Source organism: Pleurodeles waltl, chromosome 4_2, assembly GCF_031143425.1.
Source record: "Pleurodeles waltl isolate 20211129_DDA chromosome 4_2, aPleWal1.hap1.20221129, whole genome shotgun sequence".
NCBI classification, from domain to species: Eukaryota; Metazoa; Chordata; class Amphibia; order Caudata; family Salamandridae; genus Pleurodeles; species Pleurodeles waltl.
Window position 1 is genome coordinate 259,714,757 of NC_090443.1, and position 72,089 is coordinate 259,786,845.

Here is a 72,089-nt window from a genome sequence, read left to right on the forward strand (position 1 = left end):
CCCATCAGATGGGTCTCTTTAAGGAATGCCACATCTACACCCCTACTCTTCAAGAATGGGAATGGCTTGCAACATTTACTTATGGAGCTCATCCCCTTTTTGTTCCGATAAGAAAGGAATATTTTACCAACCAACTCTTTTTTGATGCATTTCTTTATTGATATTTCCAACAACAATAAAAACATTCCAGTACATAGGCTCCGTGTTTTGCTCCCCGTCTAGTCAACATCATGATCTTTTCTATAAAGCAGTAGTAAATACCACTCCCAAGCTCCGTATTAGATCAGAACCCTAAGGAGGTTCCAGTGCTATCAGACATTTATTGTAAGGGACATTCAATCCCATCTCAAACATGTGGAAGAGTTCAGGAACAAACAGATATAGAGTGTGCAGAGGACCCCCCAATCAATCCCCATGGGTGCGTCTCTGCTCATTGTGAGCATCCGTTCTGGTCAAGCATCTAGATTGTATCCCACCTATGCTCGTAAACTTAATCTCTGTAGTGTTGGGGGCCCTAGGACCTCATGCAATGAAATAAAGGTGACGCAGACACTGTAGCATGGTTGTAAAAACTGGCCCTGGGCACATGCGCCCGGCCCTTTTTTTTTGGCAGGGTCACCTGACTGGTGACGCCTGTGTTGGGTGCATGTGGGTGTGAACGTAAGGCCAGCCCTCAGCCGAGTGGCTGATAAAAACACTAGAACGTGTCCAGCAGGACACTACATCCCTCCCAAACTTTATTGAGGAATGAAACAACAAAGTCCAACCTGTGGGAGAGAAACAAGGAAACAAAATATATATACGAAGTCTCTTCAGGCGGTCCACCTGACCTGCAGCATGGAACAGGTGGAGCTGGGCACTCGGCATGACAGCACGCCTCCGTTGTTCAACCAGACCGCTCTGGACATGAACAGCAGCGCAGATGACATTCGAATACTTCAGTTGCTTGTCCACGACCTCACAGTTTGCCGGGGATTTTTGGTCCGGTCCCGTCTGGGCTCATGTTGTCAAAGTCTATTTACAGCTTCTGATGCAGGTGCATCCGGAGCAGTGGGGAGTCCACTCTACACAGTTCTGGACAGCATTCCGCAATGGAGATTGGTCCACCTTCTAAGACTGCAGATGATGCAACGGCCTGGTGTACCTGGGTGTCCAGCGGCAGAGCAGCAGCAGGCCTCTCTCCTATGCCAGAACTCCATTGAACAGGAGTCTCCTTGAGGCCCTTTGGCGGGCTGCCACGGTACTGTGTAGACTACGCTGGCCTATCACAGGCCCTGCAAAGGTGTCGCAGAGGAACAGCCTACAGGACTACATCCTAATCTTGCATGGAGCCACAAGGGTGGTTGATGCAGGGTCAGCTTGCTCGAGCCGTCAGGATTCAGGTGGTCTGGCCATGGTGCAAAGTCTTTGGGTGACCAGTCTCTGTATGAGACCTCCGTGCTTCCCAATGCCTGTCATTGAGCTGTCTCAGACACCTTTTCTCATTGCAGGATTGCTCTCTCACCGGAATTCGTTGGAGGCCCTTGCCCCTGGATTGCCACGGACTGCTAGGGCTGTGCGGGCCAACGTAGGCCACGCCAAAGGAGTCACTCTGAACTCCCAACAGGGCCAAGACCAAGTCTTGTGCAACCCCAAGGGTGGATGGTCCAAATGGCCTGGTCTGCTCTCATCTGCAGGTGTCTGGTTCACGGGGCTCATGGCAGGTGTTCAGGTGGTATGTTTCCACGCCGCCAGATATGCCTTGTCAGCGTCTGTTCTTGTTGCTGACTCTGGCTCCACTCTGGTGATGCTGTGCTCCTTCGGTGGTTGGGTGATGCACCTCATCATGATGATGATCTGTTTTTTCATCCTTCTACAGATCAAACAGGTGGCAGCGTCTTCATCGTGGAAATATCACTTGATGGACTTCGTGGCCACTGGCACGTCTTGCGTGACCTGTGCAGATGGCGACAGGGATGGCATCGCAGCCAAGCAGCCGGTGACATGTGGCAGGATGGTCGCACTGACAAGCATGGGGGTCCATCCGCATAGCTGTCATGAGTGATGTCTGTTCACCCTGGTGGCTGCCTTGTGCTGATGGATGCCTTTGTATCTCAGTTGTGTTGCTCTTCTTCCTTCCACTTGTGCACCTGTGATGGAGTTGATCTGTGGTGTGACCGGTCTGTCACACGCCTCTCTTCTTCTCGTCCTTTCTTGTTGTGACATAGTGCCACGCTCTCTTCTAGTCTTTACTCCTTGGTGTGGCATAGTGCCACAGTTCTGCTGGGCAGGGTTGGTCAGTTCTGCTGACCTGCTTAATGATGGACCAACGGTGGCCATCTTCTGTTACTGTGTGGCAGACTGGCACAGCCTCTTGTCCTGTGTGTTACGTCACGCTCTTGGGTGCTCTGTCCATCTTCTCGGGCTCCTGCCCACCATGTTGTCAACTTCGGTGGTGCAGCTCTTTGTGCATCTCCGACATTGTCCTTTTTCCTTCTGGACGTCTTTTATGTCACCTGGCATGTCCCTCTCTTGTCTTGCGGTGATGTCCATCACTGCTGAGACATGTGACGTTCTTTCACCGGTAGCAGCGGTCGGCCGCCAGGGGCTGCGCAGTCCATGAGTGCTCTCCTCGTGTCTCACGTGGCATTTGCTTCCATTTCTCACTGTTGTAGCTTGGCTGGGACAGCTGCCGTCTTCTCCTTAGTTGTGCAGCGTCGTACACGTCGTTTCCGTCTTCTGCGCCATTTCCATCCCCGAGCGTGCTGTTGGTCTGGAGCAATCACTTTCTTGGGGTGCTGCTGTCAACTTGCTTTCAGCACACCTTGTTTCCCTGTTAAAATAGAAACAAGGGTGCAGTACCTACGTATGCCACTAGATGCCACTGTGGCGCTACATTGCAGGTTGAAGATATTCTTTCTTCCTACCGAGCCTCTTTGTCCAAAGCTGATTCCATGAGGATCCATGTTGCCAGGGAGTAGTTCATCAGGCCGGAGGGGGCTGCAGGTAAGTGCATTTTTTTCTTTTTCTTGCTTCTCTCTTCTTTTCTTCTTTTTTTTTATTTCTCTTCTTTTTTTTTTCTGTAAAAAAAAAATAAAAACAGCCTTTTATGAGGAGGCAGGGATTCCGTGGTGGGGTCAGCTTTGTTGGTGAAGGCCGTCGCGGGCCTGTTCTACGAGCCCCCCCCTTGGCATCCGACATGTGTTTAAGTGGGGGTGGCCTCCGGGCACTTTTCTTCATCTTTGGTGCCTGTCAGCAATTCTTGCCTTCCATCCACGTGGCTGCAGCAATCTCCCTTCATGCTACGGCCCGTGTCTCAGCCTATCTGGCATTTCTGTGCAGGCAGGGGCGGCTCGGGCATTACGGTTCTTCTTTGGTGTGTGTCAGTACCTCTCGCCTCATCCCGGTGCGTGATAGCACCATCACCTTTCTCTGCGCGGTGACCGTAGCCATGCTTGCAGTGCCACGGGCCACCAAACCACATGGTGGATGCTTGCTGGGGGAGGGGGACATATCTGCACCACCTGGCTGTTCTCTCTCGCAGCTGCAGCAGTCCTTTCTTAACGCTACGGGCTGCCATGCTCCTCACTGTTCCCCGTGGTGCGTGTCTGCACCATAGCACTTCTGCTTTCACGGCCACAGCCGTTTTTGCAGTGCTGTGGGCCGTGGTTTTTCTATGGCTGACAAGGGGGAGGGCGACCCTGGGCACTTCGCACCTTATTCGGTGCGAGGCAGCACTGTAGCGATTTCTTCTGTGCAGCGACCGCAACCGTATTGGTAGCGCTGCGGATCACTATGTGGCTTACTACCACTTGTTGGCATGCTGCTCCCAGGGGGGTGCGGTTGGCTGGGCGGGGCTGCTTTTGAAGAGAGGGGCAACACGGCAGCCCTTCCCAGGTCATGTGCCGGTGGGGCTGAGGCTGCAGGCGTGACGAGAGCTCCGACACCAGGCACTCTCCCACAAGGAGCGACGGGGAGGCAGCCGGTTTATGTGTGGGGCGAACCCACTCGTCACCATTGTAGTGTTGGGGGCCCTAGGCCCTCAAACTACAAAATAAAGGTGACACAGGCATTGTATCATTGTTATAGGAACTGGCCCTGGGCCCTGACTGGTGATGCCTGTGTTGGGTGGGTGTAGGGTGTGAATGTAAGGCCAGCCCTCGGTCGAGTGGCTGATGAAAACACTAGAACGTGTCCAGCAGGACACAACACTCTCCATCATATTTGGTGTGCAAACCATGCCATCTCTCTCCCTTCCATATGTACACCATTTATTGCCCCTCTCTAGGCTCCTATCATGGCTGGGGTACACCAAATCCTCCTGTGTGAGCTGGTCTCTCCCCATGCAGTCTATACTGGGTAAGTAGAACACAATAAACATGGCCTCTCTCACTCTGAAGGGCAGTCTGACAAAGGGTGGCCATCCAAAGCTGCTAAACATGTATGATGTAAAGTATTAAAAAGGAATCCCCAAAACCATGACAGTGGTGAGGGTTTGGGATGGGTGGCTGCCTCAGCCTCCAATCATGTGTTGTCTCTGGCTCCAAACCCCCCTCTGTAGGAAAAATGCAGCAAAATGCCCCACTGAATGATCCTAAGTCCAACTGTTCTCTGGCCAAATGGGAAGACATGAGTCAGCCGTGTGTCAAAATGGCCTCTGGGGCAGATATAAGTGCAGCCAGTGCAGTTCCAATGTTCAAATTGTTGTTCAATTTCATCCACCTTGTGGGGTATTATCTGAGGACCCGGGAGCAGGTCCCTTGGGGTGAGAGGCCCCTGATGTAGAGTCTGTGCACTGCCCAGTTGCACTCCGTTATGCTAGGGCATTAAAGATGTTTGCAAAATTAATGGCAACTGCTCTTACTTGTGTGGAGTGCGATATGGAGGATCCCGCCTGCTGGTCTGAGCCATGTCATCTCCACCTGCGACCATTTGAAAGTGGCTGTTTTCTGAGCCAGTTCCATGCTTTAGTCGGTTCATCAAAAAATAATCCTCTTACACCGACAAACACCTTCAGGAACACTGGGAATAGGAAAGCATAGCGAAGCTCCACCTCATGCAACTCCTTCTTAAGTGCAAAAAAGGAGACTACCCATTGTTGCACTGCCAATGTACAGTCAAGGAAGACAGCAACTGATGCATTCTCTACTTATATGTTACCCTCCAAGTGTGCTCTGTGAAGGATCAGATCCTTATCCTGATACTGTATTAAACATGCCACTCCAGTCAGGGCAGTGTGGCCTGCAGAGGGGGCATAGACCGCACCTTGAGTGCACTTTCCAGGGCAAAAAACCGAGACAATCCCGGAGTTGCGATTGCCATTGTCAGCCAGCTCTCCAGGTAGGCCACCAAGACCTTCCCCTCTATATTTTCGAGAAGCCTCACAACCCTTATGTTGTTGCAGCAGCTTATGCATCGTCAGCTCTATGGACCAATGTCTCCACTCTTTTAGCCAGGTCCTATACTCAAATTTGCAAAATACTTACTAGCAATCAGACCTCCCTGATGGCATCTGTGTTGCTTTATTTCTAACCTAGTCGGCCAATTTCAAGTGGCCGTTTATGATGATCCCCAAGTCAATGGATACCTTGTCGATCTTGGCCTCCAGCACCTCCCTGAATGTATTACTAGTGTTGAGCTTGAGATCAGACATGTGGGGGGGACTGTCTTTTAGGAGAGGCACTTACACTTGGCTCAGGTGTTCATTTCAGGCTGGTGAGAGGCCTCCCTATTAGTGCCCACCTCCTTCGGTGTCCTTCACCAGCCTGGAGCAGCCCATCACAGCAAGTGGATAAGTAAGCAAGCGGGTTGGGGGAGATTTACATGTCCTCCTATAATCTATTGACACTCCACAGAGTAATAAGTGCCAGTGCGGAGGTCGACCCTATTATGCACTCCTGCAAAATACACTCCTTATCTGCAATTAGAGATCTTGTCACCCTGCTCCAGTTTAGTAAACACAGTGTCACCCAGGGTCTTTAAGTATAAGCGATGGCACTGGCAAGTAATCCCCCAGAAAAGTTAGTCCCACCCCTGAAGTGTAGCTAAACAGAGCTTAGAGTCCTGACTCACCAGGCATATTCAATGGAGGCGCTCCGCTAGCCTCTCAGTGGCACAGGTGGCAATAGTATTCTCACCCTGGATCCCAAGAACTGCTCATTTGGGGCCTCTCAGTAATCACTGGGAGTTTTGGGCAGAAAACTTATACACCCTTTCAGGCCTGTATCATCCTTGATTCAGTTGCTCATTGGGCCTTGGTCACTGTTGCTCCATAGCCCTCTTCATCTTAGTGCCTCACTGTCCATTGCTTGTACTCCTTCTCTCTGGCATCAGCCTAGGGTCTCTTGGGGCTGGCGGGTGCACCAATCTCCCTCACAGAGATCAGTGCACTGCTGATGTCCATCAGGATGTGCCCCTACTGGAGCCAGCTTCTTGGAGCTCATCCAAGTGTGGAAATCTTGGTCCACTGTGAACCACACCCCTCCACCATATACCCATGCAGAAGAACTTGAAGCACACATGGGCAAAGAAAGAAATATGCATCCAACACTAGCACAATTCCCAACACTGATGTGGAATATAATCTAATACAGAAAAAGAAGAGTGTCTGTATGGTGCTAGCAGATCAGTAGACAGAAGACAGTAGAAGTCCTACAGACTTATTGACCAAATTACTTTTAATTCTGATTACCATTAGAGTTACATTTTGATTTAGGGTTAGTGTCACACGGGGATTTAAGAAAGCTATGTATAGAAGAAGGTTTTGCTGTCATACCTTTTCTACCTCAACCTTCGAAACTCCAAGAGCCAACCTACACATAATCAGTGGAATCTGAAGCCTCTTTCAGAAATACTGTAGGTTTGTCATATTGATGCTTGAAGGTATTGTACTAAAGATCATTCACTTGTCTCAACTCTTGAAACAAAATCAATGGCTAATCCTGAGCTAACTTATCAATGGAACAATGCCCCTGCTTCTCCATCTTTTTCAAAAAAGTATTTTATTTCTAATATTATTTCAAATATTACACCATGTGTATGCCTTACAAATTGCTGGTTTCCTGAAAGCATATTGACCTAGCTAGATTTTCCAACACCCTGTAAAACAGGTGTCTTACTGCCATTACCATCAGCTAAAGTATCCACAATCTATTTCAGGCCGAAGGTACTATAATCTGTTTCAAAATCTGGAAAACGAATCCTCAATTATAATTAAGTCTCCTATGCTTTCAAATCGATATCCTTGCTTATTTTCCATTGTAGAAAAATAGATAATATATTATCAATTGTCTTTCAAAAAACAGCTTGAAGATTCTAACTGGTAAAATAGATGAGGAATAAGGAATCTGCAGACGAATTGTCCTGTTGATAGTATCTAACCTGCCCAACCAGAATTATATCAAAGGAAAACACCTTTCGATAAGTGTCCCAACCATAGAAGTAATCATCCATGTTCAGTTTTACAGTACTTTGAATAGAACTGGTCAACATGATTCCTAGACATTTATTTTTGAGGTGTGTCCAAACATACCCTAAAGTCTGAAATATTTCCTAGGGCAAAACCTATTTAAGGGTAGTACTTCAGATTTTTCATTATTTACTTTATAACTAGACACTTCAGAAAATTCATCGAATTCCCTAAAGAAAATACATAATGTAGTATCTTGTTTAGATGCATTGAACAAAGCTTCATTATCATGCACTGAAAATTTGATCTCAGTCTCTGCATTGCTAGGACCCGTTATAGAAGCGTAACTATGCACCTTTCTGAGTTATAATGGACATTTCTAAGGTTACAATAATTAATAGAGAGCAAAGGGGTCACCCTAACGCGTCTCCGTTGCGAAATAAATGGGGAATGAGTTTAATTAACAAAAACAGATGCTCTAGCGGAACGGCTTAATAAAACAAGGGGCTGTATATTTTTTTTAATCCAAAACCGTGCTACCTAAATGCCTTCAACATAAAATTGCACCCAACTCCGTCCAAAATTGTCTTGGTATCCAATGCAACCATGGAAGCCTTAAGTCTAGAAGCCTCACTAATAACTTTTAAGAATGTTCTAGAGTTATTGAAAATCTGTCACCTTAAACACATCCTGGCTTCTCTCCACCCAAAGTTAAGTATGCAAGCTCATAAACAAATACTCAAGACTTTTGCAGAAATATTACAAACAAGATTAATAAGCGAAATGGGTCTGTAACAGGCTGTGGTGAAATTTTCCATTACGCCAGACAAATCTTGCCTGATTTCTAACATTTTACATTTCAAGTGTTATGCAACATGCCTGAGAGTATGCCATTTTGCCTCTTCGCATAATTTAGATTTTTTTTTTTAGGTAAACATTTTATTGCATAAGCAAGGGTATGATTCAAATGAACTAAACGTGAGTGGCTGCTGTTCATGTCAAATGTTATTGATGTCAGAACAAAGCAATGCATACATCTACTTTAAGCGGAAACTGAAGCGATTCTAGATTGTTTTCGGCATGACCAGACACCGTGGATACATTTCCTCGGGTCAGGTCGGCAGTGCTTAATTTGTAAATAAAAAGGTGCCGGTGCCCAAAGCCCTCCTCAAACATGCGGCGGCTGCAATTAAGGCCCATATTTATACTTTTTGACGCTAAACTGCGCTAACGCAGTTTAGCGTCAAAAAGTTTTGCGCCGTCTAACGCCATTCTGAAGCGCCATGCGGGCGCCGTATTTATGGAATGGCGTTAGACGGCGCAATCAGACCGGCGCTGCCTGGTTTGCGTGGGAAAAAACCACGTAGACCAGACAGCGCCGGCGTAGGGGGAAAATGGCGCATGGGCGTCTTAAAATGGGGCAAGTCAGGTTACGTCGAAAAAATCGTCTTAACCCGACTTGCGCCATTTATTTTCGACGCCCATCCCCCATCAACATGACTCCTATCATTGTAAAGATAGGAGTCATGCCCCCTTGCCCAATGGCCATGCCCAGGGGACTTCTGTCCCCTGGGCATGGTCATTGGGCATAGTGGCATGTAGGGGGGCACAAATCAGGCCCCCCTATGCCACAAAAAATTATTAAAATAAAAAAAAAAAATACTTACCTGAACTTACCTGGGGTGGGTCCCTCCAGCCTTGGGTGTCCTCCTGGGGTGGGCAAGGGTGGCAGGGGGGGTCCCTGGGGGCAGGGGAGGGCACTCTGGGCTCATTTTGAGCCCACTTGTCCCTTAACGCCATGCCTGACCCAGGCGTTAAAAAGCGGCGCAAATGCGCCGTTTTTAGCAACGCCCACTCCCGGGCGTCTCTTTTGCCCGGGAGTATAAATACCACGTAAAGGCCTGGGAGTCATTTTTTAGACGGGAACGCCTCCCTTGCATATCATTAACGCAAGGAAGGGGTTCACGCTAAAAAATGACGCACATTCCGGGAACTTTGGCGCTATTCGCCTCTAACGCCATAGTATAAATATGGCGTTAGTTTGCGTTAGTTTTGCGTCGAAATTGCGTCAAAAAAAACGACGCAATTTCGGCGCAAACGGAGTATAAATATGCCCCTAAATGTGTGAACACGGAATACTCAGGCAGCCTAACCCTGAAGCCATCTCGGGCCTCTTCAATCCATATAAAGCCACTCCCTGCCCCTTCAGCTCACTCTGGCAGCTTTCTACTTACTCTCTTTGTGACGTTTTTTCGTTTTTCCCTTCATCGTCTTTCTCATATGTGTCTTTTACTCGCAGCAAATGCTTGAGGCAGAAGAATAAGCCCTGGCCCTCAAAAATAAGTGCCGGTGATCAGCACCAGAAACAACAAGCGCAAATTAAGCACTGCGAGGTCGGGCTATTTCCTGGTTACAACTGGATTGGCCTATTCTAAAAGGGTTGGAACTATCACAACTGCAGCAAACGCAGTGCCAGGAGAACTCAGAGGTTTTAGGTTTAAGGGCCACTGAACTAACAGTTTCATTCCCAAATGACTACGGCTGTTTTTATCACGCTAAGGATAGAGAACAGTCGATTACCTCTAGCTTTTTTCAGGGCGTACTGCGTATTACTTACACCAGGGACCTCTAAACATCGATGATGGCGAGGTGTACAATTCCATCAGCAGAAGAGAGAGAGAGAGAGACTTCCAGTGCTCATTATGAGCATGTAGGGTGTTAGCACTGCAGCCTCCAACATCAATTAAACAAATAATGCTGCCAGTCTGCTGTAGCAATGGGTTGTGGTGAACCCACATATCTGCCTTCATTGGTTTTCAAAATGGATGCGAAGGAAACCAGGCAAAATAAACATAACTGAATGTTCCAGATATGACCATGCCCTTGTGTTCTGTACACTTGCCGAATATGCAGTTTAAGGGCGCAGTTTGTGAAACCGCATCCGCTTTCGGTTTAGACAGAGGTGCTAGATGGAAGTCAAACTTCCTGACCAAAAGCCTGAGAAAATAACAGCTTCATACACCAGTCACTTCACTACCACTTCGGTTTGGAAGGATGTGGTGGGAACATTTTATAAAGATAAAGCTTACAAAATGAATGTCCCCAAATGTTTACCAAGTCATAATGATTTTTAAGACCTTTTTTAATCACAGACAGATTTGTATCATTGAGACAGAAACACTTACGTGTTTCTCACAACTCAACAATACCCTAATTCCACTGAAAGCAAATGCAAAAGTGATATCCAACAAAGAGTGGTGTGCGGACATCAATATCTTTCAAGGCATGTGCATGCTAAATGATATTTCAGCCATGAATCAAATGTTTTCTATTGAAACCCACATCATGAGTCCAACTTTACAATAGGTTAGAGGTTGCCTTACCCAACCTCCTGCAAGAGTAACTGAGGCAATAGGGATGATTTGGAAGTATTCGAGAAAAACTTTTTCTAGGTAATAGTCGGATCAAATCAATATGCTAATAAAAACAACGGGTAGATATTGTGCACATTACACCTCTTTGAACCTCTAACTCCCAACACCAATAGTTAGAGGCATTGTGAAAAGAACGAGCATCCAAGATCACAATGCTTTACCACCTGGGAGAAGAAGGTCCACGTGTAAGTTAAAGCAAAAGATGGAAATCTGACAAACCTAACAAAACAATTGTCCAAAAGCAAATAACTTTAGCCATCAGATCAAACACATGTCAAGGAATATCAACCAAAACGTTTCCAAAGATAACTCTAACACCTATAAAACTGAATGAAAACTCTTTGGGTTGGGCACCAGCAGGGCAAACAATGTGAATCCTCTTCAGGCTGAGCATAGGTGGGCTATAACCACCTTTGTGTCTTGAAGTGTGTCTGTGCATTGTCTTGGAAAACCTCATTTCGTGACAAGAGTCAAATGACCTTAATATATATACGATTAATGGCCTTTTCATAGAAGCTTGATAGACTTAAATGAAAGATTGTGAAAATGAATGCCTCAGAACAATCATTGGACCTTAGGATGTCCTTCAGCTATACATCAGACACAAATGCCCTGGAGGGCACTGCTTCTCCGGCGAAGGGTGGGTAAAAAGAGAAACGTCTACACCGGCATCTGAAATAACCCCTAGACATGGTAGGGGTAATGACTGAGCAGGAAGGCCGCCTGAAGGAGATCCGCAGTGGGTCATAGCCTTCAGCATTTCTAAATCCCACATCCATCTCCTCATGTTACTGTTGGAACTATATTGCCACAAACAGTTTGAGGTGTTCCCAAACGCTAGTAGGAAGGAACAGTTTAGAGTCAGGTTTCCATTTCACTAGAAAGCCACACGACACTCACATTTTAAGCCCCCGCCCTCCTAAAAATAAACGACCGAGAAAGTGCAGTTTGTTGAGCCAATAGGATTTTTCTCATATTGGGTGTGGTGGGACTTTGAAATGTTTGTACTTTCACTTACCACTACGTTTTGGATGGCGGTAAGCAAAACAAAAACTTGCAATTTGTTCATCCGCTGTAAATAGAGCAGGTGGACAAATGGAAAAACCTCTGCTGGCCTTATTCCATTAGGCCATTGGAGATGTGTATGCCACTGATCTACCGCAGGTCAGCCTGACTTTAAATGAGGCAGGCTGATATTCAGTACATCGGAAAAGGTACTCTCTCACCAGACCTTTCCGCCGCACCCTAAATCGGTGCCTTAGCCATAAACAGTACTCTTTTGCAGAACTACGATTCTGTGTGATTTTAATCATGTGACAGGGTAGGGGCGGTAATGTTTTCTTATTCTGTTTGTTTAACTCTTGTAACTTAAGGCTTTGCACAGAGGTGTGAAAACATTCCTTCATTTAAAATCATTAGTTAAAGTCGGGTTTGATCGTCATTGGTACACATTTCTAGTAAAAAAAAAAAAGAGAGGGGTTACATTAAATAACCATTTTTTCTTCTTTTCAATTTAAGGGGGGGTGTTGTTTCTACACAGGCCAATGAGAAGCATCCTCCCCCGAATAAGTTACTCATAAAAACATGTTGAGGAGCCTTGTATTTTTTTCTATCATTCTTAGCCCAAAACTTTGTGCAAGAAGGAAAATGTGCAAAGGTTTTGTGCCAACTGTAGAGAGCCACCCGGGCTCTACCATTTTGTTGCGGCTGAGATTCATGTAGGCCGCGCCTACGGGGCGTGATATATAATGAAGATCTAGGCCGGTGACCTCGGTCAGAGTGTGTACTGCACATAACCGTGTGCCATGTATTTATTCCGCGCCGCCTCACAGTGCGAAGCCCGCACAGTACAGCAACGGTAGTTGTGAGGGATTTTATGTGCAGAAATAAGAGTCCCATAAATAACATGTTGTGCACGTCCTCATCATCAATCTCCGACAATGTTTTCCCACGTAAAAGGCGGGTAAGAGACAAAGATGGTCTCATTTCAAAGTGACCAGTGGAATCTTGTATAGCAAACCATTTTAGTTTTTGCACAAAAGGCTCCATGACATCGAGTCGAAAGCCAATAGGTAACGAACAGATCAGACAGTGGTTCTGCTTTGTACCCCTGTGCTGCAAATGCTGTGTTTCAAATGATGTCTTAGTCGGACCTGAGATACAAAGGCCCATATTTATACTTTTTGACGCAAACCAGCACCGGCGCTGGTTTGCGTCAAAAAGTTTACCGCCGGCTAACGCCATTCCTACCCACCATGCAGGAGCCTTATTTAAGGAATGACGTTAGCCGGCGCTGCGGACTGGTCAGAGTAAAATAAAATGACTCAAACCGGCGTAGGGGAGAATGGGGGTTGTGCGTCAAAAAATGGTGCAAGTCAGGTTTGAGGCAAAAATCATGCCTCAAACCGGACTTGCGCCATTTTTTGATGCACAACCCCATTGAAATGACTCCTGTCTTAGCAAAGACAGGAGTCATGCCCCCTTTCCCAATGACCATGCCCAGGGGACATCTGTCCCCTGGGCATGGTCATTGGGCACAGTGGCATGTAGGGAGGGCCCAAATTAGGCCCCCCATGCCACTTTAAAAAATAAAACAAAATAATTACCTCAACTTACCTGTACCTACCTGGGATGGGTCCCCCCATCCATGGGTGTCCTCCAGGGGTGGGCGAGGGTGGCAGGGGGTGTCCCTGGGGGCAGGGAAGGGCACCTCTGGACTCCTTCCATTGTCAGAGACCATGGAAGTGAGCCCACAGGTCCCTTAACGCCTGCCCTCACCCAGGCGTTAAAAAACGGTGCACATCAGGCTGTGCGCCGTTTTTTAAGGCCTGCCCCCTCCTGTGCGTCAAAATGACGAACAGAAGTTCATAATTTTCTTTATACCACACTCTGCACTGACTGTATATATCACCTTCACTTACCCGCACTTCAGCACTTTCACTGTTTTTCAGGAGCACCTACCAAGACGAATGTAAAATATAATACTCTTTCGCGAACAGAATCACATGTTCAATCTATATTTACATGAAAAATGTCTGGACTAATATGATCAAAGTTATACATGGAGTATTCCTGTTTGTATTACATTTATGGTACACAGAGAATTTCATAAGTCTTTTGTATCCCACGGAAGTCTAGGTTACTTCCCCAGTGCACTGACCTTTAACGCTACTACAGGAAGGGCAAGGAGCCATCCCAAGCTGCTGCCAGGAAGGGCAAGGAGCAATCCCCAGCTGCTGCCAGGAAGGGCAAGGAGCCATCCCCAGCTGCTGCCAGGAAGGGCAAGGAGCCATCCCTAGCTGCTGCTAGGAAGGGCAAGGTGCCTGCACCAGCTGCTGCCCTGAAGAGCAATGAGCCTTCCCCAGCTGCTGCCAGGAAGGGCAAGGGGCCTGCACCAGCTGCTGCCCTGAAGAGCAATGAGCCATCCCCAGCTGCTGCCAGGAAGGGCAAGGGGCCTGCACCAGATGCTGCCCTGAAGAGAAAGGAGCCATCTGCAGCTGCTGTCAGGAAGGGCATGGGGCCTGCACCAGCAGGCAGGAAAGGAAAAGGGGCCTGGTGCAAGGACTCAGTCGGAGCCATCCGAGGTTGCATGGGATGGGCTGGAGCTTCCCCCCACAACCACTGCCAGCAGCAGCACCGCCACCAGCAGTGGGCAGCCGTCCGAGGCTGGAGCTTCCCCCCACAACCACCACCAGCAGCTGCACCGCCACCTGCAGTGGGCAGCTGTCCGAGGCTGCAAGGGATGGGCTGGAGCTTCCCCCCACAACCACCACCAGAAGCACCAGCAGCACCGCCACCAGCAGTGGTCAGCCATCCAAGGCTGCAGGGTATGGGCTGGAGCTTCCCCCCATAACCACCACCAGCAGCACCAGCAGCACCAGCAGCACCACTACCACCACTGAGCAGCCATCACCACCCGCGGACATACGCTAGACACCCAGCTGAGAGACTGGGACCTTGCAATCCCCAGGATCAGAAGCACAGGGCACAATGCCCCCTCCAGAACCAGTGGGTATGTCACCGACTCACCACATCCTCCCCAGGATGACGATGGCAGGGCACAATGCCCCCTCCAGAACCAGTGGGGAAGCCACGCACTCACCCCATCCTCCCCAGGATGAAGATCATAGGGCACGAATGCCCCCTCCAGAACCAGTGGATATGGCACCCATTCACTCCATCCTCCTCAGGATGAAGATCAAAGGGCACGATGCCCCCGCCAGAACCATTGGGCAAGTCACCCACTCGAGAGACCATGGCCTTGCACTCCCCAGGACCAAGCACAGGGCATGTTGCCCCCTCCAGAGAATATGGGCAAGTCACCCACTTGAGAGACTGTGGCCTTGCACTCCCCAGGACCAAGCACAGGGCATGTTGCCCCCTCCAGAGAATGTGGGCAAGTCACCCACTTCAGAGACTGTGGCCTTGCATTCCTCAGGACAAAGAGTAATGGGCATGTTGCCCCCTCCAGACCAGTCGTGTTGCTCCTTCTGCCGGCTGAGGTGTCCCCGTTCCCCATCCCTCTGAGGTGCATGCATATTTTCAAACTGATGCCCCTGCAATGTTCTCTCCATGTTGTTGCAGGAGACAAGTGGGATCTTGGACTTGGTGATGTGGCCCTGTGGCCCACGCATGTTGAGGACAGGGCTGTGCCCCTTGATTTGTACATATGTATATAATTTTAGATTTGATGTAGGTATTTTTGATGTATTTTTATTATTACTCTCACTTTCATCTATTCGTGTTGTCCTTGCATTATTCCTGAGGGGTACAGGGTAAATATGTTTTCTTGTGCATCTGATTGTGTGTATGGTGTTCTGGGCGGGGGTGTTGTGCGTGTGTGTGTGTCACTCTCTTTTTCCTCCCCCCTCCCCTGTGTGCTAGGTGGCTGTACTCACCGTGGTCGTCTTCACCTACATTGGTGTTCGTGGTGGAGCAGGACGTAGAAGATCAATGGGAAGATCTGCAGCACAGGCTCCATGACGGCGTGGTTGTTCCCTGTGTCTCCAAAGGTGAGTTGTTTCCATTCTGAGATCTGTTTCTGCTAGGCTTTTGATGTCATTGGTACCACCCTGGAAAAGGTGGCGGATTGCGGGGTCTTAATACAGTGGGCGGAACATTGACTTCCGCCTGGCTGTAGGTGGCTACCGATGTGGCTTCTGTTGTTTCCGCCCTGGCGGTTGGTGTGGTAAAGTGGCTGTTTATCTGAGCTCTTTCCGCCATGGTCATAATTTGGCAGTAGTTACCGCCGGCCTGTTGGTGGTATTACTGCCACTTTACCACCGACCGCCAGGGTTGTAATGAGGGCCTTTGACATTTACAATGCCAATAGCTCTATTCTCACAAATGTGAGATCTATTGCATTGCGAACGCTTGTTTTTAGATCTGGCATAGATAAAAACCTTTTGATGTTACTACAATTATTTATATAATACATTTACTTAATGGGGCTTTCGGTCAGCCCTCTTCATCCACTGGTCTGTAATTCAACTTTTTTATCCATGACCACACATACAGCATAGGACAGTGGGTTAGCCCATTTCAGCTATTGGGTGACTTCACTTCACTGAGTGCGGACATTCCGTTCTTTCACAAAGGGCACATCCACACAAAGTAGTTCCCTTCGGTACCAGGGACTACTAAGGCAGAGTGTGCTTTGTGAGCCAAAAAATATATTTGCTTTCAGCCATGTTTATTTTTTGTTTTTTATTTTCATGATGCCCAGCAGGTCCTGAAAAATAAAGTTTTACTAAAACCATGCCTAAATATATCAAACATTGACAAAGCCAAAAGGCTGGCAGCCAATGATAGACATAATGGCTATACCCATGTTTGCTAGATTTGATTTAATCATCACAAACTGTTGCATACACAAAAAAAGCCAAGGCCCAGATTTATTTAATTTCCCTGCAATGTAACATAGCAAGACACCTTGTTGTACTGCGTGAAAGGGAGAGGGCCAGAATGCACCATATTTGCACATTATAGGGGGCATTCTTGTCCTCTCCTTGCACTGGTGCATTTTTTGTTGCTTAGCGCCAATATAGGCACCCTTGTATCATGTTGAAAGGGTGCCAATGTTGCAGGCGGAATTGTTTTGTTCATGAAGGGAATCCTCTGAGGCTTTTTCGTCTTTCTACGTGTGCTGCAGAGTGAGAAGAGATTTCTCCTCATTATGCCTTCCCTTAGGAATTGCAGCATTTTGACCGATTCCCTGATTTACTTCTGTTGGTAAATGTGGGAATGCACCAAAATCCATGGAACGCCTTCCCAACACAAAGTAACACAAGGCTGCAACTTGCGCTGCTTTGTGTTACTCCAGAATTACCAAGCACTGCAGGGCCATGCAAGGTGGCCTTGCATTGCTTAGTATATGTGACCTTAGTGTTGTGTGGTCATTGCATTACCTTGCGTGACACATGGGCAACAATCTTCCCCCTAGTGACTAAGTAGGTTAGTCTGTAATACTGCTTTGCAAAAGTTTCCAGACTAATGGGCCACATTTATCAAAAATTAATTCAATGCAGAACACCAAGCCACCTTGCTGTGTGAAAGGTGAAAGGGGAGAATGTGCAGTATTTATCATTGTACAGCACGTTCCTGTCCTTTCCTAGCGCTGGTGCACTTTTGGTTACCCAGAGCCAACACAGACAACCTTGCCTCATGTTGCAAGGTTGCCTGCGTTACAGGCAGGATTATTTTTGTGCAGGAAGGGGCACCTTCATGCACAAAAACAACCCTTAGGTACATTTTCCTCTTTCTAAGTGTGCTGAAGAGTGCGGAACAATTAGAAAGAGGAAACAATGAGGAGAACTATATTTCTCATTATATATCCCTCTGGTGGGGAGGCTCACAATTCTGATACATTCCCAGGTCTACCAATGTTGGTAAATCTGGGAATGTGTCAGAATCCATGGGTGGATGCGCGATAATACCCACGCTCCACCCATGGCATCCCTCCTGCCACAGAGTAATGCAAGCCAGCGATTTGTGCTGCCTTGCGTTACTCTAGATTTATCATGCCACTCAGGGCCACGCAAGACATGGCTTGATAAATCTACTTTAGGTTTTGCTTTGACCTTTCATGGCTGGTGCAAAAGCAATGTGAAACCTTGATAAACGTGCCACTAATTTCTTGTTTGCTGCTTTTGGGACCCACTGGTATTGCTACAACCAAAGTCAGTTTGAAGAGTACTCTTAGGCAGGCAATTCTTGGGACATCTGGCTGACCCATGTCAGTGTGCAGCTAGCGGATGACAACATTTTCAAAACAGGGCCTCCCTCTTGCCTTAGAGTGATTAATCACGAGGAACCATTTGTCACCAAATAAAAACAATAGATTCAGATTGCTTGATATGGAAAAATAAATAAAAACAACCATGGTTTAAAAAAAATATGGTGGTTTAAATGTCAAAATATTTAGCATGTATGAAAGAAAAATCACAGACTTAAAGCATCGATCACTCCAAATGTTTTGGGCACAATGAAAAAACTCAAAAGAATGTGTTGCTTTTCTTGTACATTTTCATGCTGTACTAAGATTCATTTACCATCAGGAGTACAATATCCTTATTCACTATGAATCATGTATTTGGTCCAGTGCTTTTATTTAAGAAGCCAATGCATTGTTGTAGTTGTAGTCTTAATTTGCTTTATTTAACCATATTGATAACATTGTTTTGGGAAACGAGTGTCTAGGGCTGGGTACAGAATGTTTGATGCAGATGGAGCATCCTGGTAAACCTACATGTGTTATGTTAGTAAGGAATTAAGTACCCCCTGTCATACATTATAAGGATATTGCAAGTCACAGAGGAGTTCTGTAACCGTATAGAGGAACAAGGCCAAAGTCGAAGGTCCCTTAAAAGGTTATGGAAATCCGAGATGACATGAAATATCTATATCATGTACACCATGGGGTACATTATCCCATATAATACATGGTCACACATCACCTTTCCCACAAACCACTTAAAACCTTGGTGCATACCTCTTTCATATGAAATAGCGAGCATGTTTGCAAACATGAAGAATACAAATAAAACCTCAAGTACAAAACTAAACACATTAAAAACTTGCTAAACATTTGTTACAAACAGATATTAGAAACAGCTCTGTAGAAGTCAGTTTAAAAAAAACTGCAGCAGCTCTGAATGTTCAGAAACATGCACAAAGGTTTTAACTTTTCTCTATCTGAGTGCAAAAAATAAACATATTCTCTCTGCTTGCCCTGCTATGCTATTTAACTAGAGCAGAATGAAGAAAAGCATCATTATATTTGTTGCTATAAACACCTGCTTTAATTATGCTCTGTGACCTGACCTCCCTTTCCCTTATAACAATCGAGTTCTGGTGCCTTTTCATTATAATCGTCGACTTGGTTCGTCACAAGTTGCCGATTATGAAGAAATTAGTGACTGCCACCTAACAGGGTTTAGAGAATCCTATGTATTATAAAATAAATAAAGGTCAGAAGTTGTACTGATACATATATGTGAGTATGGGAAAGAGACGTAGACTGAAATAGGCATGCCGAAGGCACTACTGGTTTTGACTTTAAGGACAGCAGTCATTAAATGGGCTTGTAAACTTAAGAATCCCAGCATCTAATAGAAGTCACTTCAATCAGGAGAACCTAAGTAAAGATTAGGGAATTGCACCATTATTTCTGCCTCAGATTTGATTTAGGCAACAAACCTTTAAATATTAAGGGCCCAATTATAGGTTGGGCAGAAGAGTTTCCCTGGGTGTAAGGCCGATCCTCACAACTGTCACAGTGTACCTTTTCCAGGCTCTGATTTTACTAGTGCTAAAAGACACATTGGACCTGGTTTAAGAAAAGTGGTGCTGCACACAGTGCTGCTCCACTTTTCTTGCACCCCTTAGTGCCGTCCTAACGCCACTATGTGTGCGGCGTATCTAAGATATGGTGCACCACGGCGGTAGTTAGGGGAACTATTGTCAAAATTTTCAACGCTAGTTCGGAGCTTTGCCGGATTAGCATAACATTTTTTTACATTAATCTTGCAAAGCTCATTGAGGCCCATTGAAAACAATGGTGTGCCTCCTTTTAGTGCCTGTTCTGAGCAGGCGTAAAAAGTGCTGAAAAAATGATGCAAAAAAATCTCTTCGATTTGGGCAGGCAGAATGTAGCGCAACGGGTTACAAAGTGGCGCAATGCATGTATTGCGCCACTTTGTAAATTTGGCACAGCGATTTTGGCCCCATTGGGCCACATTAGCGAAACCAAAATGGCACTAATGTGGTGCAAGGAGGCGTGAGGGGCTCAAAAATCTGCCATATTGTATACTATTTGGCTGGCCTAGGCAGAGACTGCAGGCCTTGACATATCTTTGCCCTGGCAAATGCCTGAAACTCCAAGCTTCTCTACAGTCTTCCACTGCCCTTCCCTTCCTGCCCTTTACTTTGTAACAATCTCCCTGTTCCCATTTAAATATGGTAAAAGGTGGTAAAAGAAAACTGAAAAGGACCCATTAATTTGAATGAGTTAACACTCATTTGACTTGGCAAATCCACGTTAGCATATTATTCCCCATTCTCAGCTGAATAACTTTCAGTTGCCAGATTTAGCTGCGGGCATACCAGCCAGAAACATTGCATCCACCTGGTATCCAGCATCAAAATTCAGCCAGTCCAGAGAACTTTTGTAGCAATTAACCTTTTCTGCATGGTCTGCCTAGATTTTCCCTGTCTTTTAAATAATTAAGTTTTGATGGATGCTATTTACTGCCACTGTGCACATGCTCTGTCCCTAAAACTATACCTTTTGTTGTCTAAGGCCAAACTGGTTTAATACAAGTTCTTTTCAGATGACTGAATACTCATTTCAAAATAGGTGCTGATGACTTGGCCTCCTGGAGGATAGTGAATTTGCCAAAGCAAATGTCCGAAGGTGGAAGCTGAATGTCCGAAGTTCTGTCAACACTGGCCATTTAGGAATTTGATTTTAGATGTATAATTAGCAGTTTTGTTTCTGAGGAATTCTCAGTCAATGGCCACTGCACAGAAAGAATTAGCACCTCACCACCACCTCCTGAAATCATTCCTGAACTTTGGAATCTGCCTGACTACTGGCCAAAGAAGGCTGGATAACTCCTGATGGCACTCTGGGACTGTTACTGCTCTCCAATGCATAATGTGGTTGGCTTTCTGTAGCAGTTACAGGGACAGACCAAGAAGGTCCCAACTGACGACTTTGGAATGGCTCATGGGAGATCCTTGACTGCAGAGAGACTTGCTGCCCAGATGCGTGCCCGGAGAACTCAAGGGCTGCATGAAAGACCAGGCGTGCCTTTCTCAGTATCAAAAAACTTGCGGCCCCAAATATTTTTTTTCAACCTCCGGAAGCCTAGGGACAAGGAGCTGAGGTCACCCCAGCAAGGTTTCACTCTTAGCAAGTAAGACGTCTAGATTTGTCAGTTTCTGTGTTTTTGGTGTGAAAGAAACAGCCTCATTGGGATGTCACGTCAAAGCTATTCAGTCTTGTGGAGTACTTCCCATTTATAGCATGCAGCAATGTCAAGCTGTAGTATTTTTGAAAATTAACTAAGTGCAAAGGTAAAACTTGGGACTGGAACAAGGAAGTACAAAATCCTGCCTGGCTCGACTCAGAGCTTTTGGGGTCAAAGCTAAAGGACCTTCGTGACTATGACATATTTGAGCTCAAGAGATTCTTGCCAGTTCAGAATCCTGCCTTGCCCTGCAAGAGAATGTTGAGAAAAAAGAAAAGCAGCAAAATCCCAAGGCAAAGACTTTGCCGTGTGAATAGTTAAGGTTACCCAGCCCCAACTCCATCAAGGTGATCCTAAAATTGAGCCTAACTCCTGGCCGTATGTGAACAATGGTGTTTTGTGATTTGTTGGCACTTTTTATATCAAAAGTTTAAAAATCCCTATCTCAGTTTCTATTAACCCTATTTCAGCTCTTTTGTGGCATTTTGTTTATTGACTTTCAAAAGCTAGTTTGGAAATTTCACTGTTTTGTGTTCCTAAATTTAATGTTGTGCTCTACTGCTTGAAACTAGCACACATGCATTTTGGGAACTGCCAACTCCTTGAACCACAGCAATCAGGATTTCAGCAGGGATTCACATAGAAGTGCGTTGTGGTCAAAGCACAGTTTGTTTATGAGGTTGCTATGTGTATCTCACTTTCAAATTAATAATCCACTCTCTGACATATATCTTCTTAAGACTTTGCAGTTTTGATTGTGATTCAAAATGACATCCATTTTTGTAGCAACGTCTGGATTTTCCCAATTCCCATTTGTTTGTGCCCAGCCATGTCTGTTTCCCATCTCACTGCATCCATGCACAGCACCTTCCAGATACCATGCATGTAGGTAGCTAGGTCTTAACCAGACTACAGACATTAACCAACACAGTGCCTAGCTCACAAACTTGCTTAGTCCACTCCAGTTTAAATTGAAATTCAACCTTCAGTTTAATTGAGAGCTCAGACAATCACAGCCCTCGGTCCAGGCAATTTCAAACAGATCAGCCAAGAGCCCAGTATAGACATCCTTATCTAAGCCTTTTCCCAACTCTAGCCCAGGGCCAAGCCATGAACTAGTACTTTATCGCCCTGTCCCTTAGTATCCATATCACACGTTATTTGGTGCACCTAAATGCCAATATTAATTGCTATGTAAATGTTGGGACACAGACGGAGCTACATGTCTTTATTTTCATTGTGACCAGTGGTGGATCGTTCTAATTATGCCTTCTTCTAGGATCATGGGGACAACCCTGCATTGTGGGCATAGGTATACACTGTTTACTTATTAAAATACCTGCCTTTTTCAGTAGATTACCTTACTTGGAGATAGTTTCAAAATGCGTTATTTATTAAAACGATTTGACTCTGATTTCCAGGTAAAAACGAATGTTTCTCACAATATGTCACATGCATATTTCTTACATTTGTGTAACCCCATTACACTGTGGAATATGGATGCCCTTCCTCACAGCTGTAAGATTCTCAAAGTAGGAAGTTAGCATAGATTCAATCATTTTTTTAGTGACAAATTTGATTGAATAGTGGCTGCCTAGGTCCAATTATAGATTTGTGTAGAGCATTATGGATCTAGTCAAGTGTTTGCCAAATGATTTTGACATTTGTTCCATTCTGCTGAGATGTATCACGATCTATTGCTTGTTTTGATCTGGCTGTTCAGTTCGCAGGCATTTGTGCTACTATATGGGTTCCACAGAATCTGTATGCAAGCAAATGTAGTACATTTAAGATATTTACATTTTAAAGGTAGCCTACTACCAACGTAGCCCTTTAAAAGGAACACTTTAAAAAGTACCCTTTCCCCTTGTTTCCATCTAAGTTCAAATGTGGTCATTTATAATTTTAGATAACAAATATCATATCTCAGATGTTCAATTAACTTTATACCGGTGGTCCGTGCCATCAGTAAGATAGCTCCTATTGCTAATAGTCTTAGGGTTTGCCTTGTGCCAGTTTGGGGCATCAGATTGCAGTGTATGACATTGGTTGCAATTGGCTTCTTTGTGCCATGGTGATCTGGGTTTTCGCCATGAAAATTGTTTTTGCACTTTGCATTACCATAGCTGCTAGCATGACACGTAGCTAAATAGTGATATTGACTTACAGACTTGTTAGAAATGGGGTTTCTGGTTGACTAGGGCACGCACCTAAGCCAGGCAGAACCCAACACTCAACTCAGGCCAAGTAAGTTGCACACTAAAGATAACCTGTGCTCACCTTCTAGTAGCTTGGCGCAGAGCAGGCAGGCTTATCATCAGAGGCAACATGTAAAGCATTTGTGCAACACACTCACACCAGTGACACAATGAATACACCACAAAAAAGACTCCACACAGGATTATATACAAATATGGTTTCTATTATATATAGATATCAAGACCCAAAATGTCATAGATCACAAACACTGTGCATATCGTGCAATCACTGAATAATACTCTTCATTGTGATAATGCAAGAACCAAAATGGTATACATTATGCACTACCTTACAGGCTTAGTGGAAAGATCATTTGGCCAAATTACACCAATTATACAATTAGAACCGGTAAGGCAAGTGAACAACTCATCTGTGTAGGAAAGTACCATCTTGCCTGGCATGTTACCCCCATTTTCACTGTATGTATGTTTGTTTTTACCCTTGTGTCACTGGGATCCTGCTAGGCAGGACCCCAGTGCTCATAGTGTATGCCCTGTATGTGTTCCCTGTGTGGTGCCTAACTGCATCACTGAGGCTCAGCTAACCAGAACCTCAGTGGTTATGCTCTCTCTGCTTTCTAAATTTGTCACTGCAGGCTAGTGACTAATTTTACCAATTCTCATTGGCACACTGGTAAACCCATATAATTCCCTTGTATATGGTACTTAGGTACCCAGGGTATTGGGGTTCCAGGAGATCCCTATGGGCTGCAGCATTTCTTTTGCCACCCATAGGGAACTCAGACAATTCTTACACAGGCCTGCCACTGCAGCCTGAGTGAAATAACGTCCACGTGATTTCACAGCCATTTTCCACTGCACATAAGTAACTTATAAGTCACCTATATGTCTAACCCTCACTTGGTGAAGGTTAGGTGCCACATTACTTAGTTTGTGGGCACCCTGGCACTAGCCAAGGTGCCCCCACATAGTTCAGGGCAAATTCCCCAAACTTTGTGAGTGTGGGTACATCATTACACGCGTGCACTGCACATAGGTCACTACCTATGTGTAGCGTCACCATGGTAACTCTGAACATGGCCATGTAACATGTCTAAGATCATGGAATTGTCAGCCCAATACCATTCTGGTATTGGGGAACAATTCCATGATCCCCCGGGTCTCTAGCACAGAACCCGGGGACTGCCAAACTGCCTTTCCGGGGTTTCCACTGCAGATGCTGCCACTGCCAACCCCTCAGACAGGATTCTGCCCTCCTGGAGTCTGGGCAGCCCCGGCTCAGGAAGGCACAACAAAGGATTTCTTCTGAGAGAGAGTGTTACACCCTCTCCCTTTGGAAATAGGTGTGAAGGGCTGGGGAGGTGTAGCCTCCCCAGCCTCTGGAAATGCTTTGATGGGCACAGAGGGTGCCCATCTCTGCATAAGCCAGTGTACACCGGTTCAGGGATCCCCCAGCCCAGCTCTGGCGCGAAACTGGACAAAGAAAAGGGGAGTGACCACTCCCCTGACCAGTACCTCCCAGGGGAGGTGCCCAGAGCTCCTCCAGTGTGTCCCAGACCTCTGCCAACTTGGATTCAGAGGTGTTGGGGGCACACTGGACTGCTCTGAGTGGCCAGTGCCAGCAGGTGACGTCAGAGACCCCTTCTGATAGGTTCTTACCTCTCTTGGTAGCCAAACCTCCTTTCTTGGTAGCCAAACCTCCTTTTCTGGCTATTTAGGGTCTCTCCTCTGGGGTATTCTTCAGATAACGAATGCAAGAGCTCACCAGAGTTCCTCTGCACTTCCCTCTTTGACTTCTGCCAAGGATCGACCACTGACTGCTCCAGGATGCCTGCAAAACTGCAACAAAGTAGCAAGACGACTACCAGCAACATTGTAGCACCTCATCCTGCCGGCTTTCTCGACTGTTTCTTGGTGGTGCATGCTCTGAGGGCTGTCTGCCTTCACCCTGCACCGGAAGCCAACAAGAAATCTCCTGTGGGTCGATGGAATCTTCCCCCTGCTAAGGCAGGCACCAAAAGACTGCATCACCGGTCCTCTGGGTCCCCTCTCATCCTGACGAGCGTGGTCCCTGGAACACAGGCGCTGGGTCCAAGTGTCTCTCCTTCTGTCCAAATTTGGTGGAGGTAAGTTCTTGCCTCCCCACACCAAACAGCAAACCTGTGTACTGCGTGATTTGCAGCTGCTCCGGCTTCTGTGCACTTCTCCAAGGATTCCTTTGTGCACACCCTAGCCTGGGTCCCCAGCACTCTGTCCTGCAGTGCTCAACCCTCTGAGTTGGACTCCGATGTCGTGGGACCCTCTTTTTGTCACTCTGAGTTCACAGAACTTCCAAGTGCCTGCTCCGGTACTTCTGCGGGTGCTGCCTGCTTCTGCTCTCTGTCTCCTCCTCCAAGGGGCGACATCCTGGTCCTTCCTGGTCCCCAGCAGCACCCAAAAACCTCTACCATGACCCTTGCAGCTAGCAAGGCTTGTTTGCGTTATTTCTTCGTAGAAACACTTCTGTAACATCCAGCACGCAGTGGGACATCTTCCATCCAAAGGAGAAGTTCCTAGCCCTTTTCGTTGTTGCAGAATCTTTGGCTTCTTCCACCCGGAGGCAGCCCTTTTGCACCTTCATCCGGGGTTTCCTGGGCTCCTGCCCCCCCGGACACTATTGCGACTCTTGGACTTGGTCCCCTTTCTTTTCAGGTCCTCAGGTCCAGGAATCCATCTTCTGTGTTTTGCTGGTGCTTGTGGTTCTTGCAGAATCCCCCTATCACGACTGTTGTGTCTTTCTGGGGTAGTAGAGTAACTTTACTCCTACTTTCTAGGGTCGTGGGGTGGGGTATTTTTGGACACCCTTGCTGTTTTCTCACAGTCCCAGTGACTCTCTACAACTTCCCATAGGACTGGGGTCCATTTGTGATTCGCATTCCACTTTTGGAGTATATGGTTTGTGTTGCCCCTAGACCTATGTCTACCTATTGCATCCTATTGTGATTCTACATTGTTTGCACTACTTTTCTTACTGTTACTTAGCTGTTTTGGGTTTGTGCACACATAACTTGTGTATGTTACTTACCTCCTAAGTGACGGTATTCTTTGAGATACTTTTGGCATATTGTCACTAAAATAAAGTACCTTTATTTTTAGTAACTCTGAGTATTGTGTTTTCTTATGATATTGTGCTATATGATATAAGTTGTATAGTAGGAGCTTTGCATGTCTCCTAGTTCAGCCTAAGCTGCTTTGCTATAGCTACCTTCTATCAGCCTAAGCTGCTAGAAACACCTCTATTCTACTAATAAGGGATAACTGGACCTGCACAGGGTGTAAGTACCACAAGGTACCCACTATAAGCCAGGCCAGCCTCCTACAATCTGGCTCAATGAAAGTAATTACATAATCATTCCTCATAAGGCAACAGGTTTAGAACAACACATGAATCATCATATAGAATCCTAAGGTGTCTGAATATCTGTGCATCTACTATGCGAATTATTGAAGATTTCACTAGCTCTGCTGGAATGAAGGTAATTGTCACCAAAGCGTAGGCTGCAGGAACTCCTGCTTACCAACTCATCGGGTTAATAAAAATGTTAGCAGTATTCTGGCAGGACTTGCATGCCGCTCTCGGAGGACTTCCTTGAGGTCTCACCCCATGGGGTGAACAGTGGCCCTAGTCCCGCCAAGGCATGTTTCCCAACAAGGGAAGTGAAGGCACACCCCATGGGTGATGGTGGGGGAACCACACTCGGTCCTAAGCTTGCAGAGTGACAAAGGGGCAGCTGCCCACTAACACGCGGCACAGCTGAGGGAAGCGAAGGTACTGCAGTACAATGCGGGCACAGGAGACCTTCCTAGGTCTCTCCAGATTGCCCGAGCCTCAATCCACATTGCATTGGTGGGCTAGGGCGGTGTGGCATCTTGTTGTACTCCCCGTTGCTTAGGCACTCAGGCCGGCTGTATTTTGGTGCTTCTGCTACCTTAGAATGTCAGGCTCAGCTCTGGCTACGAGCGGGCCTCCAGCACTTGCTTTCTTTTTTGCAGCCCACATTCGAAATTGAGCTGCACAGAGTGCGGGGCTGAGGGAGAGCTCCACATTGGTCATCCCATACTGACTTTTGCCTATAAAGTGAAAACAAAGCACTCTCCAAATGCTATATGTACCAAACAAGGTAGACAATGAAGAGCTCACAAAGTGCTAGATTTTACCAATTAAGTTAAAAACAAATGTAACTCTCACCACACGCTCATTTATAAGGAATTGGAAGGCTGGATTCAGAGTCTCATGGACAGTTCTGGGCAGTGAGTCCCAAGAGGTATTTGAGGCCCAACACAGGGCGTTGGGCCAGCTCATCCAGGAAGCAGATGGAAGGGATGACGGTTTCTTCTGATAACACCACATTGCCTTAGTAGAACAGGGTGAGAGAGCGGCTGGCAGCATAGCGACAAACAGAAAAGCAATCCAGTGGGTCTTTTAGGCCACCCAACAAGTAGCAGACAGCAAGACAAAAGCACAGGAGCAGTCCAGGTGACTTCTTTGGGTAGTGCAGCAGTCCTTCTGACAGAGGTTCGGTTACAGTTCCAAAAGTGCTCTAAAAACAGTGCATCAGAGACCCTGTACTTCTTCTCAAAACTGTCTTTGATGTAGGTGGTGACTTCAAAGTAAGCCTTTCAAGTGTTTAACAAACCCCTTTCAACCCAGCCCTGGCTCCAGACATCAGTAGGGGGTAAATCAGCCCTTTGTGTCAGGGCAGGACACAGCCTATGCAATGATAATGTGCTAACGACCTCTCCCTCTCCCAGCCCAGGAAGACTATCAGTATGCAGAGGAATGCAGATGTATCCCCTGTCACACCCAACCCTTCCTGTGTTTTGGCTGTCTGCAATGTATGCACTAAATGTAGCTGTCAACTAGCCCTAGACGTGGTTGGAGTCAGGCTGCAAAGCATATAGAGTTATAATCACCGAAAAATGCCCACTTTCTAAAAGTGGCATTTCTAAAATAGTAATGTAAAATCCAACTACCCCAGTGAGCAGGATTTCACACTTCCATTCCAAACATACCAAACATGGCAGCACTACTCCTTTCAGATCACAAATTACAACTTAAAAGTATGTAAGAGAATTCCCAATGCTAACCTATGAGAGGAGCAGCCCTCACAGTAGTGAAAAATGAAATAGATTTTTTGTCACTACTAGGGTATGGAAAAATATAAGTACATGTCCTACCTTTTACTTACAAAGCACCCCGCGCATAGGGTTACCTAGGCCTACCTTAGGGGTGACTTAGGTGTAAAATAGGGAGAGTTTAGAGCTTACCAAGTAGTTTAAAATGCCAAGTCAAGGTGGCAATAAACTGTGCATGCAGGCCCTGCAGTGGGGGGGCTGAGACAGGCTTGAAAGGCTACTTCTGTGGGTAGCGCAATCAGAAATGCAGGCCAACTAGTAATATATAATTTGCAGGCCCTAGGTATATGCTATACCACTTTACAAGGGGCTTAGATATAAATGACATATGCCAAACAGGTCTAAGCCATTCATACCATGTATTAGGGGAGAGACTACCTGCATTTTAGCACTGATTACCAGTGATGAAGTGCCCAGAGGCCTAAAGTGAAAAAAAGAGGGTCGGGAAAATAGAAGGGGGAAGGCAAAACCTTTGGGGATAATCCTGCAGAAAGGGCCATTTCCAACACAACTGCCTTCTAGGCTAAAGCCAGGATAGACCAATTAATATCTTGATGGGCTTTCCTGCGTTGGGTGCTAGAGCACGGGCATGTGCCAGTTCTACGCCTCCCTGAACCTTGTTGGATCCCTCTGTCTATACTCTCAGGACCACTCTAGGCTAAACAATGGGGAATCCTTCTCCTCACCTCTGGACTCCATCTGTGAAGCGCCTAAATTTAATCTGCTCAAAGATGCATCCCAGTAGGCAGACAGTACCACCATGGCCAACAAAGTGATGTTGCCCATCCCACCCTTTGTGTCTGATGTCTGTCCCCAACCCAAGAAAAATTGTGTCCTCAAGTACAGCTGCCAACAGAGACTACTGATAGCAGCCAGTGTCCAGAGCTAGGCCCCAGACCATCTAGGGGTCTCTGCCCTCTGTTGCTTTTTAAAGTGGCAGAGGTAGCCCCAGGTTCAGCACATCCTTTCTCTGCTCCACTTCCAACCAATTCAAGGGTGGTATCCTTAGACTTGTCCTTCAGCCCAGGGTCTGTACCCTCAGGCTGGACAGGGGCCAGAGGCAAGACTTTCCTCCCCCACACCTCTTTCCGGAGTTCTGTACCCTCCTTTTGGGAGTGGTACCCCCAGAGTCCAGAACTGTCAGGGTGCTTGTGGCAGCTGTCCTGCTGAGGTCTCCCACCAGTCCAGGGGTCCTACCCTGCAACTGGTCTCCCAGCCCTGGGTCTGCACCCTTGGGTAAATCTGGGGTCAGGGGCAAGTCCTTCCTCCACCTGCCTCTCCTTCTAGAGTTCCACACCCTTCCACCCACCAGGAGTTCCGCCCCAGAAAACAAAATGGTAGGGATGCTTTTGGAAGCCATCTCTCCCCCCAGGTCGTGGGAGATACCCTGAACCTGGTCCTCCAACCCAGGGTCTACAGCCTTGGGCTGGACAGTGGTTAGGGGCAAGTCCTTCCTCCCCCTATCCCTCCATCAGGGCTTCTGCAGAGTGGTACTGCCAGACACCAGAACTGGTGGACTGTTTGTGTGAACCGCCCTGGAGGTTCTCCTGGTGATATTGACCCCCTTCAGTGGATGATCTCCTGGTACAGACTAGATTGCCTTCCAGAGGGCCCCTCAGGGTACTCTCCAGACTCTGGTGCTTAGAATAGGGCACCTTAGATGTCTCCCAACCCCACATCTTCTCCTCCTCTGAGAAGGACATGGAACCCCGCACCCATCCTGCTACAATGGGACCTGTTTGGGCTACTGTGAATCTCCCCAACCTCAGATGGGGGGGACCTGAGCCACTCCTTTTAGGATCACTCCCAAATGCCTTTCCAGACTATCTGTTACTCACCCAGACGTCTGCCTCCTTGCAAGTTTCCTGGGGTCAGAGAACTGACACTCCAACAGGTGTTGGCATAGCCCTGGAAAAAGACAACTGAACATGTGCTCTCTGTCAATCAGCTTGACAGCCCTCCAAAATTGTTTGCTGTGCTACCCTTCACCCAACCATCTAGTACTTTGCAAAACTCCTCCACAAATTCCTGTCAGGATTGGAGAGCCAATAGGGCATCCCTCCCAACACCAGGAATATTACTCACCAGGCCAGTTCCCCAATCCCCTTCAGGGATCCTGCACACTGTCACAGCCCTCTCATACTCCTGCAGCCACTGACGTATGCCACCCCTCTCCTTTAAGCTAGGCACCAAGTCTTTGGGGATGTGGCTGGTATTTCTAACACTAGATTCAGAATTGCTGCCATCACTGGTCTCCACCTGCAGTGCTGGAGAGTTGTGAACTCTAAAATTATTCTCATGGGTCAGTTTCCTTTTCTCAAAGGCAAGCTTTTCCCTGGCTAAGGCCCTTTCCACCTCCACTACCCTCTCCTGAACTAAAGCTCTTTCAGCTTTTTCAGCTTATAGCCTTCTCTCCTCCACTGCCAGCTATGGCAGCAGCAACCTCAGGTCCGTCTTAGCCTGTCTATCCTCAGGGGACAGAGTATGGGATGTGAAACTCCCTCTGGCACTAGACCCAGCAAGGGACTCCCTATCTATGGGGTCATTTATCTTTACTGGCTTCCCTGCCCAGTCATTTTCTCCCTCCTGCTCAAGCTCCTCAGAGTGACTGCCCTCTTGGAGTGTGGATTGGGAGTCCCTCCAATCAGAGTCCCTACCATTCTTGGGGTCCTTCCCAATCCCACCACACCCCTGTTCCTCTTTTGCAGTTGCTTCTCTTTTCAAAACCAAGTAGGGTTCTCTGAAGGTCCTACGTACTGGATTTCCAAATCACAACTTGGCCCCTCACCCTACAGAACCCTTTGAAATCCAAAAAAGTGTAACTCAACAGGTCATTGAGGTTAAAGGCTGATTCCATTTTGACAAGATACAACAACAGAAGTGTAAGCAACAAGAGTCCAAAGTGCAAGAAGCTGAAGTAGGATTAAACAACAAAATGACCATTGAGAAAAGCAAGAGAAAAACACGCAATGGTCTAAGTGCAGTTTGTAGTGCTGCAGTTAGTCACTGTGGTATCACGCAAACACAAGTCCTGTCCTCACCTATGATCACCAATGTTAGAAATGGGGTTTCTGGTTGGCTAGGGTATGCACCTAAGCCAGGCAGAATCCACCACTCTAGTCAGGCCAACTAAGTTACACACCAAAGATAACCTGTGCTCACCCTCTAGTAGCTTGGCGCAGAGCAGATAGGCTTATCATGAGAGGCAATATGTAAAGTGTTTGCACAACACACTCACACCAGTGACACAATTAATATACCACAAAAATGACTGCACACTGATTTAAATAAAAATATAGTTTCTTTTATATATTGATCAAAGATCAGAAATGTCCTGGACCAAAAATACTGTGCATATTGCACAATTATTGAATAATATTCATTATTCTGATAATGCAAGAACCAAAATGGTAAACACTATGCAATACCTTGTTGGCTTAGTGAAAAGATCATATGGCCAAATGACATGAGTTATACAATTAGTACCAATAAGGCAACAGGTCTAGAACAACACATGAATCATCATATAGAATCATAGGGTGGTGGAATACCTGCAAGCTATGGTAAATTTTATGAGCCCTGCTGGAGTGAAGGTAATTGTCACCAAAGCATAGGCCACAGGAGCTCCTGCGTGCCTAGCCGTTGGGTTATGATAAAAATGTTAACAGGATTCCGGCAGCAAAAAAACGCCGCACTCTATTGCCTCCTTTGAGGTCTCACACCATGAGGTGGACTGTGACCCTAGTGCCCTGTAGGTCTGTTTTCGAACACAGGAATTGAAGGCACATCCCATGGGTGATGGTGGTGATCCTACCGTGCACAGTAACAAAAGGGCAGATGCCCTCTAACACATGGTACAGCTGTGGAAAGTGCAGGAGCCGCGGTGCAGTGCGGGTGCAGGAAACCTCCCTTAGTCTCTCCGGTTTGCCCACATCTCCTTCCACAGCATGTGGGTGTTGTGGAGTCTCGATGCGCTCCCTGTAGCTGAGGCACTGAGACTGGGGGGTGTTTCAGGAAGTCAGGCTTAGCACTAGATACAAGTGTGGCTCCAGCACTCGCTTTCTTTTTCACAGCACGCACCCTGTCTTGAGCCACATGGAGTGCGGGGCTTAGGAGGAGCTCCACGTTGGTCTGCCAAGCGCTGATTTTGGCCAATGAAGTGAAAATAAAGCTGTTTCCATGCTCTATATTTACAAAACGAGGTAAAGAATTAAGTGCTCATTTCACGCTAGATTTTACTAACAAAGTTAAAAAAAATGAAGGGCTAACATGCACTCATTTAGAAGGACTTGGAGGGCCAGAGTCTCATGGTCAGTTCTGGGCAGTCTGTCCCAGAAAGCCCTTCAGGCCACACGGGGGGGCAGGCCGGCGCATCCAGGCAAGCAGATGGCAGGGATGGTGGTTTCTCCTGATGACACCACAGTGCCTTGGCAATAAAAGGTCCGGGTCAGCTGGCAGCAGGGCAACTTACACAGCACCCTGCCCATAGGGCTACGTAAGGCCTACCTTAGGGTTGACTTAGGTCTATCAAAGGGGGAGTTTAGGCCTTGGCAAATAGTTTGATATGCCAAGTCAAGATGGCAGTAAACGGCGCATGCAGGCACTGCAGTGACAGGCCTGAGACAGGTTTGAAAGGCACCTGCACTATAGTACTGACTATCAGTGGTAAAGTGTCCTGAGTCCTAGAGCCAACAGAAGAGGGTCAGAAATATAGGAGGAGGAAGGCAAAATATTTGGGGATAATACTGCAGAAAGGATCATTTATAGCAAGGCTCATTAGGAGCTACCAAGTGTGTGTGTTTTTATATAAAGAGTGCCCTCTCTAAAGCTCATATTTTGTTAGTGCCAGGTTACCACACAAATTGGGTTCTTTTTGTTTGCCAAACCCCTCATTGTTGTTAGGTGAATCTTCACTAAATGTTTCTCAAAAAATTAATCCATCTGATCTCCTTCCTTAAAGGTTTTGGGGCAATCCATCGGGTGGGGGTCGAGTAAGAGGAGGGTCCCAAAACTCAATTTCCCATGCAATTTCCACATGGATTTTTGAAAAGGTCTACGTTTAACACGGCAGAACATAATTACATCACATTTGGCAGAAAGTTAGATATTTATCTAGAAAACATACTGTTTGTGATTTTGTCACACATCCGTTCAGTAGTTTTTGGGAAATGAAGGCTCAAATGTTATTGATACCTGGATGATTGGGTGCATTGGAGTGATGAGGAAGTCCCATCGGAATGCAACTTTCAATAATAGAGTGGTCTGAATGGAGGAGGAGGCTTTTTCCTCCATCAGCCACCTCGCTCTGGTGGGGAGAGGCTCCCAGCAGTCCCATGGGAGCTGGCTCTCTGATTGGCTGGCCACAACACGAAAGGAAATGTGGACATCATTAAGGGTGCCTTTAAAAAAAGGAAAAAAAAAAAGAAAGGTATAAGAAGGCAGGGTAGGAGAGATTTTTTTAAAAAGTACATATTCCGTGATTTCTTTGGGCCAATTTTCATGCAGATCCGTCAAGCAGCAGCCTTGCAAAGGCGGGGGGCGTTTGTAAAAAAAAAGGTGTAATTTTCCATTTTAATTTCAACATAAAAAATTTCTCTTTGACACAAAAAAGTGGCTGAATCGAGTTACACCAGTTTGGCATGAAGGTAGAACTTTACTTATGAAATTGTCATTGCTTAGTTTGATGTAATTCAGATCAATAGTTTTTGATCAATAAGCATTTAAAAAGGTTCTCAGGTTGGACCTGAAGAGTTTATATTTTAGAGATATCTAGTCTGTTAACTTGTGGAATCCTGATCTGCAGATATCTTGCAGATTCAAATTTTCAAAAGTATTTGAATCCAATTGGCTGAGGAAGCTTTTTTATCCATTAGGAATTTTTAATATTGGGAATTGTGTTATAAATTATGTATACCGTTCCTAAATGTACATGAATGTTTTGTAACCTACTTGTATATACATTTTTGTAGACCTGATGAAGTCCCAGTGGGGACAAAATGCATTGGCCATGGCTACAATCAAAACATTTCCATTAGAATATGAGAAATAAATAACTGAAAGATAACGAGATATGGGACTTTTTTGCTGTGTTCTTTTGGAACATGGACCCTTGACATGGACCCTTGATTCTTTTTACTGTGGAGTCATATTCCTTTTGCAACTTACTTTGGAGTGTTGAGTAACATTTTTTGTGTCTATGAACAGAAGAAATTGTGAATTAAATTAACAGGCTAATGAATAAAGAGGTCTGGCTGAAAGCCCATTTGGAAAAGTATATTATATGTATCATTTTACTAGGATCAAAAGCACACAAAGCTTTTGGCAATGCTGAACAGAATTCGTAAAAAGCATCTGTCACCTACGTCATTCTGTAACCGTGTGCATGTTTGGTGGCATATGTGTGCATTTACCGCGATACAGCCATGGAATTATTTCACAAAACGGGCGCCATTTCATTTATTTTTTCATTTACCAATTCGTTTACCACTTGTCATGGTAAATAAAAAATAATAATTTTCAGTTGCGCTTTTCCCCAAGTAGAGAGCCAGGAAGCAAATGGCAACTGCCGTGCTCTCCTGGACATCAGAAAAATTAGGAAAAATAATTTGAGGGGTACACATGCAATGGAGGAGAACCAGGGGGGAAAGCAACGGAGAGAGGGAGATGAGGAAAAAATAAAGGATGGGAAAAACAGTACAAAATGGAGGGAGCACCACAGAGCATGAGGGGGCATCTGGCAGGGGAGAGTCATATGAGAGCCAGAGAGCTGCACATGAGGAAGAGAGCAACATGAAGAAGGGAGCTGTAAAACAGATGCATTTTCACAGAATGCTCAACAAAAAAAGAACAAAAAAATCCCTGAAAGTAAGTAATGAAGGACACAAGGAGGTACTGGAATGGTAGAAGTCAGCCAACCAGCTAAAGCTGTCTGGCCGGTGAGAGTGAGGGAGAGAGGAGAATGTGAAAGTAAGAGGTGAGATTGTGAAATTGAGAGATTAATAAGGTGTAGGGGAAGGATAGTGCAAGAGAAAGAGTGTGTGTGTGTGTGAGAGAGAGAGAGAGAGACAGAAAAAATCAACTAAAACAATTTGGCAGTAGAGCCCTAAATATACACGTAGGGCTTGATTCACAAAGTTACACTTCTGAGTCAGTTTAAACTTGAACACATTGTGGTAAGTTTACTACTTTTGGTATTCACAAGTGTAAACGTACTACAAAAGTGTAAGTTGCGTGTCTCCACTCCCAGAGAAAAGCATTTGGTTTACTCTTATGTGTTGTGTGGGTGATGTCCCTCCTTTAACCTCTTCGTAACCCTCCCTAATCCCATCCCTTTTAGTAGTGAGTCGCCCCTTCTCCCACCCACTTCCTTGTGCCCCTCCCCTATTTACTAATGAAATTTAAACTTACATGTGCAAAGGCTCATCAGTGGTTGGCACAGGACTTCGAAAACATATGTCTAAGTAAAACTTATATTTTGTAGTATGTTTTGTAGTACTACAAAATGTACTATAAGTACTACAAAGTGCAGCTTGTGAATCAGGCCCATAGAGAATAAAACGCTCAAAAACGTGCATTCCATCAAGAGAATCATTGCATTATTCATCTAGGTATTGTTTTAAGCACGCATTGATTTCTATATATATTCTTTCCAAAATTTGCCTAAAGTGTTACTGGAAACCTAAGATGCAGTACAAACCATTGCTTTCTATTTCAAAGAATACAAGGTAGTAACATAAAACAGGTCTGCTCTTGGGGCAGCTGTTACAAGAAAGACTAACACGTGTCTCTGTTAAAAAACTGATCCTCCATGGAAACTTCTTCACAGCACAAGGGCCATCTTGGGAGACGGCTGCTTAGGAATCTAAAACAGCGGAGAAGTTGTTCACTATTTTATCAACTATCGGTACAGTAGCGGGTCTGTGTGCTGATGGGACCCAGAAGGACAGCCCTCAGCGCTTTAAAAGACTGCATGAGGCTAATGTACACCATATTTGTGCAGAAATGCATTTTCGAAGTCTCCCAAACATGTTCACAGTTAGCAATAACCAGGGGCTAAACTCTACGATGAATAGATTAGGGTCCCAGAAAGTCAGTGGTAGCAGAAATGACATCACAGACTTTATAATCTGAATGGCATCAGTGGAAGAGATATCATATGACCTTTGCCACTGACTCTTATGAGGAAGCGATATCACTTACCATTAGCCTGACTGAGATCACAGTAATGGATATTACTGAAGTTCTACAAACCATGCTTTATTAACATAATAACACAACAAAAATGTCTATTTTAAATAGATATTTTAAGATTCTGACATTATCTTTGAAAGTGCTGAATTGTAATATAAGGCTTGCCCTAAATTGTGGTGAGTGAAGCAATGGACCCAGACCTCTTTCTTGGAGGAGTTTGAAAACGATGAGGTCAAATAATGCTTTTTAAATCGAAATGTTCACATATGTTTGCTAAAAATGAATGCGATCTGAAAGGCCACTCATTAAATATGCAAGTTCTTTCATGGTGTGCCAAGTGAATGACAGCTGACACCCTCCCACCAGGAATCGACCCCCCCTTTTTATAAATGCGCTACTGATGCCCCTATGTGTCAAAAAGTTCTTGCATTGTGCCACAGCCAACATTTGCTTTAGGGTGCACCCCATATGCCATGGGTTCCCCTTATGCTGGAAAATACATACAATAGCCCTCATTACAACCCTGGCGGTAAATGCCGCCTACCGCCGTGCTGACAGCCGCCAACATACCGTGACCGCGGCGGTATTCCACTACAGGTATTATGACCCACACTGAGAAATTCGCCACTACACAGACACCCACACAAGTCTGCCACACCAAAGGTCAGTGATAAACTGGCGATAGCAAAAGCCACACCGCTACGCCAACAGGAATACGCCCACAGTATCACTACCCATGAATCACTGCAGCGGTCTTTCAACCGTGGCAAAACATTGGCGGTACACACCGCCTCGCTCATAATACACACACACTTACAAAACTACACCACATTAGACAATTCAAACTACACACACCTGACACACATTCACACCTCACACCCACACACCCACAACACTATAAAACACCCACCCACAACCCTTTACAGCAAAAAAAAAAGATAGCAAACAGAGAGAGACAAGCCAGGAGCACCCACTAAATCAGAGGTACAATACATCATCACCCCTACACCATCCACGCACCTCACAACACAACACCCCACACATCACCCCACACATTCCCACACATACAACTCACACCACATCCATGGCACCCCAAAGACACCCCAGGTTTGGAAAGGAGCAGCTAAGGGTCATGGTGGAGGAAACCATCCGGGTACATGGAAGATGGAGCGAGGGCGGAGAATCGTCGTCAGGGTCAACGTCGTGGGACAGCACCCCAGAACAAGGGATGACATCAGGAAGAGGTGGAACGACCTAATGGGGAAGGTGCGTTCCATGGTTGCAAGACACCAGGTAGCCATACAGAGGACTGGCGGTAGACCCCCTCAACTAACAACATGGGAGGAGCAAGTCTTGGCAATAATGCATCCTGAGGGCCTGGCAGGAGTACCATGAGGACTGGACTCTGGTAAGTCAAATCTTTATACCCCCACCCTACCTGCATGCCATCACAAACTCCTACCCCTACCCTCACCCCATCACTCCACCACCTCACATATAATCCACTATCACAACCCACCCATCCCAAAACCAAGCCCTGCATATAACACCAATCCATGGACCCCCATCACAGACCTGCATGGACATGGACACCCATCACCGCAGCATGCCCATTAGAGAGAATCACCTAGCCCACAAAATCACCACGCACACATGGCAAAGCTGACAGGACAATCACAACCATACAGGGAAACACACCCATGCACAAGATGGCACACGCAGATACAATAACACTGCATTTGCATCCCACAGGACCCCTACTCAATGTCACAGGAGAGGTGGTGCCAGCAACATCCAGTCCCCCCCAGAGGAGGACCTCAGTGATGACAGCAGCTCTGCACGCCTGGATCACAATGACCAACCTGGCCCATCAGGGACAGTCGGTTACCCTGCCACACTCCGATACACCACAGAGCCTCCCTCTCAGGAAACACAAGCACAGCACCCACCCAGTGGGCCCATGCCACTGTCCCCAGAACACGTCAATCAGCAGTGTGTCTGTGTGTGACCACTACAGGGACCCCAGGCAAACCCACAAACACAGAACAATCAGGGACCTGGGGTCAGTGGCAGTGGGCACACGATTCAGGGGACAGAGGCACAGCACAACAGGGAAACTGGGAGGACTGCTATGCGACATGGGGAGGACAGGCCCAGGGAACCGACTCTTCACGAGGCACTCACCAACATCCTAGGAGCATACCACAATTCCCAGGAGACCATGGACCAGATATTGAACAAGTTGCAGGAGACCCAGTGGCTGCAGGAGGGACAGTACCTGGGGTTCAGGGAGGACCTCAAAAACATTTACACCATCCTGATCACCATTGCAGGGGTGCTAGCTGACATGGGCAAGACCATGAGGGAGGCAGTGACACACCAACGGGCCCCTAACACTAGCCACACTGAAGAACAGCCCTCCACCTCCACCGGCGCTAGTGGACAGAAGCCCCGCCACAGGAACAACAGGCCACCAGAACCCCACCCCCTGCAGAAGGAGAACCACCCTGCAAACGGTCCCTACAATCCAGGCAGAAGCCAGGGAACATTGCCAAGACCCCTGCCAGGAAATAGGATTCTCCTGATTGTCACCCTTCTGTCCCACTCTGTCACCCTGTCCACCTTGAACTGCCATTACTCCCTTTCCTATGCCCCATTGGACAATGCACCTGTGATACCAAGAGACTGGACTCTACCCTGGACTTTCCTCCACCATCACCCAGCCCATTGCACATCCCCCTCTACTTATGAGCACTTGAATAAACACCCTTGGAACAAATACAAATCTGGAGTCTGTCCAATGATTCAAATATGTATTAGTTCAACATTAAGAAAGCATTGCAAGTCATATGTACAGTTAAATATACTTTTGAATGACCTTTGGTGGGCAGCACTACACATAGCAGGAGGCAGAGTTGGACACAGATATCTGAAAATAGAGATGCCAAAGGGTACAGTAAGTGGTCATAGACATAGGGAAATGAGGCTGCCATGTACAATGTCCAACAGCAAACTGAAATTTTAAGTGAAGTTACAGTGTCTTACCTATGTGTCACTGGAAGTACTGCTGAATTATATTACTTCTGTTGTCAACCTCTGCCTCCTCTTCCTCACTGTCCACAGGCTCCATCACTGCCACAGGACCATCTCCAGGCTCATCTTCCTACAGAAAAAGCACCTGGCGTCTCAAGGCCAGGTTGTGCAACATGCAACATGCAACAATGATCTGGCACACCTTCTTGGGTGAGTGGTACAGGGATCCACCTGTCAGATTGAGGCACCGAAACCTGGCCTTCAGGAGGCCGAAGGTCCTTTCACTAATCAATTTCAATTGTACGCCCATGTGCCTCATTGTAACGTTCCTCTGCCCTTGTCCTGGCATTCCTCACTGGGGTCAGTAGCCATGACAGGTTGGTGTACCCAGAGTCACCTGCAAATGTCGAGGGACAACTGTTAGACACACACTAACTCTTAGGGACAACCCAAGACAACTATTCACAGGATAAAGGGTCCTTGTCCTCACCTATTAGCCACACACAGTGCCTCTGGAGTTGCCCCATCACATAAGGGATGCTGCTATTCCTCAGAATGTAAGCGTCATGCACTGATCCAGGAAACTTGGCATTCACATTGGAGATGTACTTGTCGGCCAAACACACCATCAGCACATTCATCGAATGGTAGCTCTTCCGGTTTCTGTACACCTGTTCACTCCTGCGGGGGGTACCAAGGCCACATGTGTCCCATCAATGGCACCTATGATGTTGGGGATATGTCCCAGGGCATAGAAGTCACCTTTCACTGTAGGCAAATCCTCCACCTGAGGGAACACGATGTAGCTGCGCATGTGTTTCAGCAGGGCAGACAACACTCTGGACAACACGTTTGAGAACATAGGCTGGGACATCCCTGATGCAATGGCCACTGTAGTTTGAAAAGACCCACTTGCCAGGAAATGGAGAACTGACAGGACCTGCACTAGAGGGGGGATCCCTGTGGGATGGGGGATTGCTGACATCAGGTCTGGCTCCAGCTGGGCACACAGTTCCAGGATTGTTGCACGATCAATTCTGTAGGTGACTATTACGTGTCTCTCTTCCATTGTCGACAGGTCTACCAGTGGTCTGTACACCGGAGGATACCGCCATCTCATCACCTGCCCCAGCGGACGTGCCCTATGGACGTGAACAGCGAGCAGAGAGTCAGCCAACAGTGAGGTATTACAAAAAGTCATTAGCAGACATTTGTCAATCTGCAATGTGTCTGTTACTGTGTGTATGCAAGGCCTAGATAGGTGTGACACAGTTATTATTAATGCCATGTGGCACCCTGAAATGGCGGCTGCCTGACCTGTAAGGTGGGACAAGGGGATATGATGTAACTGCGCTGGCATTCTACACCGTCGCAGTAGGCGGTCGAAGACCGCAGTGCAATCCTGCATTGGTTAACATTGGACCCTATGGGTCTGAGGAGACAATGATGATGTACGCCGGCGGTGACAGTACGCACCGCCGCGGACGTGACTGCCATTTTCTGTCTGTTCACTCACTTGATACCTGACCTTCGACAGGAGAGAACCTACACTGCAAGTGCTGCTGTGACCTCAGTCTGGAAGCGACAATGGCTCTTGTTTCTGGAGAAAGGGCCCCTGCCTTCACTTCGGAGGAGTTGGAGAAGTTAGTGGATGGGGTCCTCCCCAGTACACGCTACTCTACGGTCCTCCAGACAAACAGGTGAGCACAATGTGAGCATACTGCATGGGCAATGCCTGTTTGGAGTGTTGTGGATGGAAGATACATGGGGGGGACTGAGCCCTGCATGAGCGGACGGTGAGTGCCACAGAGGCCGCCGCCAGCCACGATGCCACAGAGGCCACCACAAGCACCGCCGCCACAGAGCCCGCTGCCAGCACCGATGCCACAGAGGCCGCTGCCAGCACCGCCGCCACAGAGCCCGCCGCCAGCACCACCGGTACAGAGCCCGCCTCCAGCACCGATGCCACAGAGGCCGCCCCCAGCACTGCCACGACTGACCCCGCCGCAAGCACCGCCAGCGGGCCCGTGACATCCTGAGCCTGTGGCACCACCGCAGACATGGCTGCCATCCCCAGCGGTCAGTCGTCCGAGGCTGGTGGTCAGTTCCAGGAGCCTGGCCAGCTTCGATGATGCACGACTTTCAGTGGACAAAGGCATCCACTACCTCAGTCCCTGGCAAGATGAAGCACTCTGGGCACAAAGCCGCCTCCAGAACCAGTGGAGAAAGGCATCCACTACCTCAGTCCTTGGCAGGATGAAGCACTCTGGGCACAATGCCCCCCTCCAGAACCAGTGGAGAAAGGCATCCACTACCTCAGTCCTTGGCAGGATGAAGCACTCTGGGCACAATGCCCCCTCCAGAACCAGTGGAGAAAGACATCCACTACCTCAGTCCTTGGCAGGATGAAGCATTCTGGGCACAAAGCCCCCTCCAGAACCAGTGGAGAAAGGCATCCACTACCTCAGTCCTTGGCAGGATGAAGCACTCTGGGCACAATGCCCCCTTTAGAACCAGTGAAGACTGTTATCCACTTGAGAGACTGTGGCATTGCACTCCCCAGGTTAAAGCAGTGGGCAACCCACCCACTGGAGAGACTTGAGAAACTGTGGCTGTGCATTCCCCAGGATAAAGCAGTGGGCAAACCACCCACTGGAGAGACTTGAGAGACTGTGGCTTTGCACTCCCCAGGATACATCAATGGGCATGGAGCCCCCTCGTGCAGCAGTGGCGTCGTGCATTCATTAGGCTGAGGCTCCCCCTGAGGTGCCTGTTTCATTTCGATCTGATGCCCCTTCAGTGTTCTCTCCATTTGAAGTCTGGTGTCAAGTGTGGGCCTCGCCCATGCGTTTTGGGACTCTGATCCACGGACGGTATTTGAGTAATATCCGGACTTGTGTAGTTGGTGTACACATTTGTATTTACTGAATTTTGAAATTTCACAATCTGATTTTTGTTGATTACATTTGTTCACATCAATTCCTTTTGTCCTTGCGTTATTGAAGGGGGGTATATGTAATGTTGCTGCATGTATTTGTGAGTATGGTGTTGTGGGTGGGGGTGGGGGTGGGGGGTTGCGTGTTGCGTGTGTGTGTGTCACTCTCTTTTCCCTCCCCACTCCCCTGTGTTGTAGGTGCAGTACTCACCGTGGTCGTCGCTGCCGTCTTTGGTGCTCCTTATAGAGGAGCAGGAATACCATCGCAGGGAGTATCTGGAGTTCTGGCTCCATGGCATCCTGGTTCCTCATGGGGTGTGGAGAGGTGAGTGTTTTCCCTTCCAAGTCCTGTTTCTGCCGTGTTTTTGATGTGTTGGTTCTGCCCCAGAAAAGTTGGCGAATTGCTGGGTTGTGATAGAGTGGGCGATACTTCCGCCTGTCTGTTGTTTGTACCGCCGTGGCGGTCAGAGTGTTAAAGTGGCTGTCTATGTTGGTGGTTTCCGCCATGGTCGTGATTCCATTTTTTTCCCGCCAGCCTGTTGGCGGTATTACCGCCGCTTTACCACCGACCGCCAGGGTTGTAATGAGGGCCTACATCTCCTAACAAGCATCTTGAGTGAAAGAAGAAACACACAAAAGAGTGTTTTTTAACCTGTCCCTTTTCAATTGCATTTATGAAATAAACCACATTTGTTTATCTTTGCAGTATTAAGCACACACTCGCTATGTGGGAGGATAAATAAGAATGAACTGAAGCTTGGTTTAATGGAAACCATTCCAGATGCTTTAAAAGTAAAGTGACAGCAATTTGTGGTTTTAAGCAGGGAAACGGTTTTGTATGATGATGCAGGAGTTCCTTTGGATTCATTGAAATCCGTACTCACATCATCGTCATGTGAGGGGAGAATGTTCGTTGAGTGGTCCAGCCTCTTTGATTTCCAACTAGACAGAACGATAGAGGCCAGGATTGCATCAGAGTTATTTATGCCTATGGACTCCGTCCAAATTGTGTGGGGGTAGACAACAGCTTGGCTGTCTTGATGATCAAAGATGCCCACCCTGAGTGAAGACCATGAGCCTCTAAGGCTGCTAGGTAGAAAAATATCCTCATTTTGACTACCATGGCACTTTAAATACAGCAACTGATTCATATGACATAGATGTTGTGAGAAAACTACCCAACAAGGAATCAAAGAAATAAGTAAGTACATTAACTAAGAGGAAATTAGAAACAGATAAGGGTTGGGAAGAAGGGTAAGGCTCAGTGAAGAGAGGGAAATGAAATATTGGAAACTTCTAGGCGCCCCTTTGGGAGTGTTAAACAAAAGACATACACATTTAAAAAGAATAAAGCAAAAAAACATTGTTGCACATTGAGACACTTCCCCTTCCCTTGCAAGTCATCAGGTGCACTCTGAGTCATTTACCATTGTTATTTTTCTTGCCTTGTTTATGTGGTTGAGAAAATAAGGTTCACCAATAGTAAAACAGATAATCTATAAAAGTGGTCCCTTTGTCAGGAAGATTATGAATCTTGCCATATACTGCAAGTTATTAATATAGGTCATGGGTTTGGGAGGGTGCTTATCCCTTACGTTGGTTCCATAATTGCATTCTTTGAGATATTTTATTTTTGTTGCAGAAGAGAGAAGATGTTCACAAATATCTAGTGATCACAAACAATATTCGGTGTGCATAACAGAGTGTCTGGTTTTACTACTGTATCCGTTTATTCCATTCATTGAGGCTACATTATGTATTGCATATTGGGTTGTACTGTGTACATTTTATGACAGGACTTACCATTTAAACTGTAAATATATTCTGTGTTAGTTTTTTTATAACTGTTATAACCACAACTCTCGGTGCACATTGATTCATTATTGCATCTATGATAATTGTGTCACACTGTTCCTGGACTCACCACACACTGCCTCCTTTGAACAAAGGCTTAATTTCTTATCAACATTGACCTTAAGTCAAGAAGCCTCAGTCAAGCACACTTTCCACCACAGACCAAGTACATGGGGGCATATTTATACTCCGTTTGCGCCGAATTAGCGTTGTTTTTTTCGACGCAAATTCGGCGCAAAACTAACGCCATATTTATACTTTGGCGCTAGACGCGTCTAGCGCCAAAGTATGAGTAAAGAGCGTCATTTTTTACCGTGAACGCCTTCCTTGCGTTAATGAGATGCAAGGTAGGCGTTCCCGTCCAAAAAAATGACTGCGACGCAAATGCGTCGTATTTATACTCCCGGGCAAAAATCACGCCCGGGAGTTGGCGGGGCAGAAAACCCCGCATTTGCGCCACTTTTTAACGCCTGGGTCAGGGCAGGCGTTAAGGGACCTGTGGGCTCAAAATGAGCCCACAGCTGCCCTCCCATGCCCCCAGGGCCCCCCCTGCCACCCTTGCCCACCCCAGGAGGACACCCAAGGATGGAGGGACCCACCCCAGGGACATTCAGGTAAGTTCAGGTAAGTATAAATATTTTTTTTTTAAATATTTTTTGTGGCATAGGGGGGCCTGATTTGTGCCCCCCTACATGCCTCAATGCCCAATGACCATGCCCAGGGGACATAAGTCCCCTGGGCATGGCCATTGGGCAAGGGGGCATGACTCCTGTCTTTACTAAGACAGGAGTCATGTAAATGGCGTCTGGGCGTCGTTAAAAATGGCGCAAATCAGGTGGAGGCGATTTTTTGCGTCAACCTGACTTGCACCATTTTTAAGACGCCCTAGCGCCATTTTTCCCTACGCCGGCGCTGCCTGGTGTACGTGGTTTTTTTCCACGCACACCAGGCAGCGCCGGTCTGCTTGCGCCGGCTAACGCCATTCAATAAATACGGCGCCCGCATGGCGCTTCAGAATGGCGTTAGCCGGCGCAAAATTTTTTGACGCTAAACTGCGTTAGCGCAGTTTAGCGTCAAAAAGTATAAATACGGGCCATGGTTTCCTAGTTACCAAGAACGCTTAGAATTGTAATCTTTTAAGTACTTGCTTACCTCTTTAGCTACAGGTCCTGGTGAAAAAGGTTACCAGTAGAACAGACAGATGTGTGTGTATAAGTATGTGTGTATTTGTGAATGTATGTTTGAATGTTTGTGGTATTTCTGTAGTACAAACTTAATTAAAAGGCATCAGAGTGCTGTACTTGGTCAAAGACAACTATAACGTTTGAGAGCAGAGTAGCTGGTTGGTGGACTGTTAATGCATTCTGATGTAGTGTATTTTAAAGAAGCACTCATTTTCAAGTCTTTTCTAAATTGGGGTTGGTCCTGACGGATCCCGCGATGTCGTTCCAGATCCTTGGAGCATAGATGTAAAAAGGCATGCTGCCTCGTTTTTAATTTTTTACACTTTGTAAACCGATATGTAGAGAAACCTCAAAGATGGGGAGTTTGCCAGCATGATAAGCAGGGGTGCTGGTCATGATGGCTTTGTAAAAGATGGAGCTGGTTTTAAAGATGGTGTGGGCCTGCAAGAAGAGCCAATGGAGTTCTCTCAGGATGGAAATGATGTGATCACATTTCTTGAGGCCCTTGGTTGAGATGTGCTATTAAGGGGTGCCACCTTCCAAGGCGCCCCTGAAAAAGTGAGTCAACACTCAAATTTACTGCCATAATAAGGGTGCTCATAAACACAGTTTATCAAATTTCACAGATAAGCATGCTTAACAGAACCAAAAGGGACACATTTGCAGTGAACTCATGTAGAGCAGCAACAAAAGGTGCTGTGCTGCATTGTGTGAAAGGGAACAGCAGGTCCGCTCCATATCTGCTAAGGCGCCCTTTAGGCAGCAATTCTCCAACGCACAATATTGCAAGGGTGCCTTTTGTATGTCAAGTATAGGTTTGGTACTGAAAGGTTACTCTTCCAGATCAAAATATTATGCTTTGGCATAGTTTAACACGTCTACATTTTGTAGTCATGCTGTACAAGTATAGCAGACACACAAAAGTATAAAGTTTTGACAAAAGTTAAGTTTTCTCCAATTTTACACCTCTCTCGAGGAGGTGTCAGTTTTGGGCGCAAATCCCTGTTTACCGATGTTAGAAGATCTTATTTTTTGTTTTTAACCCCACGGGTGGTAGTGTGTACCACCTATGCTATTTCCCCTTGCTGCAAAATAGCTCAGGGTGGTACTCTGCATTACTTTGGGCCTACTTTCCAGCTCAAAATGTTTTTTTTTTGCCACCAAACATACAGGAAGTAAGCACATAAGAATGTAGAAAAATAGCCAGAGGTTAAGAGAGATGGGTAAGGTAGAAGAAGTGAGGTGAAAGGAGAGGTAGAGGAAAAATATATCTCACCCAGGACCCCATAAATCCTTAAAATGACATTGCGTTACCTCCATCCGGCTGCAAGAGTAAAAGGGATTAAGCAACAGCTCTAGAATGGTTATCGGGAAGAAGCGTTCTTACTTTCGTTAGACGAGAGATAGTACGAAGGTGTGTTTACATTTGTATGTGCATGCATGTGTGCGTGCACACAGGTCCCGTATGTGTATGTTGCTAGTAGGATTGTGTCTTAGTTCCTGGATATTATCTTCACAAAGTGAAAGACATAGCTGAGCACAAAGGAAGTTGTGGAAGCTTGGATAAGGCAAGTGCGTGCTCATAAGATGCTTTCAGTTGATCAGAAATGTGCAACTATCAGAATGTTCTTCCTGTAGATAAGAAAGTTCTTACACGAATAACATTTAGCTGGGTGCACACGTATACTGTGAATCTAGTAAGAGCACTGTGCTAACATTTTGCAGTATGTTGTAAACTACTGGCAAGCTACTATTTTGACACTTAAGATAAAAAACACGAAAAACCGGTCCCTTGGTAGCTGATTGAGCTCAGATAGTGAAGAAATATCCTGCGTTCTGACACTGCAAGGGGGAGAACCTCTCTGAGTTAAGTATAGTTAACTGAAGACCAGTATTGTCAGATTCCACAGGTTAACAAGGCTAGACTAATTGGCAGAGCACCAATGTGCTCGTTTACGTGGATTTATACTGAGGATGTACTATATTGTACTCTGAGCTAAATATAAAATATACTAATTTGCTAGAAACTTTGGGATGGCCGATGAAATGCATTAAAGAGAAGTTGGTTTACTACAGGTTCTGTATAAATCTGATTATGCGCCTGAGAATGAGAGTGCATACTAGATTAAAGATGTCTGAAAGATTGTGATGAAACGTTGTAGCAAACTACGACTACAAAGCAGTAGTAGAGGGGTTGAAAGAGACTTTGATGAGGACTTAGCTTGAGTGTGGACTATCATCTGCCTCAGAGGAGGGTGTTATTGGAAAATCCACTGCTTTCTGTATGAACTTCTAAAATTAGAGGACAATATACTAGTGGGTTATCTCAAACATACTGCGCCTAATGCGAAGGTGTAGGAAAGTACCATCTTGCCTGGCATATTACCCCCATTTTTACTGTATGTACGTTTGTTTTTGCCTATGTGTCTCTGGGATCCTGTTAGTCAGGACCCCAGTGCTCATAAAGTATGCCCTGTATGTGTTCCCTGTGGAGTGCCTAACTGTATCACTGAGGCTCTGCTAACCAGAACCTCAGTGTTTATGCTCTCTCTGCTTTTAGAATTCTCACTGCAGGCTAGTGGCTAATTTTACCAATTCTCATTGGCACACTTGAACACTCTTATAATTCCCTTCTATGTGGTACCTAGGTACCCAGGGTATTGGGGTTCCAGGAGATCCCTGTGGGCTGTGGCATTTCTTTTGCCACCCATAGGGATCTCAGACAATTCTTACATAGGACTGCCACTGCAGCCTGAGTGAAATAACGTCCACGTTATTTCAGAGCCATTTTACACTGCACTTAAGTAACTTATAAGTCACCTATATGTCTAACCCTCAATTGGTGAAGGTTAGGTGCAAAGTTAATTAGTGTGTGGGAACCCTGGCACTAGCCAAGGTGCCCCCACATTGTTCAGGGCAAATTCCCCGGACTTTGTGAGTTCGGGGACACCATTACACGCGTGCACTACATATAGGTCACTACCTATAAGTAGCATCACAATGGTAACTCCGAACATGGCCATGTAACATGTCTAGGATCATGCATCGTTGGGTCTCCAGCATAGAGCCCGGGTACTGCCAACATAACTTTCCGGGGTCTCCACTGTACCTACTGCTGCTGCCAACCCCTCAGACAAGTTTCTGCCACCCTGGGCAGTCTGGTCCCAGGAAGGCAGAACAAAGGATTTCCTCTGAGAGAGGGTGTTACACCCTCTCCCTTTGGAAATAGGTGTGAAGGGGTTGGGAGGAGTAACCTCTCCTGGCTTCCGGAAATGATTTGAAGGGCACAGATGGTGCCCTCCTTGCATAAGCCAGTCTACACTGGTTCAGCGATTCCCCCCAGACCTGCTCTGGCACGAAACTGGACAAAGGAAAGGGGAGTAACCACTCCCCTGACCAGCACCTCCCAGGGGAGGTGCCCAGAGCTCCTCCAGCGTGTCCCAGACCTCTGCCATCTTGGATGCAGAGGTGTGAGGGCAAAATGGACAGCTCTGAGTGGCCGGTGCCAGCAGGTGACGTCAGAGACCCCTCCTGATAGATGCTTACCTTTCTCAGTAGCCAATCCTCCTCTGTGGGCCATTTAGGGTCTCTCCTGTGGGTATCTCACCAAATAACGAATGAAGAACTCACCAGAGTTCCTCTGCACTTCCCTCTTCGACTTCTGCCAAGGATCGACCGCTGACTGCTCCAGGACGCTTGAATAACCTCAACAAAGTAGCAAGAAGACTACCAGCAACATTGTAGCTCCTCATCCTGCCGGCTTTCTCGACTGTTTCCTGGTGGTGCATGCTCTGAGGGCTGTCTGCCTTCACCCTGCACTGGAAGCCAAGAAGAAATCTCCCATGGGTTGACGGAATCTTCCCCCTGCCAACGCAGGCACCAAACGTCTGCATCACAGGTCCTCTGGGTCCCGTCTCATCCTGACGAGCATGGTCCCTGGAACACAAGAGCTGCGTCCAAGTGTTTTTGACAGTCCAGTGGCCCTTGTGTCCAAATTTGGTGGAGGTAAGTCCTTGCCTCCCCACGCCAGACAGTAACCCTGTGCACTGCGTGAACTGCAGCTGCTCAGGCTTCTGTGCACTTTTGCAAGACTTCCTTCATGCACAGCCTAGCCCAGGCCCCCAGCACTCCGTCCTGCATTTCCCAACTTGCTGAGTTGGACTCCGACGTAGCGGGAACCTCTTTTGGGACTCTGAGTTGACCGTTGTCCTCAGATCTTCTAAGTGCCTGTTCAGGTGCTTCTGCGGGTGCTGCCTGCTTCTGCGTGGGCTCTCTGTGTTGCTGGGCTCCCCTTCTGTCTCCTCCTCCAAGGGGCTACCTCCTGATCCTTCCTGGGCCCTGGCAGCACCCAAAATCCTCAATGCGACTCTTGCAGCTAGCAAGGCTTCTTTGCGGTCTTTCTGCGTGGAAACAACTCTGCATCCTCCAGCACGCCGTGGGACATCTTCTGACCAAAGGAGAAGTTTGTGGCGCCTTCCGCTGTTCAGAATCTTCAGCTTCTTCCATCCAAAGGCAGCCCTTCTGCACCTTCATATGGGGTTTAGTGGGCTCCTGCCCCACCTGGACACTTGCGTGACTCTTGGACTTGGTCCCCTTCCTTTACAGGTCCTCAGGTCCAGGAATCTGTCTTCAGTGTTTTACAGTCAGTTGTTGTCCTTGCAGAATCCCCTATCTCGACTTTACTGTCTTTCTGGGGTAGTAGGGTAACTTTTCTCCTACTTTTGGGGTCTTGGGGTGGGGTATCTTGGATACCCTTAGTGTTGTCTTACACTCCCTGCGACTCTCTACACACTATACTATGCCTGGGGTCCATTCGTGGTTTGCATTCCACTTTTGGAGTATATGGTTTGTGTTGCCCCTAGGCCTATTTCTCCCTTTTGCATTCTATTGTGTTCTACATTGTTTGCACTACTTTTCTAACTGTTATTTACCTGATTTTGGTTTGTGTCTATATATTTTGAGTATATTACTTACCTCCTAAGGGCGTATATCCTCTGAGATACTTTTGGCAGATTGTCACCAAAATAAAGTACCTTTATTTTTAGTAACTCTGAGTATTGTGTTTTCTTATGATATAGTCCTACATGATATAAGTGCTATAGCAGGAGCTTTGCATGTCTCCTAGTTCAGCCTAAGCTGCTCTGCTATAGCTATCTCTATCAGCCTAAGCTGCTAGAACACCTCTAATCTACTAATAAGGGATAACTGGACTTGGCACAAAGTGTAAGTACCACAAGATACCCACTATAAGCTAGGCCAGCCTCCTACAGAAGGTAATTTCATACATGTATCTTCCTCCAATTTTACCATTAATCTTAATATCCTGTTGTGCTTTGAGAAAACACCGGAAATGCACCATGTATCAATATTTTGCGACAATGGTACTATTTGCCTCATTGTCTTGTAGAACTTCAATCATACAAGCAACTCTGGCAACTGCAACTGCATTAGTGGCTGTAAATATTAGATAGCCAGACCTCCCTTGGACAGTGAAGCAGAGTTTCGTTTACCATTAGTGGCAGGTGAATAGCCTCCAAACCCACCTCTAAATCAGTTCTTGTGCTGTGTAAAGCATTAGCCAGTTGGCCCTTCAAAGGCACATTCCAGTGGTCCTTATACCTACTGTATTTCATCAAAGATAGTCTAAGAATTCCTCTATTTAAACTCTTGATCTAGCATTGGTTAAAATTACAAATGTCAGGAAGTGCCAGCAAAATAATACCCTCGTTGTGAGATACTTATAATTCCAGATGTGGGGAAACTACCAGCTACGATATTTCCACACAATTACAAGATGTTAGGAAGGGACTAAAAAACAGCTGCATAAATTAAACTTTGCATACCAATTTTGGCTTTCTTCCCACATTTTAGCCACTTTTCTGCAGACAAATTGTGCCACATCCAGGTGATGTGAGTTTGGAGAAAACCCCAAAGGAATTACTGCAAAACCCATAGTCTCAAATCATGAGAAAACAGTACTTTCCGGACAAATCAGGACTTCAATGAAGTTCAGAAAGCGGACCTGAAAGTCAACACATTAATGTATGCATCACTTGGCTCTAGCTCTTCCATGAAGCCATATAACAACATCTCTCCATCACAAAGCCAATAGGTGAGAAACAGCCATTTTAAATGGTCATAGGCAATTTAGCAAATCAGTCTCCAGAATACGATATGGCATACATCTTGTGAGTCAGTGTATGTGAGATTACATGCAACAACAGAATCAACAGAATTAAAACAAACACATCTACTGAATAACTGTCGAAGCTCTTGTCAGGTCCACAGGCAAGGTATCAAAATCTGCACTAGGGGCGTTCTTCATGGGCTGGTTTGCATCACTCTAGTACCACGCAATGTGGTGCAAGAGCGATGCAAGAGTGACGCAAATCTTAAGTGAGATTTATGAAGCCACACAAGTCACACTTGCGAGGCCTACATGGCTCCATAAATCTTGAGTAACACAGTACAAATCTCTGCACTACATTACTGTGTGCTAGGAAGACAATTCCATGGGTGTTGCATGGGTTTTCCCACACAACATCCATGGATTTGGATGTATTCCCAGATTTAAAAGAACTTGTAGACCAGGAAATGCTCCTATAAGAAACACCCTCACCAGGAGAGGCATAACGAGGAGAAATATTTGTATTTCTTCTAGTTGTTTCCTCTTACTATGTGTGCAGCATTCTGCAGCACATAATAGAAAGAGGAAAACGCCTATCAGGATTTTTTTGTGCAGGAAGGTGTTGCCTCCTGATCAAAATCAATCCTGCATGCAATAGAGACCCCCTTGTACCATTGTGCAAGGGCGCCTGCCTTGGCGCTAGGCTGTCGAAAGGGCACCAGTGCAGGGGGGGAAGGGCAGGAATGCATCTTCTTGGATAAATACACAGCAATCCTGCCCTTTGCTGTGATGCAGGGCACTACAGAAAGGTGACTTTCTGCGCTGCCCTGCCCCACAAACTCCATAAGTATGGGCCTAAATATTGAGAGGAGGAGTCACCTAATTTAAAGTTTGACTGACAGTACTTCATCAATAAGGTGACTGGAGGACCTTACCTGAATGACGTACCTCAGTCGGTCAAATTTAGAAATGACCACCAACCTCGATATCTATTGTGAACATTGAAAATAACCACTGACATGACTATTCATCTAACTTTTTAAAGTTAAAGTTTTTCGGAAATAAACTCCCAAAACTGAAGTTTGTTTCTGAAAAAACAAAAAGCTAATTAAACTATTGGCCCTAACACCCTTAGAGTGGTCTCCTAGAGTGTTTTGGGGTCATTAATTTCTTTCTGTCACACACCACTTGGTTTTCCCTGGAGGTGATGGGCAGAATAAAAAGATTCATCCTAAATCCTAAGTCCTTCCTCTGATTTCCTGCAGAAATTTTTCCTTTGATGGTGCCAAAGGGCCTCAGTTGACAGAAAACTGATCTCTAAATGAGGTGGACACATCAAGGGTTTCCAAGGCAGGTTAACCTGCTAAGTTTGTGTGGCGTACTCTGTTCCTGAGCTCTTTATCAGACAAGAAGTCTACCAGCAGAGTGTGGGGATAGGATGAATGCTTATACATATACACTCCCAGACAGGATAGGAATTTAGATTTGAATAATGGGACAGTCACAGTAACAGGAAAGCATAGCAGTATGAATTTTCAAAGAATAGTTTGACCATTATGACGCAGTATGCCAACCTTCTCGCATATCACACCTACACACGATTGTCAGGGCTACCGCGTCCAATCTACAGACACAGAATATGACTCATTTGTCACATTTAATAGCAAATTTAACATCATTTCTCTCATCACAGTCATCTCTATGCAGGTCTACAGGTCCAGCAATGTTATTTGACGAAGTGAAAACTGTTTCAGTCTCCCTTACAGGTACATTTTTTTAAAATCTTCTTTTGGCTGAAAACGCTTTTAGGGGACGGGGTGTCCTGTTATTATAAATATGAATACTATATCATTGTTAGCTATACATCTATATGCTGCTATACAGTCCCTTACCTTTCCTGCCCAGTATTTAACCACTTGAATGCTTTCCCCACCTAGCGGTAAGCCCATATTTGGATGTTTGGGGTAGTTTGCACTTAATCTTTCATAAGGTTTTTTTCTGTAAAAGGTATCTGTGAAAAAACTTGTGTCAATTCTTTCAGCATCCTGGGAATTCTAAGGTACCCAAGGTTTTCTGATTGACCTGGAGTGAACTGAGAAAACAGTCAAAGTATAGCTATGTTTATCTTTTTGGAAAACATGGGAAATTCTGTTCTGTAACAAAGGATTTTTTTTCTAAAAGTTGCATCAATCAAAATGTTTGTTGTTCTAGGATCACCATCTTCCCAGCTTTCAGGAACAAGCAGAGGTCTATGAAAATATTATTGTACCACAGTTTTGGATTTTTCTAAGAAGTAGTAAATTTTTCTTAATTTTTTGTAGTTTCAACATGCTTGCAGTTTACGACCCCCCCCCCCCACACACACTTTTTTGCCCACGTTTTAAATCCCTATTGACTAGTGGACTTTCTACCCACTAGTGGATTGTGAGCGAACCTCCAACAGGGGAAAACCTCCTATCTGCCCACAAGGGGACCAAGAAACTCTATTGTTCTTACTGTGGTGGGGGCATGATCCATTCCCAGTGTGGGATGCACCATTGCTATTTCATTTGGTTTCACTTTTTAAATCCCTGCTGTTCATTGGGGTTTTTCTACTCCCTGGGAGTTGGTGGTGGGGTGTGGGGGGAGGGGGGGTTGGAGGTAAGCCCCTAATAGACCTATTAGGGGGGAAAAAACAGCTGCATTGCCCTTTTAAGGATGGGGCCATAGGCCGATGACAGGAGCACTAACCCCACCACTTTTTGGAGTTGATGTAAAATCCCTGGTGTCTATTGGGTATATTGGCCTTCTACCTCACCGGGGTAGGCAGTTTATGAGCAAACCATCTGTCAGGGCAAATCTCTTCTCTTTCTCCTTAGGATGGCATACATACTCATTTGACCTTTCAGTGGTTGGGGGTCATGTCTCGATACCGGTGGGTCTACCACACTTTTTTGAGTAGTGTAACAACCCTGATCTCTAATGGGCTTTCCTAACTCCGAAACCCCAATCTACCTTCTGGTGGGAGCAAAAATACTGTTTTGACCTCTTTGGTGTGGCGTCATGGCCCTATGCCATTGTGGGACAGCGTAACCCCTTTCCTTATAATAGAAAAAAAATCCCTGATATCTAGCGGGCTTTCTAACCCCCAGGCACCTTACAGTGGGGTGAGACATGCCCCTGTGCTGGGGTGGGTCACTTCTAGCACATCCTGATTTATGAAAAAAAAGTGAAGTTGGTGTTTAGTCGGTTTTCTTCTCCTTGGATGGAACTATTCCCCCACAACAGTCTGCCTCCTGGGGTGGCAGACAGACTGTATTTTCCACATTTTGGAGTGGCACATGGCCGTACACCAAGACGGCTCGCCCATATCCCCTTATACTTTCATTTTAATTTCCTGGTGGCTAGTGTTTCTGACCCCTGAGGGGGATGAAAACCCTCAACCACCCCTCTGGGGGAGCCAAAAAGGCTGACTGTGTCCATGGGGGTGAGCAAAGTTCCATAGAATCTTCCCCAAAGAGAATATAATCCCTTGTGTCTCATGGTGTGGGTAAATACTTGTGGATCATCCTCTGAGGGAAATCCCGAAGCAGAGATCCTCTAGAAAGAGAAAGAGGATATTCTCCCCTTTCTAACAATACTTTTCCTATCAAAATTGGTGCTCAGGTGAACAAGATATGCCCCTAAACTCAGAAGCAAGTGAAAGTAAAATGAGCCAATCTGCTCATTTTATTTTCACATTTGCAGTAATGACACAGTGTGGCATGCTATGCTCACTGATCTTATAAAAAACAGTGTTGGACTGCTGGGGAAGCTATTAGCCAGCAGCTGGCCTGAAAACAACTGCAATCCCCCTGGGACCACTACCTGAAGGATTCCGTGCACTAGGTGCATCGATGTTGACTGCCACGTCCACAACACCCAGCTTGGAGCGCTGTTGATGTGAGGATAACTTGTGTTATTTTCTGTAGCTAGTTAAGGCTCACTACTCTCTACTTATTTTTTATACTGTTCTCCAACATACCCTAAGTGTTTTTTCTGGAACTATGTGACATGAGAGGGAGTTACAATTCATATTTTAGGTAGGTCATTTGCCTCAATTTGAAGAACTTTATCTGAGGTGATGACTGAGTACCCAGTCCCTAACAATTTTCAATGTACAAGGTTTGATACAGAGAGTTACCCCTTCACCACCTTCCATGAGACTCTACTAGAGACAATGGCCCTCATTATGACATTGGCGGTAAATCCCGCCTACTGCCATGTGACAGCTGCCAACATACCGCCACGGTGGCGAATATCCATTCGCCATATTATGACACACACACACCAATCGGACAGAATACAGCCACATACACAAATCCGCCAGACCAAAGGTCAGTGATAAACTGTCGGTCCCAACACCCACACCGTTATGCCAACCAAACAACGCCCACCACATTATGACCCACAAATCACCACTGGTGACATTCAATGGCGGTAAAACATTGGCGGTACATACCGCCGTGCTCAGAATGGACACCTACATGCAACACTACATTGGCTAATACTAAAAACACACACCTGACACTCATACACACACCACACCCACCCACAGCACTATAAAACACCCACCCACAGTACCTACAACTCTCTACAAACAACAATTACTGCCAGGAGATCGACATGAACAGCATAGAGACAACTAAACACACACACCACTTACACCAATACATCCCTCACGCACCCCACATTACACACTCCACCACATTACTCAGCACACTCTCACCAACACACACCACACAACACCCACATCCCCACAAAGGACTTAAGGGTCATGGTGGAGGAAATCGTGAGGGTAGTGCCCCAGCTGTTTGGAGCACAGGTACAGCAGATATCCATTGCAAGGAAGATGGAGCTATGGCCGAGAATCGTGGACAGGGCGAACGCCGTGGGACAGCACCCACAAAAAAGGGACAGCATCAGGAAGAGGTGGACTGACCTATGGGGCAAGGCACCAGCTCTCCATACAGAGGACTGGCAGTTGACCCCCACCTCCTCCCCCACAGCTCACAGCATGAGAGAAGCAAGTCTTGGCATTACTGCGTCCTGAGGTACTCGCTGTAGTAGCCGGAGAACTGGACACTGGTAAGTCTACATTTACTACTCATCATCCTCCATACCTGCATGCCATCTCACACCCTCACTCCCATCACTCCATTCCATCCCACACACTGCACCTACACATATGACTAACCACAATGCCAAGCCCTGCATGCCATACCCACTGCATGTACCGCCCTCCCAGCCATGCTTTGACACCCATCACCAAAGCATGCACAGCATAGTGGAACTAAAAATCACACAATACATCACCATACACAAGCGAAAGGTGGCAGGGCAACAGCAATGATAGAGAGGAAGCCAGGGATGTATAATATGTCACAGACATGAAGCATAATACATCATTTACACCTCCACAGGTGCCCCAGCCAATCCCAGTGGAGAGGAGGTGCCACAACAAACCAGTCCCCAAACAGAAGATGCCCCCAGTGATGACAGTAACTCTGGACTTCAGGATCTGGATGACCTACCTGGCCCCTCAGGGACCACTGGACAGCGGGTCACCCAAGCCCACTCACAGTCCACCACAGAGCCTCCCCATCAGTATCCAACACCACAGCATCCAACCAGCGTACCCACACTTCTGTCCCCAAGACACGTCAATTAGCAGTGTGCCCACCTGTAAAGGGACCCCAGGCCACACCTCATACGCAAGACAATCAGGGATCTCGGGTCACTGGCAGTGGGCACACCATTCAGGGGACAGAGGCACAGGGTAACAGGGACACTGAGAGGACCGCTGTGTGCCGGGGGGAGGACAGGACCAGCGAACCGACTCTCCAGGAGGCACTCTCCGAGATCCTGGGAGCCTACAAACATTCCCAGGACCCGATAGGCCAGATGTTTGACAACATGCAGGAGAACAAGTGGCTGCAGGAGGAACAGTATCAGGGGATCAGGGAAGACTTGCAGGTCATTAACACCACCCTGATCTCCATAGCAGGGATGCTGGCAGACATGGCCAACATCATGATGGAGGCAACAGCACAGGAGCAGGCCCCTACCACTAGCCTATCCATTGACCAGCCCTCCACCTCCACTGCAGCTAGTGGCCCCACCACAGGACCCACAGTCCACCAGCACCCCTCTCCCTCTAGAAGGTGAACAACCCCACAGATGTTCCCTGCAAACCAGACAGAAGCCAGAGACACTTGCCAAGACCACTGCCATGAAATGAGACTCTCTGCTTTGAACTGCCTTTGCTCCTCTTCCTATGGCCCCTTGGACACTGGACCTGTGCTACAAACAGACTGGAACAATACCCTGGACCCTCCTCCATCATCACCCAATTCCATTGCACTTGTTACTCAATTTTATAGCACTACAATAAACCCCCTTGAGCACAACATGACTACTAGTTTTTTATGTTTTGAAAATGTGCATTTATGGAAAAAGTCACATCTTGTGCAAATGATCTGAACCCTATGAGAGCCTAGAAATAAGGACCTGTAGCTGTCTGTACTCAGCACATCAGCACATCAGTACACAGTTGTTATATCACCAACATCTGTAAAATGCCAAGCCATAGGTGACAGTAAGTTGAGATGCATAGGAAGTGAATACCATCATGCTACAGCCACACAGAATACACCAATAGTCATAGGAATGGTCAGTTTCACTGTCTCACCTCTGTGTCATTGGAAGTATTTACGGACAACTGATGTTCTGTTGTCCTCATCCTCAGCCTCTTCATCCTCACTTTCCTCAGGGTCTACTACTGCCACAGGGGCATGTCCTGTCTCTTCCTCTTGCAGAAAGGTTACATGCCATCTGAGGGCCAGGATGTGCAACATGCAGCATGCCACTACTATCTGGCAGACCTTCCCGGGTGAGCAGCACAGGGATCCACCTGTCAGATGGAGGCACCTGAACGTGGCCTTCAGGAGGCCGAAGATCCTCTCGATGACCTTTCTGGTTCGCCCATGTGCCATGTGACGTTCCTCTGCCCTTGTCCTGGCATTTCTCACAGGGGTCAGCAGCCACGATAGGTTTGGGTAGCCAGAGTCACCTGCAAGTATTGGGGGATAACATGTAGCCTCACACAATGCTATAGAGATGACACCTGAAGGCATACACTAACATACAGTTGGTGGGGACCAAGGCTCACCTATTAGCCAGACCCTGTGCCACTGTAGTTGAGCCATCACATTTGGGATGCTGCTATTCCTCAGAACAAAGGAATCATGCACCAACCCAGGATACTTAACATTGATGTGGGAGATGTACTGGTCCGCCAGGCACACCATTTGCACATTCAGTGAGTGGAAACTCTTCTGATTCCTGAACACCTGTTCATTCTGGCGGGGGGGGACAAACTAAATATGTGTCCCGTCAATCGCCCCAATAATACTGGGGATATGTCCAATTGCAGAGAATCCAGCCTTCACAGTGGCAAAAACTCCACCTGGGGAAAGAAATGTAGCTGCACATGTGTTTTACCAGGGCATACAAGACTGTTGCCAGCACGATTGAGAACATTGGCTGTGACATTCCTGCTGCCAAGCCCACTGTCACTTAGAAAAAAACAGTTGCCAGGAAATGGAGCACTGATAGCACCAGCACAAGGGGGGGGGGGGTCCCAGTGGGATGACGGATAGCAGGTATCAGGTCTGGCTCCAATTGGGCGCACAGCTCAGTTATTGTGGCCCTGTCCAGTCTATAGCTGAGGATAATGTGCCTGTCCTCCAGTGTAGACAAGTCCACAAGGGGTCCGTACACGGGGGTATGTCTCCACCTCCTATTCATCCACAGCGGTAGGTATCTAAGGGATACAAGAGTGAGTAGGTTGTCATAATTTGAACAATGGAACCATAACTTCAGTGTACATAGTGCGTTTATGTTATGGGACAGTGGGAATGGTGAGGTACGTGCTAATCTAGTCTGTGAAGCAGTTAATGTCGATATGAGCATTGTCCTCCTCCATTAAATGACGACAGCTTGTCCTGTATGTAGGGACCTGTGGAAGTGAGGTAATTCCCCTGACATTGGGCATCGTGGCGGAAGGCGGTCTTGCACCGCCATGCAATTCCTCATTGGATAATATGGGGCTCTATGGAGTACAGTGGCTAATGGGATCTGCACCAGCGGTGACGGTGTATACCGGCACGGACATGACTGCCATTTTCTATCTCATTCCTCACTTGTTTCCTGACCTTCAACAGGAGAACACTTAGGTGGTCATTCTGACCCTGGCGGTCTTTGACCGCCAGGGCGGAGGACCGCGGGAGCACCGCCGACAGGCCGGCGGTGCTCCAATGGGGATTCCGACCGCGGCGGTAAAGCCGCGGTCGGACCGGCACCACTGGCGGGATCCCGCCAGTGTACCGCCGCCCCATTGAATCCTCCGCGGCGGCGCAGCTTGCTGCACCGCCGCGGGGATTCCGACCCCCCCTACCGCCATCCAGATCCCGGCGGTCGTAGGGGGGGTTGCGGGGCCCCTGGGGGCCCCTGCAGTGCCCATGCCACTGGCATGGGCATTGCAGGGGCCCCCGTAAGAGGGCCCCTACATGTATTTCACTGTCTGCTGCGCAGACAGTGAAATACGCGACGGGTGCAACTGCACCCGTCGCACAGCTTCCACTCCGCCGGCTCGATTCCGAGCCGGCTTCATCGTGGAAGCCTCTTTCCCGCTGGGCTGGCGGGCGGTCTGAAGGCGACCGCCCGCCAGCCCAGCGGGAAAGTCAGAATTACCGCCGCGGTCTTTCGACCGCGGAACGGTAATCTGACGGCGGGACTTTGGCGGGCGGCCTCCGCCGCCCGCCAAGGTCAGAATGAGGGCCTTACTCTGTGTGTGCTGCTGTGACGTGACTGGAACCTACCATGGCCCGTGTGACCGGGGAAAGGACCCCTGCCTTCACTTCGGAGGAGTCAGAGCAACTGGTGGATGGGGTCCTACCCCAGTACAAACTGCAGTATGGGCCTCCAGACCAACAGGTGAGTACACTTTGGGGACGATGCATGCAGGAGGATGCATGGAGATGTGTGTGCAAGCATAGTGTAATCGGGGGGTGGCAGAAATGTCTTGTGGTGGTGTATATGGTGTGCGCCAGGCGATGTGTGTGCCAATAGTGATGGAAACAGGATTAGTGGACATGTGTGTGTGACAGGCTGGATTGTTTGGTTCATGGTGTTCTCCTGTCTGTATTACCTCTGAAGGTCAGTGCCCATCAAAAGAAGGGATTCTGGCGTGCCATCGCCAAGGACGTGCGGACCCTGGGAGTCTATGACAGGTGGAGCACCCACTGTTGGAAGAGGTGGGAGGGCCTGAGACGCTGGGCACAGAACACAGCGGAGGCCCAGCTGGGGATGGCCTCCCAATGAGGAAGGGGCACCCGTCTGAACCTGAAACCCTGATGGCCTGCATACTGGTGGTGGCCTACCCAGAACGGGATAGGCGCTTGAGGGAATCACAGCAGCTACAAGTGGGTGAGTACAGAGGGCATCATTAACAAATTTGGCAGCTGGGTGGGATCCGGGTGGTGGATGTGAGCTAGTGGGTGCCCCTAAGGCCAGGCCAGACATTTCAGCGTGAGTCAACTCTAGGGTAATAGGTGTATGGCAAATGCAGGCAACCTAGCTTGTTAGCATTCCAATTCAGTAAGGGCTTTGTGGATACCAGGAGGGGTGCAGTTGGTGGTGGGTGGCTCTCATCTTGCCGTGGCATCTAGCCAAATCACTGGCAGTGCAATGCATAGTGCTCAAACCTGATCCCTGTATGTGACGGTGCTGTGTATGTCAAATGTGGTATTGGTGTATTAATTGATCCAGTGTTTCCATTTTCTCTCTCCCCCCCTTTTTTCTTCTGTCATCCTGTCCATGTGTGCCTTAGAATCAGCTGGCAGAGAAGCACGGGCACCGGTGACAGAGGGAGCTGCATCCCACAGGACCCTGGAGGCAGAGTCCACCGAACAAGGGAACCAGTGGGACAGAAGGCGAGGGGAGCACCACGGCGGAGACAGAAGGTGACAATACAGACTCAGATACCTCCTCCAATGGAAGCTCTCTGTTGGTGGTGGATGCCTCTGTGACCACTCCAGTTGTAGGTACAGCAACTACCCTTATACCAATACCGCCCCCCCAGTAGCCCCTCAGTGAGTTGCCCGTGCTCGCTCACCCAGGAGGTTGGGCATCTCCTTCACCCCAGGCACCACAGGCCCTGTCCCAATGAACCCTGCTGCCCTGAGGCTATTGACCTCTTGAGATCCATCTCTGTAGGGCAGTCAGCCATTGTGAATGCCATACAGGGGCTGGCATCCCAGATGCAGCAATGCAATTCATTCCTGGAGGGCATCCACGGTGGATTGGCAGCCCAACAGAGATCGACACAGGCTCTGGCCTCCTCTCTGATGGCAGCCATTGTCCCTGTTTCTACCGTCCCCACTCCAACTAACAACTCCCAGTCCAAGTCTTCTCAACCCCAACCCATCCCATACACACATACAGATGAGCATGCATACAAGACAACAGCCATGAGTGGCACAGGCAAACACAGGCACCACTTGTCATCCCACAAGAACTCACACAAACACCAGACAGTTGCAGACACAACCACATCCATTGCCTCCACTGTCTCCCTCTCCTTCTCCTCCTCCACCTCCCTCACAGTCATGTCCACACTCACACCTGCATCCACTGCATCACCCCACCAAGTAGCACACACGCTTCACTAGCAGACACCTCCACAACATCCATGCACACTTCCTCTGTGTCCTCTCCCACCCTGTCTGTCCCCCCTCCTAAAGGACACAAATGCAAGCGGACACCCAACAGCCATCCCCCTCACATTAGGATACTGCCCATGCACCTGCACCCAAATCCAGCAGACATACACCTCCAACAACCACTCACTCGACCTCCACTTCTGTCCCTCGACCCTCCTCCTGCCCCATCGTCCCTAAGAAGCTTTTCCTTGCCCAACTTGACCTCTTACCTCCCCCTTCCCCTCCCCCATCCTGTCCGTAAGAGCAGGGTCCCAATGACCTAGCCCAGCACCTCAGCCAAACAGCCCACGCGGACAGTGGTGGCACCAACTAGTTGTGGTGTAAAGTCTGTGAAGGATCCCACTCAACCAGCCAAGAAGGAGAAGGATCCCACACCTCCTGCCATAAAGGGGAAGGAGCCTGCACCTCCTGCTTTGAAGGGGAAGAAGCCATGCCAGGAAGAGTAAGGAATCCACGCCTAATGTCATGAAGGGGAAGAAGCCCTCGACTCCAGCGGAGGCTGTCAGGCTGACACCTCCACCAACACCAGTGGTCATGGGGCCCCCACCGTGAGCTGAGGAAGTGCATCCCTCACCACCAGCACAGGCTGCCCAGGAGGCACCTCCATCTGCCACCACAGTGCAGCCATCGCCACCAGCAGAGTCTACCCTTGAGGCACCTCCATCTGCCACCACAGTGCAACGATCACCACCAGCGGAAGCCATGTAGGCCACCCTCCAGGGGCTGCTGTACGTGGGGCTCCCTCCAGAACCAGTGGGAAGGTCACCCACTCAAGAGACTGTGGCCTTGCACTCCCCAGGACAGAGAAATGGGCATGAGCCCCCTCCAGAACCTGTGGGAAAGTTACCCACCTGAGAGACCTTGGCCTTGCACTCCCCACGACAGAGAAATGGGCATGAAGCCCCCTCCAGAACCAGTGGGAAAGCCACCCACCTGAGAGACTGTGGTCTTGCACTCCCCAGGACAGAGAAATTGGCATGGAGCCCCCTCCAGAACCAGTGGGAAAGTCACCCACTCGAGAGACTGTGGCCTTGCACTCCCCAGAACACAGAAAAGGTCATGGAGCCCCCTCTAAAACCAGTCGACTTTTTCATGTATTTGGCTGAGGTGCCCCCACCACCCATCCTTCTGAGGTGCCTGGCCACTTGCAAACTGATGCCCCTGCAGAGTTCTATCTGGATGAAGTCAAGGATGAGTTGGGCCTTGGACTGTGCCCTGTGGCCATGTGGGCCCTTAGAACATTGGACTAGGCAGTGGCCCTTTGTGTACATTTGTACATATCTGTTTCACATACAATTGGATCATTTATTAGCTGTTGATAGCAATACATTCTCCTTAGTGCATTCTTGTTGTCCTTGAATTATTCTGCTGGGTATCGTGTGCCATTGTTTTTCGGGTGTGGCTAGTTGTATGTATGGTGTGTGTCGGGTGGGGGCTGTGTGTGTATGTGTGTGTCACTCTCGTTTTCCTCCCTCCCTCCCTTGTATGCAAGGCGGCTGTACTCACTGTCATCATCTTCATCTGAGTTGGTGTTCCAGGTGGAGCATGACATAGAAGAGAGTCGGAAAGACTTGCAGTTCGGGTTCCATGGCGGCGTTGTTCTTCCCTGTGTCTCTGATGGTGAATCCTTTCACTTCTGTGAAGTGTTTGTGCCAGGCTTTTGATGGCGTTGGTACTGCACCAGAAGACATGGTAGATTGATGTGTCAAAATATGGTGGGGGTACTTTGTCTTCCTCCTGGCTGTTGACGGGAGTTATCACGGCCAGGGTCATAATTTGGCGGTAACTACTGCCAGCCTGTTGGCAGTATTACTGCCACTTTATCACTCACCGTCAATGTCATAAAGACGGCCTATGTAGGGTAAGACTCATTTTCACACTCTGTGCCTGATTTACAAACTGCACTTTGTAATATGTTCTTGCAGTACGACAAAACATGCTACAAACTGTAATTCACAAACTACATGCAGAGTTTTATGATTCCCCATTACCTACACTTATGTGTACAAAGTTCTCTTCTCTTACAGTGGTACTTCCGCGCATGTAAGTATATGCTTTAGTAGTAAATGTAGGAGGGAAAGTGGGGAGTAGCTTAAAGAAGAGGTAGACTTACTACAAAAGTAAGTCAGAATTAGAGAGGGGTAAGAGGAATTTAGATAGGGTTGGGGTGTTTTAGAGTGGACTTCACCCACCCACACAAGAGTAAGGAGCTCATTACGAACCCGGTGGTTCAGACCGCCATGCCGGCGGCAGTGGAAAAGACTGCCACCGGCATGGTGGTCTGAACCGCCATATAATAAACACAGGGAGGGCTGCCTGTGGCAGCCCTCCACCACCGCCAGGCTACCGCCGACAGGCAGCCTGACAATGGCAGATTACATTATCCGCTGCCCTCCGGATAATGTACACTGTTTCCCCCAGCCATTCCCTGGAGGGTTCTCCTGCCAGGGAAAGGTTGGCGGAAGCGGTGCTCCGGGGCCTCTCTGGGGGCCCCTGCACTGCCCATGCACTTGGCATGGGCAATGCAGGTGCCCCCATGCAGTGCCCGTCGCGCAGGTCACTCCCCGAGTTGCGGCCAGTGATCTGCAAGATGGGTGCTGCTGCACCCGCCGCACTGAGGCATTGACGACGGCTCCATGTGGAGCCATCAGCAATGTCCCAGCCCAGCAGAATGTTCATAATGCGGCCGGCGGGCGGGCTCTCAAGGGGGCTGGCGGTCTATAGAAAGACCGACAGCATGAACTTGGCGGTGTTTACCGCCGTTTTCATAATGACCCCCTTATTCAATTGCAATACTCAGGTTGTAGAGACATGTAACTTACAATTTTGTAGCAAGTTTACGCCTGGAGATTGTGAATACCAAAAATAGCTAACTTTCTCCAAAGTGTGTAAATGTAATCAAAAGTGTAAGTTATCTTTGTGAATCTGGCCCTCTGTCTAAAGCTTGGCATATGTGTTTGCCTTTTTTTTACAGGTGCATTAAAACAGCAATTTTTGGAGGAAGGACTGAGGAGAGATACTTGACCAACAATATGATAAAAGGGGCAGTTTATGTTTTTTTCTGTATGTACAACCACCTGCAAATCCAGCTGTAGTTTTAGTAAGTGTAGAAGAATAGACTTTAAAATTAGGCCCCTTGTTTAGTCTCCCTAACAAATGCTACAGACCATTCTGGGCACTAGATGTTGGCAGGAACATGCTGACCACATAAAAGGACAATTGGTAAAATAGAAACACGTAGTAGGCTCCATTTTTATCTTACTACATAGAACATTAATTTAAAGTTGTGTTGCTCACTTTCAGGTTATTTAACTTTATAAGATGAGGGCCCCATACTTGTAACATCATTTCTGCAGTTAATGGGAATAACGTTCCTAAAAGATCTCCATGGAGAGTCCCAGCAAATAGAAGTCCATCAGGATAAGCATATAAATTGTTTGCCAAATGAAGAGCAAACCGGATGATGAAGCATGCCAAGTGGGTGAGGTTTTCGCATCCTAAATATAGGAAATCCTCGTACCTGGGAAGTAGACATTTAGGCCCTGATTTATACTTTTTGGTGCAAAACTGCACTATCGCAGTGTCGCACCAAAAGGTTTAGCTCCGGCTTGCACCATTTCTTTACACCAGCTGGACAGCATATTTATGGAATGGTGCAAGCCGGTGCAAAGGGTAGGCTAACGTCAATAAAAATGACGTTAGTCGGGTGGACCTGGCAGTATGGAAGAAGGGGATTTTTCACCAAAAAAGTATGCTAGGCAGGTTAGAGAAAAAATTATTCTAACCTGCCTAGAGTCATTTTCTGATGCAAAACCATCCATACCACATGTCTCCTGTCTTATAAAAGACAGGAGTCATGCCCACCACCCCAATGACCAGCACAGAGTACCAGGGTCCCCTGGGCATGGCCATTGCACCCTGTGCCATGTATGGGTGCCCATCACAGGGCCCCCTATGACATTTAAAAAAAATATATTTACCTGGGGTCTCCCATCCTCTGCTGTCCCTCTGGTGTGTGTGTGTGGGTGTCCCTGGGGCCTGGGGAGGGCACCTCTGGGCTTATTCCATGGTGTTCCACCATGGAAGTAGGCCAACAGGTCCCCTAATGCCTGCCCTGTCCTAGGCATTAAAAAATGGGGCAGAGCAAGCTTTGCACCATTTGTTGACCCTTCCTCCCTCCTGTGCACCATTTTTGCATGGGAGTATAAATATGGCGTTAAGGCCATAGAGTCATTTTTTGCACAGGAACAGCATCTCATTAAGGCAAGGTAGGTTTCCATGTCTAAAAAATGACTTTAACTCCATAAATTTGGTGCTAGACGGGTCTAGTGCCAAAGTATAAATATGGAGTTGGTTTTGCACCGAATTAGTGTAAAACAATTGAAGCTAATTCAGTGCAAACACAGTATAAATATGCTCCTTACTCTCTCTCAGTTCGTTTGCGGAACTTCCTGCTTTGTGGTTTTGAACTCTTATTTGGGAGGATGCATTATGCACATCTTTCCTAAAATTCCTCTCATTCTCTCGTTTTTGTTTATTTTCCTTTGCTGTGGTAGCCAAGTTAACCAGGCTATTCAATCTAGATTCCAGTATTCTTTTATGCCCAGTTTTTCAAAGGTGCAATGCTTATGTTTTTTTAGCTACATCCACACTTGAACAAAAGCATGCTTTGTGCTCTGCGCAGGGATCATCACAATGATGCAGTACATAAGGTGATCCTATAATGCACCTGCCAGTTATCAGTCTCAGCTATATCATTGTTTTTTTTTGTCTCGTCCACTCATTTGCTTTGTGTTTTGAGAGGGATGCAGCAGTGTTTAAGTTGACGTGGGTCTCATTGGGGTAAAAAAGTAGTGTATTTCTGTAAAAGGGGTGCTTATTTTCTCTCTGTGCCTCATTCTAATTTATTATAGATTATTCTGACTAAGCTCAGATTAAATGTAAATTACGCCTGCATTATTAGGGTAAAGTCAGCTGAAACAGATAATTGGGTATACCATAACTTCATCTCCTGTCATTACGATGCTGCTCATAGCAAAATCATATTACGGGAAAAACGTGAACAACCAGAAGGCCAGCAGCTTTTGTTCAAGCCAGTTTGTTTCTTTGCACTAATCTTTTAGTGCCCCATGCTCGCTTGTTTTAAAGATTGAAGCAAGGATGCATTTTGCGCTAAAAGAGAGCCCGTAATAACAGATTTTCAATTTTTACAATTACTTGTAATTTGTTGGAACTTTCCAAACATTTAGGCCCTCATTCCAACTATGGCGGTAAATCCCGCTTACTGCGGTGCAGAAGACCGCCAACATACCGATGCGGCCGCGGAATTCCGCTACAAGTATTACGACCCACAGCCCGGAATCCGCCACAATACAGACACCCACACAAGTCCGCCACACCAAAGGTCAGTGATAAACTGGCGATAACAAAACCGACACCGTCACGCCAACAAGAATACGCCCACACTATCACGACCCACAAATCAACGTGGCGGTCTTTCAACCGCGGTAATCCATTGGCAGTACACACAGCCGCGCTCAAAATAAACACACACTTCCAAAACACAACCACATTGGGCAATTCCAAATACACACACCTGATACACATACACACACCACTCCCACACACCCAATCCAATATAAAGCACACGCCCACATTACCCACAAACCCTTACTACCAGAAATTTGAAAGCAGGCCAGAGAGAGAGACACAACCTAAAACAACACCAGCATCCACAGACACACAACACCATCACTTATACAACATCCACGCACCTCAAACAACACACATCAACACAACCCCTCACACATCACAACAGACACCACCTCACACATCACCCACACCACAGCATGGCATCTCAACGACACCCCAGGTTCTCTGAGGAGGAGCTCAAGGTCATGGTGGAGGAAATCGTCCGGGTAGAGCCACAGCTATTCGGATCACAGGTACAGCAGAAATCCATTGCTAGAAAGATGGAGCTATGGCGCAGAATTGTCCACAGGGTCAACACAGTGGGACAGCATCCAAGAACATAGGATGACATCAGAAAGAGGTGGAACGACCTGCGGGGGAAGGTGCGTTCCGTGGTCTCCAGACACCAGATTGCTGTACACAGGACTGGCGGTGGACCCCAACCTCCTCCCCCAGAACTAACAACATGGGAGGAGCAAGTCTTGGCAATACTGCATCCTGAGAGCTTCGCAGGAGTAGCAGGAGGACTGGACTCTGGTAAGGCAAATCTTTACTACGTTATCCCCCCACCCCACCTGCATGCCATCACATACTCCCACCCTTACCCTCACATTCATCACCCCAACAACCAAAAGATACCCCACCAACACAACCCACACATCCCAAAACCAAGCCCTGCATGTAACACCAATGCATGGACACCCATCACCTAAGCATGTCCACTACAGAGACACACTCATGTCCCGGAATCACCATTCACACAAGGACAAAGCCAATAATGCAAGCACTGGAGTAGAGGGTCAACCACCCATTGCACAAAATGGCACACACAGATACAATAAATAAATATGCATTTACACCCCAACAGGACCCCTACCCAACGTCTCCGGACAGGAGGTCCCTGACATATCCAGTCCCTCCACAGAAGAGGCCCACAGTGATGACAGCAGCTCTGCACAACTGATCAAGATATCCAGCCCTCCCCATCAGGGACCTCGGGACAGTCGGTTCCCCTGACACTGTCACGAGACACCACAGAGCCTCCCCCCTCAGGAAACACCAGCACAGCACCCTCCCAGCGTGCCCATCCCTCTGTCCCCAGGACACGTCAATCAGCAGTGTGTCCACCACTACAGGGAACCCAGGCAAACCCACTACCCCAAGAAAATCAGGAACCTGGGGGCAGTGGCAGTGGGCACACGGTTCAGGGGACAGAGGCACAGGATAGCAGGGAAACTGGGAGGACTGCTGTGCAACAGGGGGAGGACAGGCCCAGGGAACCCACTCTCCACGAGGCACTCTCCAACATCATCGGAGCTTACCATCATTCCCAGGAGACGAGGGCAACGGTACTGGCCAAGTTTCAGGAGACCCAGCGGCTGCAGGAGGAACACTACCTTGGGATCAGGGAGGACTTGAAGTCCATTAACACCACCCTGGTTACCATTGCAGGGGTGCTGGCAGACCTTGTCAACACCAGGAGGGACACAGTGGTACAACAAGGGGCCCCTGACACTAGCCTGGACGATGAACATCCCTCTACCTCCGCCGGCGCTAGTGGACAGCAGGCACCGCCACAGGAACAACAGGACACCAGCACCCCACCCCCTGCAGATGGAGAACCACCCGCAAACGGTCCCTGAGATCCAGGAACAAGACAGAGAACATTGCCAAGACCCCTGCCAGGAAATGAGACCCCCTGAATGTTACCCTTCTGTCCCACTATGTCACCCTGTCCATCCTTAACCCCTTCCCCGCCAGGGACGTAATGGTTACGTCCATGGCAGCGCCCGTGTGGCGCCATGGACGTAACCATTACGTCCTGAATGCTGCCCTCGGGAGAAGTGCTAGCGCTCCTCCCGAGGGCCGCCCCCCCACCCCCCTAGGTCAGGGCTGACAGGGGAATCCCTTCCCCTTCAACCCCCGACTCCCCCCACCCCCCCTGTGACGTCAGCGCGCGAGCGCGCGCTGACAATCACACAACCTCCCCCATCGCGCTGGATCGAAAGAGAAATGCTCAGCATTTCTCTTTCGATCACGTGGGGGAGGCCCGGAGGGGCTTCAAAGGGAAGGAAATGTATTTCCTTCCCTTTGAAGTCTCTCCGAGGGTTTCAAAAGCCGGATTGCTTGCAATCCGGCTTTTGAAACCCCACTAGACACCAGGGATTTTTTTTTTTTTATATGTAATTGACAGAAGGGAGCGACCCCTTGGGCAAGGGTCGCTCCCAGGGGGTCATTTTTTTTTAAGGCCTTTTCTGCCCCCTCTGGGGGCAGATCGGCCTATTATTAGGCCGATCTGCCCCCAGAGGGGGCAGAAACCTCTAGACACCAGGGATACTTTTGTTTTTTTTGTTTTTTGATTTGTTTTCTTTTGTGTTTTAGGTGTGGGATGCGACCCCTTAGGCAAGGGTCGCTCCCATAGGGGGAAATTATATTTAGGCCATTTCTGCCCCCTTTGGGGGCAGATTGGCTTATTTTTATGAGGCCAATCTGCCCCCAAGGGGGGCAGAAACCACTAGACACCAGGGAGTTTTTTTTGTTTGTTTGTTTTTCACGTAAGGGGAGCGACCCCTTAGGCAAGGGTCGTTCCCTTGGGGGGCAAATTTATTTTAGGCCATTTCTGCCCCCCATGGGGGCAGATCAGCCTATTTTTATTAGGCCGATCTGCCCCCACGGGGGGCAGAAACCACTAGGCACCAGGGATTTTTGTTGTTGTTGTGTTTTACAGATGGGGAGCGTCCCCTTAGGCAAGGGTCGCTCCCCTGGAGGGGCAAATTGTATTTAGGCCATTTCTGCCCGCTTTGGGGGCAGATCGGCCGATTTTAGGTCAATCTGCCCCCAAGGGGGGCAGAAACCACTAGGCACCAGGGATCTTTTTTTTGCGCCGTCACGCAAGGGGAGCGACCTTGTAGGCAAGGGTCGCTCCCCGGGGGGGGGGTGAGGGGGGCAAATTTATTTTAGGCCATTTCTGCCCCCCTGGGGGCAGATCGGCCTATTAGTATTAGGCCGATCTGCCCACAGGGGGGGCAGAAACCTCTAGGCGCCTGGGCAAATAGTTTTTTTGTGGTTTTTTTTTGTTTGTTTGTTTTTTTAGAGATGGGGAGCGACGCATTAGGCAAGGGTCGCTCCCCTGGGGGGCAAATTGTATTTAGACCATTTCTGCCCCCCTTGGGGGCAGATTGGCCGATTAAACCACTAGGCACCAGGGATCTTTTTTTTGCGCCGTCACGCAAGGGGAGCGACCTTGTAGGCAAGGGTCGCTCCCCGGGGGGGGGGGTGAGGGGGGCAAATTCATTTAAGGCCATTTCTGCCCCCCCTGGGGGCAGATCGGCCTATTGGTATTAGGCCGATCTGCCCACAGGGGGGGTAGAAACCTCTAGGCGCCTGGGCAAATAGTTTTTTGGTGTTTTTTTTTTTGTTTGTTTGTTTTTTTAGAGATGGGGAGCGACGCATTAGGCAAGGGTCGGTCCCCTGGGGGGCAAATTGTATTTAGACCATTTCTGCCCCCCTTGGGGGCAGATTGGCCGATTGTAGGTCAATCTGACCCCAAGGGGGGCAGAAACCACTAGGCACCAGGGATCTTTTT